General features: G+C 34.7%; 3 protein-coding genes and 1 long non-coding RNA gene across 6 annotated transcripts; 1 reads left to right on the forward strand and 3 right to left on the reverse strand.

Moving 5' to 3' along the window:
- The first annotated feature begins 2072 nt into the window (after positions 1-2072).
- Positions 2073-9039, forward strand: LOC142610286 (protein DETOXIFICATION 24-like). The gene is made up of 9 exons (XM_075782070.1): positions 2073-2358; positions 5412-5660; positions 6831-7372; positions 7576-7662; positions 7749-7805; positions 7891-8129; positions 8277-8395; positions 8598-8684; positions 8812-9039. The coding sequence occupies exons 2-9, from the start codon at positions 5427-5429 to the stop codon at positions 8893-8895; spliced, it is 1449 nt and encodes a 482-aa protein (XP_075638185.1). The 5' UTR covers positions 2073-2358; positions 5412-5426; the 3' UTR covers positions 8896-9039.
- A 198-nt stretch (positions 9040-9237) lies between these two features.
- LOC142610287 (uncharacterized) lies at positions 9238-20776 on the reverse strand. 2 transcript variants are annotated; one of them, XM_075782072.1, is made up of 10 exons: positions 20514-20776; positions 19629-19793; positions 19433-19535; positions 18490-18602; positions 16084-16152; positions 15326-15441; positions 15157-15211; positions 10197-10317; positions 9721-9863; positions 9238-9611 (listed from the first exon to the last, which is right to left on the reverse strand). In XM_075782072.1, the coding sequence occupies exons 2-10, from the start codon at positions 19770-19772 to the stop codon at positions 9510-9512; spliced, it is 966 nt and encodes a 321-aa protein (XP_075638187.1). In that variant the 5' UTR covers positions 19773-19793; positions 20514-20776; the 3' UTR covers positions 9238-9509. The 2 variants fall into 2 exon arrangements, with proteins under 2 accessions (XP_075638187.1, XP_075638186.1); XM_075782071.1 differs by having other exon boundaries at positions 19629-19813.
- A 1891-nt stretch (positions 20777-22667) lies between these two features.
- Positions 22668-55396, reverse strand: LOC142609454 (uncharacterized). Of its 2 annotated transcripts, none has more exons than XM_075781035.1 (9): positions 55191-55396; positions 52285-52366; positions 48545-48669; positions 36517-36764; positions 32604-32759; positions 32355-32511; positions 27099-27238; positions 26962-26997; positions 22668-24113 (listed from the first exon to the last, which is right to left on the reverse strand). In XM_075781035.1, exons 3-9 carry the CDS (start codon positions 48621-48623, stop codon positions 23298-23300), a joined length of 1632 nt encoding a protein of 543 aa, XP_075637150.1. In that variant the 5' UTR covers positions 48624-48669; positions 52285-52366; positions 55191-55396; the 3' UTR covers positions 22668-23297. The 2 variants fall into 2 exon arrangements, with proteins under 2 accessions (XP_075637150.1, XP_075637149.1); XM_075781034.1 differs by having other exon boundaries at positions 48545-48663; positions 55191-55364.
- On the reverse strand, positions 38712-48538 carry LOC142609455 (uncharacterized). Its single transcript, XR_012839611.1, has 2 exons — positions 40327-48538; positions 38712-40284 (listed from the first exon to the last, which is right to left on the reverse strand). It is a non-coding gene; the product is annotated as an uncharacterized LOC142609455 (long non-coding RNA).
- Positions 55397-59471: the final 4075 nt, after the last annotated feature.

Genomic DNA, 59471 nt, shown 5'->3' on the forward strand with positions numbered 1-59471 from the left:
AAGTCATACTCTGACCTGTCCTCATCCTGCACCTCATCCTCCATATTAGGAGGAGAGTTAGCTAACGGTTCCCTCTCCTCACTAGAGGTGACGGGGTCTGCTTGACCTAACGGAAACACCTCATCGTAGCCCACTCCATCGCGGACAAACGATTAACCACTTGACGCCTCACTAAACATCTGATACCTACAAATGACGGATAAAAAATCCTAAGACTCTAAATCTACACTGACAACGGACAAACGAACGCAGTAAAGAAAGAGAAAAACTTGAGATAAGGAAAAAATACTCACAGCTTGACGATATGTGAAGGGCGACAAAAGGCTGAAAAGAACGATAATACCTAATCAACGAGGTGACAGTTAGAGAAGAGTGGATGGTAGCGCACTAATCAGAAAGAAAAAAAATCCAAAAGGTAAGAATGAAAGGAACAAGCAACATATATATAGAGGGAACGACGTAGAAGATGAAAGGACGCTTCGGTTCAAACAAACAACCACTAAAAGCTTGACACGTGTCCCTACAGCATTAATAGCCCTAGGCTAGCCTGTCAATCAACACACGCTTCTCAAGGATAGAGACAAATCGTCACTCCATGGATCCATGCAAAATAGGCGACGGATCCATGGAGTGAAGGGGCAACTAAAGAGAGTATATTTAGGGTAGACAGTCAAAATTTGCAAAGACCTACAATAGGTAACATTATTAGGATGACGGATAAAAACATGAGGTGACGAAGTTCCTTAAGTATGGACGGATGATCTAAGGTGAGCGGATCACCTTCAATAGATAGACGGTTTAAGCTGAACGAATCGTCCATCAATGGACGAATGACCTGCAGTAAACAGATAGCGCTCCAAACGGGTACTGATGACGACGATGTCAAAATAGGCCACGTGGCAGTGACACTGCTTACTTAGCCTCCAAGGGAATTTCAAATAGCAACAACTTGAGCTCCACGATTAACCAAACCCTTATATGGAAAAGGTCCCTTAAATTATGCGCATTTATGAAAATCTTCTCTACAAGGAAATATTTGTCTTGCCCAAGGCACTAAGGTCAGCTCCCTACTACTATAAAAATGCCAAAACCTTCAGAAAACGAGGTACGCATAATTCATCCCAACTCTGGCACTCTGGAGTTGTAATAATCTCTGACTTAACCTTCAATGGGTATTAGGTCGGTACCACACCAGTACTCTCTTAAGGTTTTTTTCTTTTTAGTGTTGTACAGGTGTTGCTCTGGGCACATGAGAACTGTGTAGTCTACTGACAATTTTCAGCATCATCACTTTCCAACCTCCATTTTGATCAAACGATGTGTTCTTGGAAAGCTTATGGGGTCTACTAGATAAATATCCTTGCTTTTTGTCTCCAATTTTCAAATTGAGGAAGCTTGATGCTTTAGAAAATGGGATGAAAAATAAAGTTTAATTGGAAATTTTCTTTTTTTTTTTTAATAAATTCATTTTAATTAGAATGAATTTTTGCAAATTAAGCTCATCAAATTGAAACTCGTCAGAAGGCGTTTCCAACGAATTCTTATTTTGGGCCAATATGTGATCATTTAATTATAATTAAATTAAATTAAATTAAGTTACAATCAAACTTTAATGACATGTCATAAAATTTAATCGTCAAGCATTTTTTTTTTTTTTTTGCGATGTCTTACTTGTTTAAAATTTGATCAAGGATCATGACCTGTCAAATTAAAGGGAATTTAATTATCATGGGGGTCAAATTTATCCCGATCCGACGATTAGATTTTTTGATCAAATTGTTGTTTGATATGGGTTGACTACGGTCAAACTTTTGAAAAAAATTTGGGGATATTTATTTTGTCTTAAAAATAAGAAATTTATCATTTGGGTTAATTTTTTGCTTTATTTTACTATAGGTCAACTTGGTCAAGATTTGAACTAGGGAGAGTCAAATCAATAATTTTGTAATTTTTTATTTAACCATCAAAAAATTTACAATTAACCTAACTGAAACTCATATTTCTTGAAAAATACTTAAGCCGTTTAACTTCAACATTTTAAATCATACTTTATAAATTATAATGATGTATATCCTCGTCTGTCTCCATTAAAACTCGTAGCTCAATTTCTTAATTTGGGAGGTTCTTTTCTGTTTGGAATGTCTCCTAGTTATAATATTAAGGTATTTATAGGAGGCAAATCTAATGGAAAGCAACGCAAAGTGGAGAGAGCCTTCCAAACACACTCAAATCTCTCTCTCTCTCTCTCTCTCTCTCTCTCTCTCTTATTGGTGTCTGCTGCTAAAAGAGACGAGTCATAATCAAAGTAAGAGTAACCCCAAGGCGATCCATATAGCCTAAAAGCAACTGTAAGAACAAGTAAGTAAAGCTTATCCTCACTGTTACCTGTTTTAGCTTTGATGTTATCTATATGTGTGTTTACAAAACTTCCATGTTTTTGCACAATATGAATAATAATATCCTTAAGCCACAGAGATAGATAAAACATAGAACTAGAAGTAACTCTGTAATCTAACACTCTACTAGCTGTCATATTAGCAAATAGAACGCACAAATCTACAAATCTATAGTGTTACGCAGAAGATCACCTATATATCCATTCTAATAAGGTCAAATAGCATCACAGAGACTACACAGTTGAACATGATACTGCAGGGTCTTATCTTATATTCTGAACCTTTTTTTTTTTTTTTTTTTTTTGGCTTTCTGATCTCTGGTAAAAAAATATATACTTCTATGTTTTTACTGACCTGCATATTGTCTAACCCTTTGTTTTTTCCTTTCAATTTCTTCCATCTGAAAAAAAAAAAACACACACACACACACGAGTAATACTAATACTAAGCTAGCTAGAAACCCAACCTCTTGGTTATGGTTAAGTCTACTGCTGAAAAATAGACTAGATACCTACTCTTTTTTTTTTTTTTCCTTATTCTAGAATTCTATGAATAATGGTGAAGATATAATAAAAAATCATTGTTGTTCGTACACCTACCTGTCTAACTAAGAAAGGAAGATAAATAAACTACCAGTAGTAACGGATGGTTTTCATTACTTTATTTTAAGAGCAAAATATTTAGAATTTAAAAAGGGAAACCTTTTGAAATAGGCAATCACACAATAAAAAGATCTGACTCATGTACGAATGTGCATTTGCAAAATGTAAAAAGATTAGTTATAGTGATGAAACACAAAGTTAAAACAATTATCACGTGGACAAATCATGAACTCCTCACTCAAGGTGGGTGCTAACCATGGTTCCTCTTTGCAAATTGGGATTACCAGTCAAAAGAATAGATAAGAAGTAGATGAACTTTTTTTTTTTTTGTGGTAAGAAGTGGATAAGATAGATGCATAACCGTGCCATACATGTCGAATTCAAATAATATTGTTAAAATTAAACGACAAAATAGATAGTATAAATAAAGAAACGAAAATTACTTCTAAGTTCTGTTACGAAAATAAAATGAGCAAAATTGGGGGTTTTGTTGAAACCAAACATTATAATAAGTAACTAAAAATATTTAAAATTAGTAATAAAACTTGTTCTAGCTTCTTTAAAATTTTGGTATTTGAGTTTTAATTGTAGTACTATAATATTTTTAATGAAGTTCTATATAAATAAAATACTTGTGGGTTATGTGACGAATTCACATGGTGTAAATCTTGTGTTTGTCGATTCTCAAGAAAAAAAATAGTGTTTGTCGAAACCATAATTAGACCAAATTGTTTTTAATAATTCTAAGTAGTTTTGATGTCCCACATGAGAAAAGGAAAAAAAAATTAAACAAAAAAATATAATATATAATAAAAGTACTATCCTACATGATTGTGTCAATTAATCATCCTCTCCATATTTTTTTTTCCCTATCTATTTACACACAGATTTAGTCCATGTAACATGATATTCTTCATTATATTTGTTTTCAAGTTAATTAATTGGTGCACATTGCACGATGCAACCAATTTACTAGTAGAAGGATAAAAAAAACATATTTCAAACGTCTACCTTTTTTTTTTTTTTAGATAAGTCGTGAGTGTCTACTCAATTAACTTTAACTCTACTACCACAACAATTTTTACACCTTTTAACATAACTTTTATTTGTGATGAGTTACAAATGGTAAAAATAAAATAGTGAGTTTATGATTTGACTATTTACAAGTCACCACATGACAAAATTATGTAAAGTTGTAAAACTAGTTATGGTACTAGACTTCATCTAAAAAAAAATACAAATATATGCTATTTTGGGTGAGCCTTTACAGTCTCCGAAGTATTGGATTTTTTTTTTTTTTTTTTTTTTTGGGCTAAATTCCGAAGTATTGTAATTGACAGGAATGTATGGTGAATCATTATTAAGGTCAGCAGTTTTAGAGGATGTACGACAATATTCGAAAAAGTAGAATCCATGCAATATAAAAGAAACAAAAAGGTTGCTTTTAGGGAAAATCAGTTCCATATTTCAGAGATCGAATCGGATATGTGATAGAGTCCGAGTGTATGCTTTAAAAAACAATCATTTTACCAGGATTTGTTGGCATGTGGATATGTGGAGGACCAGAGACTCCTCAACTGTCAGTCTACTCACTGCCAGATGCATGCATGCTTTTGTCAATCAGGATCTTAATAGATAAAGTTGTGTATGGACTAGAAACTAGTTCGTTGGGAAGAATAGGAACCTCATACAACATAGATACGCTAAAGTTTCACAACAAAGTCTTGACCAGAAATTATTAATTTGGACAATCTCACTATTTTTTTTTTTTTTTTTACTTGCCACAAACAATTTGTTACTTAAAATCTGTTCTAAAAATGTTATCCATGTTGCTTTATTCATAATACATAAAAAAATAATAATAATAAAATAATAAAAAAGAAGGCTTTTGAATGACTAAAGTAAAAGGTTAAAGTAGACATCAATCCTCATGTTTTGTGTAAAGCAAAATTTATAAGGTTAGAGTCGTGTAATTTAACTGGTTGGCATCTTCTAATATTTTCAATGGAAATTTTTACTACAAGACTGGAGCTCTAAAATACTATATAAATACAAAATTTTACCACAAGGTTGGAGTGCTTGAAATAAAAATTTAATAATTAAAATGATTTTATCATATCTAGCTTGATTTCATGGGGGTCTAATATTTTAACATATAGCCATTACATATTCATGATGTATTAGAAAATTAGAATGTAGAACCGTAGACAGATTAGACTTGGTACAATATTGTTTCCACATATATTTAACATTTGGACATTAATTATAATGTCCAAATGGTGCAAACTTGCTTTAATTTGGATATTGGCCATATCGATCTATATGTATAAATGAGCAAAGTGGTGAATCCAACTTGAAAATCATAGTCTAACCAAATATTTATGTATTTTATATATATATATTCCTCTTACAGGTGATTAACAACAGAATGGATGAGAGATTACTTGGAGCAGAACCAGAAAATATTAGAAATCTGCCAAGGAGAATTTGGGTGGAATCGAAAAAAATATGGAGGATTGCATTTCCTGCTATGTTAGCCAGGGTTACTCAATTTGGAATGTTTGTGGTAACACAGGCATTTATAGGGCATCTTGGTGAAGTGGATCTTGCGGCTTATGCACTCATTCAAATTCTAACTGTACGATTTGTAAATGGGATACTGGTAAGTTTCTTTATCATACTTTTTTTTTCTTCTTCTTTTGTTTGATGTTTGGGATTTAAATCATATCTCCTAAAATGATACTATATGATTAATTATTCAATACTTTCATAATATAGTGACGGGGTGGTACTTTTTTCTTTTTCTTTTTTATCGTTGCATCATGAATGTTATACTTTCATAATATTGAGACAGTTTACCATAAGTGAAATTTTAATTCTGTTCTCAACATTATTCAAAAAATTAAGATGCTGCTCCAATTTAAATTATATTACTAAAATCTAAAGATTTAAAGGAATTTTCATGAATTATTTGTAATTATTCAATCATCTACCATAATTTTTTGTTCTAATAAAAACTTGGTCTTTCACGATATCCTTCCATCATATAACTTAAGTTTTTTTTTTTTTTTAATTTTCAATTTCAGGATATTATCAGTCAAATATTTTCTTCAATACAAATAAATTTTAATTAATCAATCCGTGCATGACTCCAGCATACTACTAGTAAAAGGAGAAAGAAGAGTAACCAGAAATATTCATTCTTGCCTCACATACAAATTAATACAATTAGACCAATAGAGACATGTTTCTAAAATATGGAATATGCATTTATGAAAAGAAAAAAATTTAATTTCTTTGTAATAGTCAATTGAAAATTTATAGAACCAATACTAAAATTTTGGAACTAAGACTTTATGATGCGGAAGATGCAAGAAAATTATTATTTAATATTATTTATATTTGTAAGTCAATTGTATTTTTATGTTTTAGGTCCTAGTAGTTTATTAGGCTATTAGTATTTTAATTTGGAAGCAGGGTTATTTTTGTAATAAAGTAATTAGGGTTTCCTAGCCAATTAGAACTAGGATTTAGCAATCTTTTATAAACAACCTATTATACTCCTTGAGGAGATAGTTGATATTTTGATAAATGAAAAAAAATGGTCATTTAGCCTTTTTTTGGTCTGGTGCTGACTCCAGGTTTACCCTAGGTGCTGACTCCAAGCAAGGCCTAGGTGCTGACTCCTAGGTCATATCCATTTATTTTATCATTGTTTTAATTTTGCTCTAGTTGTCCTGCGTCACTTTATTATTTGCCGATGGGTTTATGAAAGAATGATTCTATCAATCTGTAACACAATTTTGCCTCCATTTTAATTTTCATATTTTAGTTGGGCATGTCAAGTGCAACTGAGACTCTTTGTGGGCAAGCATTTGGAGCAAGGCAACACCACATGATGGGCATCTACTTGCAAAGGTCATGGCTTATCAATGTTGTTATTGCAACTATCTTGCTCCCTGTCTTTATCTACTCAGCTTCCATCTTCAAGCTACTAGGAGAGGAAGATGAAACATCAGATGTTGCTGGATATATCTCATTATGGTTCATTCCAATTCTCTACTATTTCGCTTTTGGCTTTAGCGTCCAGAAGTATTTACAAACGCAGCTCAAAAACAGAATTGTCGGATGGCTATCTGCTATTACATTTGTACTTCATGTTCTTTTGTCATGGATTTTTGTGAGCATACTGAACTGGGGGATTCCTGGTGCAATGAGTGCCATGATTATATCTTATTGGTTAGTGTTAATTGGAACATTCGTGTATGTCTTTGGAGGTTGGTGTCCCAACACATGGACAGGTTTCTCACTAGCTGCTTTTCAAGATTTACTACCAGTATTGAAGCTCTCACTATCCTCAGGTGTCATGCTTTGGTAACTCCATGTCCTTCACTAAATTACTTCATCTCAATTCTTTTTTCCCCACCTTTTTCTTTTAACATTCTTAAGCATTTTTATATTCACTCTATGCTAGTTCTTTTCTCGTTCCTTTTACATTTTCCTTTTTAACTCTTTTATCATACTGTTATAATCATCCCCTTTCTCTTTTCTTTACTTTTTCTTCACTTTCTTAATAGCTTAGAGTTTTGGTACAATGCTGTTCTAATCTTATTGGCGGGATACTTGCAAGACGCTACGGTTGCAATATCTGCATTTTCCATTTGGTAAGGCCACATTGATTCTCATTTTAAGTTTCTTACTAGATTTTGGTATACTAGAAATGTCCTAAATTGAACTGACATTGTTGCAGCCTCAATATCATTGCTTGGGAATTTATGGTTTTCCTTGGCTTCCTTACTGCTGCGAGGTATTACCCTTCTTTCTTGTTTGATGACTGACATTGTAATCCAGTTTCTCTTTAATTGATAGATTAACATATGTCCTTTTTATAGCGTCCGGGTTTCAAATGAACTAGGGAAAGGAGATGCTAAAGCTGCAGAGTTCTCCGTTAAAGTCATCTCCAGTACTTCAGTTATTCTTGGAGTGTTCTTTTGGATTCTATGTTTAATATTTGGTCATAAACTCGCTTACTTGTTCACAAGTGATGAGGAAGTTATAGCGTATGTGTCAAGCCTCTATGTCCTGCTAAGTTTGTCAATCTTACTCAACTGTGTCCAGGCAGTACTTTCAGGCATGTATTTCAATTTAATACTATGATGATAGTGAAAGGTCAAACTATCGTTCATGCACCTTATAGATTGGCCAGTTCTTTAAAAGTTGTAAACATGGGTGCTCCTTCCACCCCAATTTTTCTTAATCTACAACTTCTGTTTTGCAGGGGTGGCTGTGGGTGCCGGTCGGCAAGGTGTGGTTGCATATATTAACATAGGTTGCTATTATCTGATTGGGATCCCAGTAGGAGCTATTCTTGGATATGTGGCCAAACTAGAAGTAGAGGTAAGAAACCTACATCTAGTTTTCAAACTCCGAGTCATCAACCATCAGTTCCCATGAGATTCTTTTCCCTCATGAAAATTGAGCTTAATTTTTATATTATGGGATTTTAATAATGTCAGTTTACATAATCATTTTGAATTATTATTAGCTAATTGATGGAGGAATATATTCTTGACTTCTCTGTCCTTAATAAATTATGCAGGGCCTATGGATTGGAATGATCCTTGGTGTGGTAATGCAATCACTCGTGCTTGGTTACATAACCTTTAAGACTGATTGGAATGACCAGGTAATTCAAATGAATATATTGCAAAAGCCATGATCAGCATCAATGATTTTGATTTACATGAATATCATCAGAATGACAAACGCATTTCGTAACGCTTTTTTGCGTGTGTGTGTGTGTGTTCTTCTAGGTGAGGAAAGCATCAGAACGTTTGAATAAGTTGTTCTTGAAACCTGCCGAAGGAAGTTCTATTGAAGAACCACTGAATGGATGAACAGTTCAATTTCTCTAAATTGTATTCGGTTGATTGAGATTGAACCAATGAAAGTAGTTCATTTGAAAGAGCTATGTATCTGATAAAATCTTGATTTTTCATCCCAGCCAGCTGATAAAGCATTTAACTGCATTAGCAAGCCAATCACCTTTTTGCCCTATGTTTTCCCTTGACATACACCTCTGGAAAATAATTCTTAATTGTAACAAAGAGTGATTGAAGAAATTGTTCTTCAAAACCATATTCATATGACTTCTTGCTGCTATAAAAACAAAAACCAACACAAAAATAAAACAATACGATACAATACAGACTGGAAAGGAGCTATCAAAAAACAAAAAAGGCAAGCAAAAGGAAAGGACCAGAAAAAATATACACAAAATGCAGCCGCATATGAATCTGAGGCACTTAAAGCTTGCACTCTTTTTAACATTTGACATTTGCACTATGAAGATGGAAAAAATTTTATATGCCATGGCTCTTTGAAGAACAGAATCTTTGGTGTGGTTTTGGAAATATGATAGAACAACTTACGTATAAAAAGAAAAAACAAAAAGCAGAAAATAGAAGAAAAAAAATGGGAAGGGTCAGTGAACTAATGAAACTAAAGTACACTATCTTTTCAAGAGGTTGTATGCTGGTAAATCTCTCACGTTGATGACATCTTCAAGTGCAAGCTCACGCTCTAACTGAGTTCTTGTAGACTTCAAAACGTCCTGGAAATCCAAAATAAAATTTACAACCAACAGCAGATTTGATTAGGGAGAGAACACGATTCGTACATCAAATCAAATGGACAGGATATAACTTGCTAAAATGATTTACATTGAATTCCATATAAGAAGCACGCTTTGCAAGCCACTGAGCATCCATCATATAAAAGGCTACACAATAGAGATTATCAAATGCCATTTCATCTTCCCCAAGCAGTTCTAAAAAGCGAATTCCTGCTAGAGAAGTTGGCTTTCCTGCAAAAGAAAAAAACATAACCCCAAATTCTTCATATATGGAGCATTACAATCAAACGTTTTGAAGAATTCCTAATCCAAGATGTTAATTTTTCATAAATGGAGCTTTCAATCAAGTGTTTAGAAGAATTCCTAATCTAAGATGTTAAGTCTGTTTGGCATCAGACAATTAAAAATAAGTGTCATGCCCAACCACAAAAATGTGTTTGGCGTAGGCTTTGTAATAAATAACCTATTGCAGCTGAAACATTTTTTCAGCATCTGGTCAGTCATGAAAGGAGCATAGCTATTAGACAACATGTGAATATTCTTCATTTGAGATATGCATATTACCTGATTGAAGATCCAACATTTGTGCCAACATAAAAGAAATATTGATCCCAGCTACAGCAAAGGGATATTCCCACTCAGCTCTAGTTCCATCTTGTTTGTGTAACAGTCTCTGGAACGATTCCTGTAGAAGGAAATATCATGATATTTTTTAGCTTAATTCCATTGTTGGTCCCTAAAGTTTAACCCATGCGCAATTTTAGCCTCTGAAATTTAAAGTGATCACTTTTAGTCCCTTAGATCATCACTCCATATGGACTAAAAGCGATCAATTTAAGTTTTTAGGGACTACAAATGATCACCTTAAACTTCAAGGACTACAATTTCTCGTGAGCTTAAGTTTAGAAACCAGCTGTGAACTTTGGCCTAATTTTTTATGAATGAAATAATTTCATAGTCAACAAAAAGAGATTACAATCAGTTCAAACAACCTCCAGACGCAAGCAGCTGATGAGCTGCACACACAATACAGAAACAAAGGAGATAACTCCCACACATACAGAAACTCTCCATCTACTACATAAAATTCTTTATAATAGTATTAGGAATGTTCCGAAGACCTCCCAACACATGCTCTAACATCATCTCTAAAAGCCTTCACAAGCCCTCCCCTGTTTTCAGTTAAGCCTTTCCATATATTTTTGCATTAACCAAAATCACCATCTATACGTACAAATGAATTCATAAAGAAAGTCCACTACTCCCCAAAATATAAATGTACACAGGGAAATGTTCTCAGTTCTCACCCAGACACATAAGCAAGCAAAGCAATTATTATTGTTATAAGCACCAAAGCAAATATGTGAAAGGCATTGCTCTTGTTAGTCTCATCTTTGTAATTGTCCAAAAGTACGCTTGATACATAGATCCCAAAGCAATATTGAAACAGTGGTGGTATATGATGCTAAAATAGAAAATTGATAACCCTTTTACTCCCTTAATATTAGCACAATTCTTTTTTTTTTTTTTTTGATAGATAATCAGGAAATTTTATAAATGATAGGAAAAAAAAAAAAAAAAAAAGAGGAATACAAGAAGTTCACGATGATGAACAACAAGCATAAAAAGAAACAAACAACACAACAAACAGAAGAAATCAGGAAACCAACCTAAGGGAGGACAAAAGCTCAGAGAGAGAAGAACAATTAGTAAAACCCCAACACCGAGACCACTCAAAAAGACTACGATGGCATACAAGCTTTAACTCATCTAACATCTTCCCTTTATCCTCAAAGGATCAACGATTTCGTTCCAACCACACAATCCACATTCAGCACCCTGGAACCAAGTTCCAAATGTCCGAGTTGTGCTTCCCAAGCCACTGATGCCAGCAAGATAACAAACCCGCCACCAATCCTGGCATAACCCAAAGAATACCAAAGGCTTGAAGCATAGAAGACCAAAGGGAGTGAGCAACAGGACAATGAAGAAGGTGGTTAACCGACTCCCCATCACAGCAACACATACAACACCTATTAGCCAAAGGGCAGCCCTTTAGCATTAGATTATCCAAAGTAAGGATCTGACCATGAGCGGCAGTCCATAAAAAGAACACCACGCACTTAGAAGTCTTTGGTTTCCAAACACCCTTCCAAGGAAACAAAGAATTGGAGGCACCCTGAATCTCATGGTAGTAAGAACGAGTGTCAAACTTACCATCCCCTTTTAGCCGCCAGTGAAGAGTATCTCTCCTATTACCCCGAGGAATGTGAGTTTGGATAAGCTGAAGGAGAGAATACGAAGTAACCAACTCCCAATCTTCAAAAGCTCTATAAAACCTTAAATTCCACGCTTTAACAGTGCCCCCTTTTGGAATCCACAAAACCTCAGAGATACAAGCATCCTTGACCGCTGAACACGCATAGAGCTCAGGATAAAGATCTTTTGGAGTGTTGTCACCAATCCACCTATCGTGCCAGAAGCGGATACGAGTGCCTTCACCCACTACAAAAGACAGATGCTTAGAGAAGCTCTCGCACCCTTCATTAATGCTTCTCCAGAGGCCACACCCATAAGACCTCCTGCAAACATTAGTCCTCTTTCTACAACTCTTAACTGCTTATCAGGCTTCTTTTGCTGCAAGGATCAAAGTAAGATTCCTAGAATTCATACACGTTAGCACCCACTTTTCCCCAGTGAAATTCCAACTTCTAAACCATTTCATCTTTCTAACTCTTTTCTGGATCAATTACTAAATTATACCCACAAAATTTATTCCACAATAATCTCTCCTCTCAACCTCTCTAAATTGAAGTTTGGGTTTTACACTCCTTCAACTTCGAGTGTATGGAAGATCAACAAAAAAATTATGACTAAGAGAGTAGTTTTCTATGCTATCTTTTCAATCCAAGATGCAGGATTCTTTAGTTTTGGGATCATTGAGCATTTATAGCCACGTCCCAGTGTGCCAGCTCTCCTTTTCTTTTTTCTCTAAAGTTTTGCATAATTTTCATTTTTTTTTCTTTTGAAATGACTTCTCGTGTAGGTGCCTACTATTTATAGAGCATCTTACAGCATGTGCAGGAGACTAGTCTGATAAAAACAAAAACCAACATTAAGTAGACAAATACAAGTAAAGATGCCCTTTAATACCAAACTTCAAAGCAGGGGACGCACAGAACCAATAAGTAGAAGGATCAATCTATAGGCCATGTCCAGTAAAACTCTTATTCCACTAGGATTCCCTTTAAACAAGAATTTTGACTGCATATTTGTGCCATACACTGCACCCCCAAGAGAAACAACCCCTAATGCCAATGCATAAATCTCTCTTCTTCTTCTTTTGGCTGGATTTTTAATCTCGCAAAAAATACCAATAATGTTTCATTTCCTCTTCTTTGATTGGTCTCATGTGCCGGGATTTACTTCTACAGAATCCATTCTGCTGTTTTTAGATTCACTTTCTTCTTGTACATAAGTTTTTTTTTTTTCTTTGCTGCTGGTACATATTTGATTCATGTCGATGAGATCTAGCTCAACTAACACCTCCTCCCCCTTGTAAGTGCTAGGTCTGTGAGGTTATGAGTATGAAACCTACTAAGTGCATGTGCAACTTACCAATAATAAAAAATACCAATAAATGTTCACTAAGATATGAAGATGATGGATACACCATAGACCACCATGCTTCAAAAATCACAAGTTTTGGTATAAACTCAAGGTTAATTGCAAACAAAGTAATGCCAAGATCTGCCTTAACAGAACACCACACCCAATAGAGAAGGTAACTGGAACTGTGTCATGTGATGAAATGCAAAATAAAATATAAATACTACTGGTATCATGAAAAACAAAGTACAATACGAATGAAGAAGATCCAAATTTTCCTGTTTTGAGGTAGACTCTTTAGGAATTCAGCACTTAATGAGGGTTCTTGACAAGATTTTGAGGGATTCTTGAATGTGGTTTGATGTTTTTTTTTTTTTTTTTTTTCATTTTGATAAGTAATAAATATATATATATATATATATATATATATATATATATATCAAGAGTCACCCAAGTATACAGGAAATATACCAGGGTGAAACAATCAATTACAAAAATTGCATAAGTCTAATAAATCAACAATAGAAAAGAAAGAAAGGTTCCTCAAGGCAGTCATCCAGTCCTATAAAGTTCAGAAAAAGAATAACTTGAGATCAGGCATAAAATGCTCAGAATCTTCAAAACTTCTGCTATTCCTTTCCCTCCAAATGCACCACATCAGACAATGTGGGATAATCATCCAAATGTGACCATTTCGATGACAACCAAATTGACCTTGCCAGCAAACTAGAAGCTCAACTACAGATTTTGGCATCACCCCCAAAACTCTCCAAGCAAACCAAAAATCATGGACCACAAATCTGAAACAATGGGGCAATGTGGCAAAAGGTGGTCAGCATATTCACCATTACATTTGCACATATTACCCAAAGCTGCAGTCCATAAAGATAAAGCTACTCTCAAAGGGACCTTGGATCTCCAAATGATTTTCCAAGGGAAAAGAGATCAATAGTAGCAATATCAGTATTAGAGTCCAAAAGTAGGTAAAAATCACCTACCTTAGAGCTCTTTTTCTTATTCAGTTGCCAGTACATCTTATCCTTTCCTATCCCCCTAATTTTTTTTGATAGGTAAAAAAAAAACCCTAATTTCCAAATCATAAATGTCAGTCATGAAATTCATCAAGGACTCTAATTCCCAACCTTGTATTGCCCGCACAAAGTGGGATCCCAGTGAAGAACCGCATTGGTGAAATGCATTAAATCTGCCAAACTGGCATCCTTATTACAGCTAAGCCTAAATAACTTGGGGTAACAAACAGCAAGAGAAGTCAGGCCACACCATCAGTCTTGTGAAAATTTGTCCAGTGTTCCATCCCCAACCTCATAGTGAATGTGAGAAGACAGACGGCCAGCCCTGCCTAATAGTTCTCCATAGACTACACCATATGGACTAAGGACCGAGCAAGTACACCCCCCACCTCCCCCCCAAAATTCACTACCATATTTCACCTCTATCACTCTTCTCCAAAGAGCATCTCTCTCAAAACCATACCACCAGAACCATTTTCCTAACAAGCATCATTAAAAAGGTTTAGAAAGTTAAGTAACATCATGGGATCTTGAATAGTTTTGATGGTTGTTTGGTGTTAGACATTGAATAGAACAAGAAGCAATTACACTTAGGTAGGAGAAGGCAACAAAGAAAACATTCTCAGAGCTTAAAGCTAGAACTTTATCAAAATCATCTTCCTTACATATGGAGAATGCATTTCCAAGACAAGATATAATAAATAAATCATACAAACAAATGAACAATGAGGCTTAAGAAAAAGGGGGCGGTATAAACTTACTCAACTAAAAGAATGATATAAATAGTTAATGTACATTGAAGGCAACAATACAGCTGATTACAATGACAGTTGAGATTTACGCAAGTAGTACGTGTATATATATATATAGCAAAGTAAACATACCGGATATCTCTGAGCAAAAAAGATAAGATTCTCCAATGATATAAATCCCCCACCCCTGCAAATAGCGTTGAAAACTTCATGTTGAAGATATTTTTATGAAGGAGAAATCACAATGAAAACCAAATTTCATTGTCTAAAAATTAGTACTCATATAAGTTCTCCTATTTACCTAAAATCTGTTGAAGGGTCAGAACCCTGCCAACCCATTTCCTTCCAAAGCTCAGATTTAAGAGATGGAAGCTCCCTTTCAGGGTAAGCCAACCTCCATAATTGTTTTAGTGCATCCTGCAACCCAAATATTCAGTTTATATTTACTTCAGAAAATTATATTTCAAATAAAAAAGATCCTTTGTTTCTCTAGCCAGTCTTCTGCTTTTGTGGCTCTCAGTTCATAAACCCATCTCTATCTGAGTATCAAATTTGTACTGGATTACAATTAAGATACGTGCATAGATGTCTTTGAATTGAACAATATAAACTTGAGAATTATGTTTTGACTTGTTTTCAATAAATTGACATGTCTCTAAATCCAGGTAATCCAAATTACCTTCCCTTTAAAAAAAGCATGAAACTATATGTTGAGACATAACCATAGAGAACACAAAAAAATTGAAATGACTTTCTATTGGAATAATTTCCTAGACAAGTAGGTTGGTCAGCCCATAGTTTGAGATGATGAATGTTCAGCATCCATGTCTTGCATGCAACAGTGAGTGAATTGCCATTACAACAAAGTATAATAAGGCAACATGAACCAGACACAATAATTATATGATAAAGTCTGGCTCCTACAACTTGATTGAAGGCATCCAACAATAAAATCTCAAAGAAAATAAAATAAAATAAAATAAAGGACAGGCAACAAATGTTACTAAAACATAAAATAAATAGAAAGAAGCAAAACAAAACCAAAAAAAAGAAGCCTACTTGATGCTCAACACGAGAACCATCAAAGGGGACTTCAAGCCTTTGCCGTAGATTCTTGAGTCTTTCTTCCTAAAATGAAACAAATTTAAGCAGATAAGATAAGTAAAGTAACAATAACAAGTACCCTCATATATTAAAAAAACAACAAAAATACTGAAGTAAATTAATGAATAATTTATAAAATGAACAGTTTAAAAAAAACAAATAAAACTTTCCACATCAGATTATAGATCATAATGTAAAAACAATTCCTGTGATTAATCGTCCTAGGAAGACCAAAAATATATACTTACATAGATTTTTGTTAAACAATATTAGATTGACCATCTCAAAAGGAAATTCCATCAACTTACTTTCAATTTCAACCTAGAAGGAGAGAGAATGATAATAATGCATGCACCCAATACGTCTTGAACCCATGACCTCAACCCCCCACCCGCCTCTTCTTTTTTAATAAGTAAAAAAATTCTTATTGATTCAAAAAATAGTCACCTAAATATATAAGGAGTACACAACTGGGGATCAAACAATCAATTACGCAAATTACATAAATCTATCAAATCAATAATAGAACATAAAGACAAACAATGCAAAACTGACATCAAATCCAACAAAGTTCTAAAGAAAATGAATTTGAGGTTAGGCAATAGTTCTCTTTGTGTCCTTGAAGCTCTGAATGTTCCTCTCCCTCTATATACACCATGACCTCACTCTCCCCCTATAAATTAAAAGGTAAGGAGTTGCCAAATGAGCTAGAGTTCATTTGCTTCTTAAGGAAACAAGTTCACTTCATATTTCCAAAAATGAACAGCAATATACATTGGTTTATTGATAATCTTGTTTCAGATTTCTTTGATGATTTTTAGAATAATGATTAAGAGTTCATTTAAGAATAGCTTATTTAGCTGAAACTGAAAACTTTTGGTTGAAAGTACTGTAGATAAAGCTAAAAGTAGCTGAAATAGTACAGTGGAACCCATAAATAGTATCAAAAAGTATAATGGGACCTCCAAATAGTAGCAAAAATAAGCTAATTAGTAAAAAAAAATAAAAAATAAAAATCTGTCTTTTTCAACTTTACCCAAACACAACCTAAATTCACCATTTCCTAAAAATTTAAGTTTTGGGGAGAATCAAAAATTTATCTTGGTCTCAGAGCAAATAGCCTGAAGGTTAAACTCTATCTTCACTCTACCTATCACTTAACAAAGTTAAATATCCTACATGCTAGGTTCCACTTATTACAGTGGAGGCATGGGCCATGCATAAGGGTAGCGTTACAATAATGGTTAAATGATGGGTAAATTGCAAATTACACCCCTAAAGTTTGCAGGTGCTTGGATTTTACACCCTAGAATTTCTTTTTTTGATAAGTAAATTAAAAGAGCAAATTCTGAAATCCAAATTCTAAAACTCTAGGGTGTAAAATTACTAAAACACCCTTGACTTAAGAATAACCAAATAAAATATTAAAACTTAATTAACTACCATGGACACTTATTCTTGGGCTTTGCCTTATCCTTAGGCTTCCAAAGAGAATATCCTTTCTTTAACCATGTTACGATTCCACCATCAACAAGTTACTCTTTTATTAGGTTTTCAGTTTACTAGTGAAACTGGGAGCCCTAGTACTCCTAGCACAAGAAAGAGTATATATATATTCAAGGAGGAGATAGGGTTGATTAATTAAAATAATGAGTATTTTGGTGCATATTGGCCTTTGTGTGTTCTTTCACCCTTCCTGTTCTCTCTTTCCTTCTTCTCTTTTTTATGTTACTATTCACAGGTACTATACATACAAACTCTAAACACTATAAAAATTCTCTATTTTCTTCTTCCTTACATACCCCAGGTCAAACCCTTTCTTTTACATAACAAAAACTACTTAGTACCAAATAGACATCAAATAATTCATCAAACCAAATTTAATTCCTATCACAGCCCCATAACTCTTCTTCAACAATTCTAAACCTTAAGATTCGCAATTCCTAACCTTAAACCAACGACAACCACGCATAACAATTTGTCCTACAAAACCTTTCTCCCTAAGCCAAACTTTAAATTAGAATTTGATCCTTTAACAATGGTAGGAACAAGGGAGAGGACCTGCAAATCACCTTCCTGAAACATGTTCTCAATCCTAGACTCCAACTAGCAAGAATATCATTTTTCAGACCAATTTGAGAATCAGTTAAAATTGCCTCAAAGAATAAGAAAACATAACTACTCAACAGAATAGAAATGATACAGGGAGTATAAAAACTGCGGAAAATAAATCAATACTGTTCAATCCTTATCAAAATGTTTGAGATGACAACCATTATATTGAAAACCTTCCTTTACTCAGAGGCCATAGAAAGTTCAATAAACTGCTATAATTTAAATATATTATGTCACTAGACATACCTGCAAAGGACTAAGGGAAAGTGGAAGCAGCTTATTGCTTTTAACTCTTTGTGTGTAGGATGAAAAGGGTAAAAGGCGTCCAATTAGAGATCCGGATCCAAGGACAATATTTGCTAGAAAAACCAAGATGAAATTATCAGTCAATGAACCAATAATATTCCCAAAATCTAGAATGAAGTCAAATAGTCAATGCACACAAAGAACAAGACAACTTCAGGCTTATGATTTTTGAGGTAGTTAACCGTGAAAAGAAGTCAGCTAAATGTAGAAGGTAGATTAAAATATTGTTTTGTCCCTAAAGTTCATATGAAGTTCTATTTTTGTCCCCAAACTTTAAAAAGTTCTTCTTTCATCACTAAACTATTGAAACTTTACACTCTCTGTCCTTAAAATTCAAAAAATATTTTTTCATCCCTCAACTTTAAAAAGTTTATTCATTCTACATATATGACTAGAAGTTTCATGCCACTTGTTCACCTGATGTGTTTGTTTTCTATTTTCATTAGATTTAATAGTTCAGGTCAGACATGTCAAATTCTCTGATGCAAAAAATGGTGCCACCTAACTAGACATGTAGATTAAAAGTTAACAAGAGTAGACAGAAGAACACAGAGTGTAATGTTTTCAATAGCTTAGGGACGAAAAACAAACTTCAAGCAAACTTCAGCAGGTGTCAGTTGAGCTACAAGGCTCTTGGTGACCATGTTAATATATCTAACTTTCACAACTAGCAATAAGAAGGAAAAAGGGTGACTTATCAAGAATAAAAAGAAGGAAAAAGAGCAGAAAATTCATCAGTTGATAAAAATCTTGATGGATAATAGGCCAGACATACCAACAAAGCCATCCAATCAAATAAACAAGCCTAATTGACACTGATTGCGTCTGAAAAGCATGAAGCATATAACTACAAAGCAATTCCAAAACAAGAAAAACAGCATACCAAACCATTGAGCCCATTGGGCAATCAACTGTGAGAATAGAAGCGTCCAATGGAGGTGTTCCTTCCTCCGTTCGTCATCCCAAAGATCTTCATTAGTGTTTCCCTGCAATAAAGCCAAATATTGATCACATAACACAAGATAGCTAAAATGAACCACCAGAATGGAAGATAACTAAAATGACTGATGATGCCTCACCTCGGAATGACTATCATCATGCTCATAATTTCCTAGCAGAGGCTCATCCAAACCATCCAACCCCGATGAGGCCTCCAAATGCTCCTGCTTTTTTCCATCAACATCCCCATGATGAAGCCTTCTCCTCAAAGTTCTTGACGTCATCAACGTACGAATTGCGTGAGCCTGAATATCAAACACATTCACTTCCAAGGGCCCAAACAGTATCAAACAACATCAATACAGATCATCCAACAACATTGATACAAAACATCAGCAACATTTTAAAGTAAACCTGAACTCAACACACCCATGTAAAGTTTCAATAGATACATCAGCTAAATAAGCTAGCCTTGGTATAATAGCAAGTGCCTTCCACCAAAAAACAACAAGTCACGGATTCTGATCCAAGAATCAACCTCTCCAAAAAAGTGGGAGTTTTGTGAACTGGGTACGAGTAAGACCTTTATAAATCAGCTAAATAAGGTCAAATCATGACATTTTGATGCCCATCAAAAACAGGGAAAAAAAAAAAAAAAAAGTGGGTATTATCTTTTCCCAGATATTTATCAACTTTTCTAAATTATTCAGCATATAGTTAGTTAGATAAGCAAAATTAGCTCATACAATACAAATCAGCTTGTGTTTAACGATCAATACATATGAAACAAAAAGAAGCATATGAACGTTAATTTACAATGGACTAATCAAACATTAACAATTCAAAACCAAAAAAAAAAAAAAAAACCCAGTTCGTAGTCGTAGTCGTAGTCGTAAGCAAAACAAATTGTGAAACTAAAGCCAAAATTGAAAACGTAAAAAGATGAAAGAATTAGGGTTGGGATCCAAGAAAAAGAGGGACTATTAGTAATTGATTCAAATAAAGTAAATGGAAATTTAGGTTACCTGAGAATGGGATTTTTGTGAGAAATGCCAAAACTAGAGCAAGCCCCAATTTCAGAGGATCAGTTTTCTTTTTTGTCTTTATATATTTATATTTATAAATCTTAATTTTTAAGCAAAATATGAGAATGGGAGTAGTACTAAATAAAGAAAGAGAAAGAAATCTCTCTCTCTCGCTCTCTCTCTCTCTCTCTCTCTCTCTCTCTCGCTTCCTTTTTAAGGACTTTTTGTTTCAGAAAACAGAATACTTCTACTCCCTCCCGCCCACCCTTCTCAGGTCTGGAGATTCTGACTTTGAGGTGAGCTTTTTTTTACCCGCAGTTGATAACAGTTCTTTATCTTTAAATTACACCAATTAATTTTTACTGTAAGTCAAGATTGAAAATATCTTATTTAACTACCAAGACTTTATCCACTAAACGTTTTTCTTTTTAACTCTGAGTGAGTCCCTAATTTTGAAATTATATATATTTATTTTTATATATATATCACCTTTGTTATTTATATTTTTATAAACTATCTAATATTTTTTATTTTTTACTAAATTATAATTACACATTTAAAATTAAAATTTAAAAGTGTTTTTTTTATAGGAAAAATTTAAGATAGTTTTGATTTTATATATGTTACAATTATATATGTTACACATTATTTAGAATTAGGTCTTCTATTAATATTAATGCGTTGCCACTTAAAATTAAGATGAAAAAATACTTCTTTTTTTGGTTGAAAATATATTGTTTTGAACTTTATTAAAGGAAAGTCAAATATTATTTTGACTAAATTATAATTTACCCCCTTAAAATTTTAAATAATTAAAAAATTAAGATGTTATTGAGGTGGCAATTAAGGTAGTATACATAACATTCATGTTACATCCTATTGAGTACATGACCCAAAATATTAACATATTAAATTCTATACAGGACTGTTGACTGCTCCAACCCGTAAGTACATAGAGCAAATGTGAATGGGAGGAAATAATATATAATGTTAATATTGATAAAGTATTGCGACTAACGTATATGTTTGAAAATAATAAATAGCTAAACTAAAAAAAGTAGGGTTTTTTAGATTAATTTAGCTAAATATTTGAAGGGAATGATGGAAAAATATACCCAAAATTCAAAATCCTCACAAAAGAATGTGTGAATAAAAATAAATCAAGTAAAAAGGGTCATTTGAAAAATAGTTAATAATTTACCATTGATTTGTTTGTGGAGAGAGTTAAGGCTAAGAGTGAGAAATTACCATTGGGAGAGCTTTTTTATGGTGTGAACTTTTGTTTTTGTTTTTACCAGATTCTGTTGTGAAGTTTTTTTGTGGTGATTTATGGAATATATCATGTGACATTTATAAATAAATAAACGTTTTCTGCTTTTAAAATTTGAAATACATTTTCCATTTACATTGAGCTTGTTTTCCATTGAACATAGAGACATTGTCCATTGACTTATGTTTTCTACTGAAACAAATGGGTCATAAGATTCACTTGAACAAATAACCATTACTCATGGAGAGGATAGGGTCGCGCAAGCATCCTTTAGGGGTCATGATGACCTATCCAAATCACCAATGGTTTAGAACTGTGATAGGGAATAGAGTTATGTAGTCCTTGAGATAAACCAATATCATATCAGTCCCCAATAATGTTTAAATTTAAGACCTACTGGACCACGAGACTTGTCCCAGTAAAATTAAAGGTGTCCTACTTGGTCAACTTCATGCAAATTGTTTAATTTAATCCTATTCCAGCATTTTGAGAATCGGTACAGTAGAAGATGAAATCAAAACCCCTTTGAAAGATCACAAGGCCATGTTTCTTTGGTCTTCCACTTTTCTTTTCTTATTTGCATGTGGGGGGGGAAAAGTACCTCACCTTCTATTTTTTGAACGTGCTGATTGTGCTGAAAGGAATTAGTTTTTTTTTTTTTTTTTTTGGCAACAGAGTGGTCGAAAACAGTGCTAGACAAAGATTAACTTGCGCCTCTTTTAAGGAACGAATTACCAGATATACAACTTAACTGAGAGATTCATAAGAATCTTCTGATAACTGAAGTGCAGACAGTAGAATCATATTACTTTCTCTACTAGGAGACATTAGTTGAGATCAAATGCACTAAAAAGTATAGTTTTTCTTCCCCTTTTAAGAGAAAATTTAGCATTATAATTACAGTAGCTACCATTTTACTCATATCAATTTCTCTTGATGCAGCCAAACTGAGCATGCTCATATGAAAGATGAAGTTTACAGGAGGCTCCATCCAAGAAAGCTGATGACTGACAAGGGTCGATAGGAACGTTTAATTAGTCACAGCTTCCTGGACGCAGCTTAAATAGGTCCCATCCAATAAGAGTACAAAAGCCCATGCGATTTTGTTTAGCATGCACACATTAGTGAAACTCCAGTCAGGTTCTTTGTTGCTCATAGCCTCACTGCTTATGCAGACAGAGAAGGTACACTGCAGCAAGGTACTAAAAAACATCTACAATTGAAGTATCGCTGTCACATAACTTCTTTACCAGTATGGGAGGCATCAAAGGATCCCATGCACTAATGGGATTGGGGAGATGAGCTCAGCAGGCATTCAAATAAAATCTAGAAAAATCACTAAATTTCTAATACTTTACATAATAACACAGTGCCTCTGCAAAGACACTATAGCCTATGTGATTTCAGGAGGAACTTACAGCCAAGGTTTTGGCACTGATGCCTGTGCCCATAATAGACGTTCCCAGAGGCCCCACAGAATACCATACCTCTAGTCCAATGATTTTAATGGAAACTCACTGTCGATGAACTGGAGGTGTTGTTGACTGATGACCTTGCCCATAGAACCCTATACCCGGTGGCCGATAATATCCTCCAGTAGCTGACTGTTGCTGTTGCTGTCCTGATGGCTGGGGACCAGGCCTTGCCATACTCATTGAAACATGTGGAGGAAAAGGAGGTGGAGGTGGTAGACCATTTGCTCCATACCCATAAGGCATCACAACCATACCAGCAGATTGGACATACTGACTCGTAGGTGGAGTTGCAGGAGATAAAGGGGGTGGTGGAGGTGGCGGTGGTGGTAGAGCAGCAAAGGGACCTTGCATCTGGTTGGATTGGGAAATGGGTTGCATGCTATTAGATGGTGCTGGTGGCACATTAGTCAGAGATTGTTGTTGTAGAGGGGTAAAATAGGTTGTGCTGCTGACATCAGAACTGCTAACATCAGAAACAGGCAGTGGTTTCTCAAGTTTGGGCCGTTTTTCTGGAGAGAACATGGGTAGCCCTGAACTAAATCCAGTTGAAATTATGCTTCCATTCATGGAGGCAGCTTCTTCTGCAACAAGGGAAGAAAGAACGGATGTAAGCATCTGTGCAGAGGATGCAGAGGCAGCAAGCTTAGCAGCAACAGCGGCAGCAGCTGCTTTCTTGTTCTCATCTTCAGAATTTCTGAGTGGCACAAAAGGAACCACAGGCTGAGGCAGATTGTGCTCTACAACCCTTGTTGCCTCTGTTGCAGCGTTCATGGTGGTGGTCAGATTACTAGGAATAGGGGGTGACGCTAGCCTCTTCCTCACATTACTTGCCTGCTCAATCTGGCCCCGGGCAACCTGCAGAGCAAGAAACAGTCAATTTCATAGCAGCAAAGTAGTTGCTAAATATAAATTTATGATGTATCAAGTATCTACTACATATAGCAGAAAGAAGAAGAATTAGAGGGAAGGAGAAATAAACAACAAAGGCCAACATGCATATTGCTCAAAACACTCAATTTTATTAATCAACCCATTCTATTTTCTTTGAATACATTGAGCACAATATATATATATAAAGGCTCTACTTGTACTAGTATTAATAGGATTCCTACTAATAAATACTCACTTGGACCCAAAGTAAATAAACCTAAGAAACTTAGAAAACCTTAGAAGATTCTAGACTCAACTAAATTACCAAAATACCCTTAATTCATAGGAATTGCAAAAATTATAGATTTGCCTTTCTATAAAACTAAACATAACTAATAAAATAAAAGCCCAAATTAAAAACTGTTTTAACCTAAAAAGGACTCATACTTTGACCATTAAAAGGGCACGACTTTCACTTCATTTGGACTTCACACAAGGACCCAATAAGATAATTCTTGAATAGGAGAATTTGCAAAGCAATAGCAAATTAATCTTCCATGACTCCATCAGATTCCCACCAAGAACTCACTTTTTACACCAACCCCTCTGCCTTCAGCCACATGTTCTCAAATTCAAATGGCCTACTACCCCTTTGAAAATTACTCCCTTCTAACATAGCCAGGAAATGATCCAACAGTAGCCTTGCCATTTGGCATTGTCATACATTCAGAAATCTCTCCCCCCAATCATGTGACAAGAGAAATCTATCAAGCCTAGATCTCAAAGCATTCTCACATGAATTAGACCAAGTGAAAGCACCCCCTTCCACAGGTAAATCAATTAAGCAAAGATTTGCAATGAAGTCTGAAAACTCATGCATAGCAGGGGTAAAATACTCAGCACCAAGGACCATGGCACATTCCACCAACTTCTAATTCCAGCCAATGCATCCCACAGAAGTCTTTGCCTCTATAATTAAGCCTGTATACCCTAGTAAAAGCCCACTCAAAATTGTCAACCACATTCTTGAACTTACAGGACATAGAAAAACGACCTCTGCTTCCTCCATTTTGTCTGCTACCCTTCTACCCCACGTCACTAAGACACCACCAAAAGAACCCAATAGACCCTAGAAATAACCAGTCCAAATGCTGGCAGCCCCATAAACTCCAAATCACACTTCTATTTATTATGTCCATTTTAGTTTCCAATAAGAAAACTATGTATGCCCTCCAAGACTTGATCATATTCCTTACCCAAAGCCATTTGTCATTATCATTCAACCCCCTAACATTCCAAGAAATTATACTAAATCTGTAAAAGAGCCCACTTCCAAGGGTAAATCCATCAAAAAATGAGCTGAAATGAAGTAAGAAAACTCATTCATAGTTTGAGAAAATTTCTTAGCTCCTAGAGGCTCATTAGATTATTAACTTTTTTTTCCCTTTGTAGAAAAACTTTTTAACTTTTGTAATGGGACAAACAAAAATGGAGAAAACAGACTCATTATGGAACAGAGGGTGAACAGTTCATCAAACACAAGAAAAGGGTTAGAGAGCGAATTATTGTTCACAAAAAACAAAAAGGGCAACAAGAATTTTTTGGCTTGTAGTTTCCAAAAGGAGAATGGTTGGAGTGAGCCTTTCTAGGATTCTACTAGTGTCACACCCAATTAAAAAATCCTACCCTTAGAAATACAAAAGTATTTGACTTTCTACAGATTACTTAAAGTTATCAGTCATTAATTAATAAATAATATATACACACACGTAAATATTACCAGACATCCAATGTGAATTCTATTTGATGCTACATCACTTCGTAACTTTCATTGAAAAAGTACTTTGACAAATCAACCTTGAATTACATTATCTCCCCATACCCTCCATCAATACTTGCAAAGTATCAAGATGATCGGAAATCAGTAACTATCTCATCATAGAATGTTTAAATTTTAATTTTTTAATACAAAACATCATGAGTTTGGGGATCAAAGAGTAAATACCATCCAATTAACACAAAATTTGATGTGCATATTAAGAGTACCAAAAATATATAATCCAACAGTCATATTGTCAATAGATTTTTAGAATACCATGCCTTAAAAACATTGTGGTTTGGTGTAACATCACAAAGAATTACACCAAATATAAAATTCTCTAATTTAGATACGTTTTTTTAAAGATTTTTATAGTTGTTATTTATTTTGAAAACTTAAACTAAACATAAAGTACACCTAAAGTTTATACATATAATTAATTGTCATATCCCACTGTATCATGTCTTACTTTATCAAAATTGTTGTCCCATGTCATGTCTTGTCCTTGTCCAAGCTTCCTAGTGTTTGAGCTAGATCTCATTGTTGTAAACCATTGGCAACGTATGTTATAGATTAATAAATAACATATTAAATCTTCACTCAGTATAATTATAAATTTCCAGCACTTTAAATATTATAAGTATTACATAAATTAAAAATATATACTTTATTTAAGAATATACAAATGAGAAATTAAAATATTATAGAAAAAACTTATCAAAAGAGTATGAATTTTCCAAAGATAATTTTTCGAATAATGGGGACCCATAAGCAAATTGTTTGCGTAGAGAGAGAGATTCTTAATAATCCTCCAGCACCACATGGCTGACCTTATAGAAGTTAAGAACCAAATTCCACAGACTAGTTCAACGCACCCATCATCTTTGACAAGACGATTATAAGTGCCATAGCAAATAAAATAGCAATTCAGCATCAAAAATTTGTTTGCCAAGAAGCATTTTGTAGCAGCAAATAATTCTGAGAAGCAGAAAGAGAGATGATGCTTATTCTTACTTGCAACTGACTGCGAATATATTCCAGCATTGATTCCTGAAAAAAAAAAATATAGATAAGTAAGCACTTATAAATGATGCAGACTTTAAATGTACTTGCAAAATTAAGATTATAAGTATAAAATAACAGGGCCATACTTGGTCCTGAAGTGCTTCTTTGAGTTGGGAAATCAAGGCAGTCCTAGTTGCCTCTGCACTCTCAAGTTGTCCGACACATTGCTGAAGTATATTTTCCTGTTCTTGCAGCTCATCCACCACAGAAGCTCCCTGCTGATTTCCTGATTTCATTAACCAGAAAAGGACCAAAAAAAAAAGATCAACAAACTATTATAAATGAATTCATCACTGTTGTGAATGTGGAACTCAAAGCAGCCTGTCACAAACCACATAGAGTAGCAGGTGTTGTAACAAAACACCTTTTATAGCATTTAATAAATCTAGAAGATATTGATGGATTGGCCCTTCTTTCACCAATTTAATGGAATCTGCCACACATCAAACTTTTAAATATCCTCCATAAAACTCAAGCACCCAACTATTTCAAGTGACCCATGTTCCTCAAGAAGCAAGAACCATTAAAAATACCCATAATTGTTTTTTTGATAGGTAAGAAAAGTTGTATTAAAAAAAACTACTCCATCAAAGAAATGAAGTAGACAAAGAAGATACGTACAAGAAACAAAGAAAAAAAAACTATGTACAAGAAGAAAGGGAATCTAAAAACAGTGGAATGGATTCCGTAGAAGTAAATCCCCACACACATGACCAATCAAACAAAGTTGTCACAAATAAATCCATGAGCTTATCCCCGAAAAAGGACCGAATCTTCAAAAATGAAATTATTTCTCTCCCTCCAAATAATCCACATCACACAATGTCGAACCAAATTCCAAATATTTGAAGAACACTTCCCCCCAACCAATTCCTCCAACTGGCCAAAATATCAATAACCCTCTTAGATAAAACCCAACAAATACCAAACAATCTAAAAGCAAAGCTTCATAACCGAGATGCCTCACCATAATGTAACAACAAAAGATCAACGCTCTCCCCACTACATCTACAAAGACAACACCAATCCATACTATGAAGCCTCTTCTCCACAAATGGTCAATTGTGAGAATTTTCCCCCATGTAGTTGTCCAAACAAAAAAATACATGACATGGAGCCTTCACCCTAAATACTCTTCCTAGGAAAAGTAATAGAACTAGATCCCCTCAATGCACCATAGAAGGATTTTATGTCAAACTCCCCCTTCAACCCCAAACACCACCTCATCTTATCCCCATCCCCAATAGGAGGACATAGTGACTCCAAAGTATGAAAAAAGGTCCCCACCAACTCCAATTCCCAATCACTAAAACCATGTTGGAACCGTATATTCCAATCCCACCCTTCCTCCAAAGTGTGGCTCACTACCATATCCTCCACAGATGCCCCCTATAAGTAGCCAACTCAAATAAATCCAGGAAAGTTCCTTTCAACGGCTGATCTCCACAACAATGATCATGCCAGAGCCAGACTCTACTCCCCATTCCAATCTCAAAGTAAATAAACTAGCTAAAAATCTTTCAACCTTTCCATATGCCCCGCATAAACCACACCCGTGTGAACCCCTACGCAACTTCGAAGACCCCCCCCCCAAATTATTCCCCAAACTTCAAAGCTATCACACACCTCCATAATCTTGTCTCCTCAACCCCATAACGCCACAACTACTTACCTGATAGAGCTTTATTAAAGGTAGTAATTTTCCTAATCCCCAGCCCACCATCAACAAAAGGAAAACACACCTTATCCCACCCTACCAAATGAAGTTTATGCCTCATCTGCCAAACCACCCCAAGGAAAATCCCACTATAGCTTCTCAATCCTATTAGCCACCCTAGTAGGAATAGTGAACAAAGATAAGAAATAAGTGGGAATGCTTGAAAGCATACTCTTAAGCAAAGTCAGACAACCCCCCTTAGAAAGATACATTTTCTTTCACCTTGTTAATAACTTACTAATAAATAAATAAATAAAACCTACTAATAACTTCAAAAACATAAATATAGAACATAGAATAAGAAAAGTAAAAATAACAACAACAAAAAAAAAAGCCAAATGATATAGAACATTAAAAACAGAAATATAGAATATAGAATAAGAAAAGTAAAAATAAGAACAAAAAAAAAAGCCAAATGATATAGAACATTAAGGTGGTAGAAATATAAGCAAGATCTCACCATACCACGCTAATGACATGTGTTGATCTTGATGTTAACTTATGACCCTTCTAAAGTATTTAGAAGCATGAAACTCCCGGTACAAATAAGCAGTTCAGATGGCAAATTGTTGGAGAAGAATTCAATCAAAACAGTCTCTAATCTTCTGAACTCAAGATTCTGTTCACAAGATTTATTTGTATTTTTTTTATATAGCCAATTCAGAGCTCAAACTTGGCAGCCTTCAAAAATGTGCAAAGATTACATGCACATTCAGGAAATAGCACAAACACATAAAAGCAACGAGAAAAACTTATCTTATGCATACCAAGAGTTCGTTTGGATATAGCTGAAAACTGAAAACACTATAGCAAAATAATTTTTAAATGTATGAATAGTATCATGGAACCCATTTTTAATGAAAAAGTTGCTGAAAATTGATGTTTGTGGGTCCCATGAACAGTGCACGGGTGCACTGTTCACGAGAAAAGTCAACATTCACGGCTTAAAAAAAAAAAAATTTGAGAGAGAGAAAAACGCAGACGTTGCAAACGCGTGAAACGTGTTATCCAAACGCTGCTCAAATAATTATTCTCCATTACCATCATCTGGAGAGATAAAAACAAAGTCATGCTTCACACGCAAGAGATGTCCCTAAGAACCTTCAATTTCACATATTGTTGAGAGAAGCCACAAACCAGACATCAAAGCTAAGGAAATTAACAGCTGTAACGATCTAAGACAACAATTTAGCATAGTGTAGGCTGACTGTAACGATCCAAGATAACAATTTAGCCTAGTGTTGACTGTTAAACATCCATTAACACTAAAAGCAAGTCAACAATAATATCCTCGCAACACCATGCATATTTTTAGCCATTAACAGTAATGGCCTCAACAATATCTTTAAACCATACTTTTAGAGTCCAACAAAGTTCATGTTCCCATCATGACAACTTGTAAACATAACACAAAACCACAAGTCTACTCCACAGTCCACACCATTTCTTGCCCTCATCTCATAAATATAACTTCTCAATATCCAATACTTCAAACATTCCACATCATAGATTTGAAAGGAGTGTCAACAACAAATTATGATCTTAGGCTATGGAAGTAGAAAAGGGAATTCAGTAGATATAACTGACCACAAATTGTGTGCTGCTAAGTGGACTATCAGAAAGAAAAACATAGTACACATATTGAAACCACATATCTTAATTGATACAAGGCACGTGTGCATATTGGCTGATTCACTATGACAGATCCAGACATAAATCTGCAACTAACTATACAAAAAAGTGTGATCCAACCATTTAATCAGACTTAGAAAACACTTACATTTGCACAAGTCAAGGGAGTTGGATATTCATGATTAGTACTATTGAGTCCCAAAATTAAATAATATATATATACACACACACTCATTCACACTAACCACAGTGTTTTTCATGTTGACCAAACAAATAAAGTCAGAGCACAACTCAATTATCAAGTCAGTAAATGTAAAAGTTCATTTCTTTTTTGATTAGTATGTCAGCACATGCAGAAGTATTTGGTGAATCCAAATAGGGTAGAATAAAAAATTTAACATAAATTATGCTCTCTTCTTTTCTCAACTACATAGTCATGTCAGTAAATGTAGAGTTACTATTACTGTTATTATTATTATTATTATTATTATTAGACACCCAGTAGGTCTTGAAACCACGACTTCACCCTCCACCTTGGTCTAACATGAGGAGGTGTCACTTGAACTAGAGCGCATTTGAGATTTTTTTGCACCTAAAGTTGCATGCTTTCTTTGAGCAATTTCAATAAGCACAAAACTCACTTCTTTAAGCTTTTTTATTTTAAAAAATCAATTATTAAATTGAAGTGTTAGAAATTAATGATACTGACATGGACCCTTAAATTTATTATATAAAGACCAATTTAGATGACAAAGAGGATTGGGTTAAAATTTTATGATGACAATAATGGTGCTCCTCAGCTTAATGAGGATGATAACGATATGCTTGAGGATTGCATTTTACTGCTTAAATTGGGCATGGAAGTCACTACTCACCATTCTAGCTCTTTATTTGTCCATGTACTTCATTTTGATCATGGCTATCAAATACCATGTTTGTGTATATTTTGTAAAGCACAAGACATCTATATAAGATGCTATATCTAAATCTTATATGATAGTTGATCACTTCATTGCCGTATTGTCCATTAATAATGGTTTAAAATTTAAAACCTTATTGTAATCTGGGCCCTTGATTTTTGCCACTATAGTACATTTCCAATGTACTGGGGTCTGGGGTTGGCTTTCTTTTTAATAAAAGTTGTTACATTATTTATCCAAAAAAAAAAAACTTACAACCTTATTTTTTTTAATGTGTACTTTAGTCAAATCAATAGTAGTCCTCACTTATTACTGCTAGTGGTCCTGAATTCAAACCCTATCTCCACTCTACTTCTCATTTAAAAAATTAAATTTAAAAATTACATGTGGACCCCACTTGTAGAGGGAGAATTTGGACCCATACATGACGAGTATTAGAATAAAGGTTGAGTTTTAAAAGAGGAACCAAGAGGCTACAAGTCTTATTTTTCTAAACAGGCTGATTTATCGGATTTTGAGATTATTAATCAATTAAAGCATATATGCAGAAATCTCTCATATTACAGCGGATCATCAAAATATATATATATATATATATATATATATATATATATATATATATGCATTGAATAAAATATATACTTTGGCTTTTTTAAGACATTCAAGGAGTGACGAAAGATAACATTTAAGAAATGCTGGTAACAGTACAGCTTGCTTTATTTCTTTTCTGTTTCTTTTTCCAACTTTATAATTAAAATATGTTAGTCACGAGAAAGAAAAACTAAAATAAAATAAATCTTTTTAAAACTTAAATAAACCTGAATTATACTTATATATTATAAAATATATCGAAAAAATTAATTAATTAATTGTCGTAACCCCACCATGTCATGTCAGATTTTCAAGAAATGTTGTGCCACCATACTATGAATCATGTCGTACTCCGTATCATGTTGGTATCCGTGCAACATAGGTTGATGTCAATCATCATTATGTAAGATAAGGAAGTAAGAGCTTCATTCTAGACGGGAGTTGCATGTAGAAAACATCAAACACCAGAGTAGAACTCTTACCTTGTATTAAGTTATTTTCAACATCTTCCTCAATTTTACCCACATGACGTACAGAAGCACTACACTTGCTTAAGGCAGCTTCTTCAGTTGAATGTTCATCAAGTACAGATTGAAACGCAGTCAGTATTTTCTCTGGAAGACCTCCAACAGCCAATTTCTGAAGTTAAAATACCAAAAAGGCATACCCAATATCAAAATACAAATACAAAAGAAAAGTCAACAAATTGAGATCATCTGCTAAGTGCTTACAATTCTAACAGAGTTTGCATCCCTCTTCACTATCTTGATAAGATTTGAACTCTTTCCATTGCTCACAGACAGAGGAGGAGGGTTCTTAGCCAGCATTTCATCTTTAAGACTCCGCCCTCGAGAACCAAAAACCTTCCTTTCTTCCCATATGTCAACCTGAACAAAGAAACCAAACCCCAACAGAAAAAGAAAATTGGCCAATGAACAAAGTAATGGGACTACAAGCATAATGAAAGTAACATACACAAATATGAAGCAGCATAAATATAGACGAATGGATGCTTAACAGAGATATTCCGTTGTACAACATCAATACTTGCCAAACATTTTGGCATAACTACAAGACAGTTGTTAGGGTGCAATTATAGCAGTATTTATGAAAGAAAATGTGCAGCCAACAGAGCTTCTCTCCTAAAATATATGTCGATGCCATTTATTGGCAACAAGTTACCATCATTTTGTAAGACTATTAAACTGAAAAATAAGTCTTGCAATTGTGGGTGGCTCGGGTGGTTCAAGGATCTGGTGTCTAATTAAAAATTTAAAAAAAAATATGAAAAAAAATTTTAAGGGATTCAGATCTAAATCACATCAGCATGATACCCTGTTGTGATGGTGTCTAACTCAAAATTTAGGATAAATAAGAAATAAAAAAATTTAAGGGATTCAAATTTAAATCACATCAGCATGATACCCTATCATGATGGATACCACAGATTGTGGCATCCAGTATAATAACATCAACTAAGGTGGGGTTTGGATTCAGCTGCGTTTGCGTTTCCTGCATTTTCTTCTTCTTCTTCTTTTTCAGCTGAGCACGCTTGGGACTGTTCATTGTCCATGAACAGTGATTTTAGGCTATGAACAGTGCCAGGCGCATGAACAGTAAATTTTTTATTATTTTTTTATTGTTTTCAGTTTTTAGTTTTCAGTTTTCAGCAAAATAAACAGTATCCAAACGGACCCTATGAGAGTGAAATTAATCAACTGAAAATGTTAGCAAAAGCTGGGAGGGGTGTGTGCATGGGTTTGTGTCTATATTTGTACGCGTGTGTGTGTGTAAATATTACTCCATCCATCCTAAATGGAGCGATGCCCTTTCCATTTCTGTGCATCCCAAAAACAGTGTACTTCTGTAAAAGTCAAAGAACCCAAATTTTCACTTTATAATATACTTACATCAAATAGATTAAAAGCATTTAAAAAAAAAAAAAAAGAGGAAAATTCAGACTTAGCTGGCACCAACTGCAATGTGATGTAGCAGACAACAGCTACGGGCCCCATTACATCTAAGGTCTTTTTAACAGAACTTTGGCTACGTCACAGTTTCTCAACCCATTTATAAAAATATATAAAAGTAAGATAAGTTTTACTGCAAAAAGACTACTCACTGTACAATGGACAGAGAGCAGTCTAAAGAATACAAAATTTTAAATACAGAGAGACAATTGACTCCATAAATTCAGGAAGGGAACTGGTACGAGTGAATCCTTATGCTCGAGATCAATCAAATATATAACCACTAAAAAAAAAATAACAATCGGGTTCATGTTGTCTCTGTATCGTCAAATGTATGAAAATTTCAGTCCCGCCAAATTGTCCACATCAAGCATAATGGGACAAACCCCATATGTCTTGAATGTATAAAAATATACATATCATAAACACATTATATATGTGTGCCCACACGATAACAATAGAAACAACCAAGCCCCAGTCCTAAATTTTTTTGGCCCGGATATGGATCCTCAATAGATGAGTAAGGGTCGGTGATGCAGGAGATGCAAGAAGATTTTTATTTAGTATTATTTATATTTGCAAGTCAATTGTATTTTTATGTTTTAGGTCCTAGTAGTTTATTAGGCTATTAATATTTTAATTTGAAAGCAAGGTTATTTTCGTAATAAGGCAATTAGGGTTTCCTAGCCAGTTAGAACTAGAGTTTAGTAATCCTTTATAAGCAACCTATTGTAGTCCTGGAGAAGACAATTGATATTTTGATGAATGAAAAAAATGGCCGTTTGGTCTTTTATTTGGTCTGGTGTTGACTCCAGGTCTATCCTAGGTGCTGACTCCTAGTGGTTTCCCCGCTTGGTGCTGACTCCAAACCAGGCCTACGTGCTAACTCCTAAGTTATATCCATTTATTTTGTTATTGTTTCAATTTTGTTCTGGTTGTCCTGCGTCAGTCGGCCACATGTATTATTTTCCACCATTCTATTCTTATCTGAAGTCATTCTATTATTTCCTTAATTCAGTTAATTGACATGTACTTTTTTACTTACTAATGTTATTTTTGGTCTTCCTTTATTCCCTCAACAAATTAACTCACTCTTTCTCACAGGAACATTAATCACCCTCCTCTAAACATGATCAAATCATCTCACGCGACTCTCCCACACCTTTTCATCAATAGGGGTCACCCCTATCTTTAAGCAAATTTCCCCATTTCAAATCTAATCTTTCAGTGTATTTCAACTTAACCATCTTAATATTCTCACTTCAGCTACTCATTTTATGAATACACTCATAATTATAATTATATTATATTATATATATATATATATATATATATATATATATATATCCCTTTATTTTCTACTATGGACAGCGTTCTAGCTACCATGTCACAAGCACTCTAGGGCAAAGTGTGAATCAATGTCAAAGACATCAGTTGCATACCATTTTTTGGCACCATTTTGATAAAATCAATTCATATTAAAAATTGACAACCACAGACCAAATTTCAGGATATCAGTTGACCTTTAGAAAGACTGATCTGAGACCTAACAAGTTCTACCAGGAAATATCTAGTTCTACATCAGTGCAAGTGAAAGAAGATCTCATATATAAAAACTAGTTAATAAAAATCATACTCTTAAAAGAAGAAGAAATAATATAAAGAGGACTGAGGCCCGTTTGATAAGAGAGTTGGTATTGGTTTTCAAAATGATGTGAAAACTCCTCTTGAGGTTTTCTCAAAATAGTGTTTAAACACTCTAAATTGAGAATTATGACTCTTTGTCAAACTCTCCAACCAAGCTTTTTTTTTTTTTTGGGCCCACAGTTCTCAATGTTTAAATACTGAAAATTGTTCTTTAAGCTCTCTAACCAAACAAGCCCCTAGGCATTCAGTGGAGAACAGAAATAGTTCACATACAAACCACAAGTGGTTGAATGCCACCATAAGAAAAGCACCACCCATAACATAACAAGTAAAATTAACCACCCAAGCCCCAAGTTCATTACATAGACATGCATGCACGTACATAAATAATACACACACACGCACTGCTAAGACCCTAATGCTATGAGTTAGCTATATTGTTCTTAAGCTCATAAGGAACGTTAAGCTGCATTGTTAAGGGCTGCTACACTGCTATAGTGGCAATATGAGTTACTGCAAGGCTTGGACCCTGTGTATCAGTATGTATCTAGCTGAACTAGCTGAATGTGTAATAAGCAAGATAATGGTGCTGTAGGCATTGTGCAGTAGCTGACTGTACTATCCACAGTATGTACACTAGAGTTAGTCATTGTGCCAACTGGATTAACCATGTAACTAATTGGAATTCATCACATGGATTAGTAACAAGTTGGTTAGATTGAATTGCTTAGGTTGTTAACCAACTGAATAATCTGTATTTAGAGGGTTCAGTAACGGGATTAAAAAGGGCTAAGTCTAATTTGTTCAAGTTCTATCTTCTTCCCTCCCGTTTCTTAGAGGTTCAGGTCCCCTCGATGTGACCTACTCACATACACAATATGCAACCATCCCCTAATTCAGTAAGATCAATTGAGATCTTAACACACGCATATAAATAGTAACTTCTGACTTCTCAATTATTACCTAATGCGATATGTAAGACAAGAAATTATGAGATGACAATTCATATAATGAATAAAGGATTTACCAGTCTGGTTACCACTTTCTTTCCATGCTCATCACCATTTTCGTAAACAAGCTTGAGAGCTGCAGGAAGAACTTTCCAAAATTCATTCACAAACTCACTGCCTTTTCGCCTACTATTTTGCAAAATGTCATTAGCCAAATACAGAAAAGAAACACGCTGCTCTCTCTGAGAAGAGTTGAAAAGCTTATCCCATGTTTCAACAATTTGTTTTGCCTTCTTCCGGTGAGTGACACACCAACGGGACAAAGCTGATCAAATGTTTAAAGGAAAGACATACCACGATGTCCAAGTTACGGTATCAAAGAGGAAAACAAAACTCTATTTTTAGCAAAAATATAACTAATCATTTCAATGCATATCAATTTATAAACCATTTATCTTAAAATATTGAACATTTGAAATGAAAGTATTCAAATGCTGAATAGAGAAATCTGCAGTGTACACGACATTAAGTACCTACAACCTAGTGTTTGATAAGACATAAACCAAAATTGTTCTACAGTGGCTCTTGAAAAGATAATAGGTTTCTTGTCATTTCAAAGAAACACATATCTAGTGTTAAACACAAAGTGTGCAAATGCACATTCAAACTCAAAAGGGCCTTATACAATACATTGGAGCTATCATGAAAGCTTGTAGCTTTGTGTGGAAAATGATAAACAATTAACTCACGGGGACTCAAAACCCATTTCCTGGATATTACTAAATGATAAGGCTGCTTTTCTCAACATGCTCTCTGCAGGCTCTCTATCTAAGAAAAGAGATCATAGATTTGTATTTGAGTAGCAGACAAACAATGTCCGTGTGAGTGAATGAACAAGAGCCGCCCCTACTATCAAGATAGAGGTCATGGGCAGGCAAAGCCCCATTCAATTTAGTAGCAAATATTCTGATATCCATTAACTAGTAGATAAATCACAAACTCGTGGGTATGAATACGCAGCTGACATAATCCAAAATGAATGAATCTTTTTCCAAACTACTCAGGATCTACCACATGTATTCTACTCATGGTTACAATACACTTTCAAATGATGTCTTAAAATAAACATAAATTTGACCAAAATATCTAATAAATAAATCACAAGATAATTTGTCATCAATATACCACATGTATTCTACTCATGGTTACAATACACATTTCAAATGATGTCTTAAAATAAACATAAATTTGACCAAAATATCTAATAAATAAATCACAAGATAATTCGTCATCAATATGTTAATCAGCATAGTAAAGATATTCCAGATATATCTCATTACATATTTTATATCAATATTTAAAATCCGAGCCTCTGCGTGAACCGAAAAGGATTCTGTTCACCAGTTCAGCCTGTTTTGATGAGAATACATTTTACCATAGTTACTTATCAAAAAATACACCATAATTAACTAAAACAATATATATATATATATGTGTGTGTGTGTGTGTGTATGTGTATATGCATGTATATTATAAAGATTTTCGTATAATGTAATTTATATTATTTAACTCTTTTTTAAAAGTAATGGTATTTATTAAGAGAATAGATTACTTCATGCACACAATAATGAACATAAAGTAACCCAAAAGAATTACAAAAAAACAAAAAAGCACAAAAGTAAAGTGATTATTTGAAGTCTAAAAGAGAATTACTATTTGTAAGACCCCACACACGAGACCAATTAAATAGAATTTGAATCAACAATAATTCCAACTGAGCTGCTAATTATCCAAAAAACAAAAATTACTCCAACTGAGCTATTGATTTCTCTGCATCTTCATAAATGCGGCTATTTGATTCCTTCCACAACATCAACATCAAACATATTTATTAACTTGATGTGTGCATATTAAAGAATAAAAATTTGGATTAACAAAGTACAAGATTTATGGTTGGGATTTCTGTTATACCCAAGGCAGGCCAATTATTTGGCTCATAACTTTGCAACTTACATCCGCATCAAACATATTTATTAACTTGATGTGCATATTAAATAATAGTTATTTTGGATTAACAAAGTACAAGATTTATGGGTGGGATTTCTGTTATACCCAGGGCAGGCCAATTATTTGGCTCATAACTTTGCAACTTGGGGAGCCACTTGTACGTCATAGGGAGCCACCCCCATCTCCATCCCTGATTAGGCTAGCTAGGCCGTCTTGGATAAAGGAGTGAGATGGGTTTTTTGTTCTCTATCTTCTGTTAATGATATTCATGTTATTCAGCCCAAAAAACAAAAGAGCAACAACCTTGGCACCAACCAGCACATCCATCACAGTGGTGGTTCACGTCCCAGGATTGAATCACCTAAAAAGGCTTTAATCTAGCAAAAAACAAAAAAATTAAATTACCAATTTGATAAAAAATTTACCATATTGCTAGTTCTTTGATCAGTTTAAATCCAGTTCAGCCACTGAACCAACCTGTTCAGACCAGTTCAACAGAAGAACAGTTTAAGAGGCTGAACCATTTTCCAGTAATGAGGCCAGTTCACAAATCAATTTAACTACCCAGTCCAATCCGATTCTAAAACACTGGTTGATAACACAATAAAATACAACTTCCAGCTCCAAAACATTAATGATTTTATTTCTTTTTTGATAAAAAATATTTTATTGAAAGAAAACTACTTCATGTACATGTATGATGACACAGAAGGAGTCCAAAGAATTCTGAAGAAGAGTATTATGTACAGAGGGGTAACAACCCTATACCCTATAAATTCAATGATGGAATTCCTATTAGTAAAACCCCAATCACGAGACTAGTCAAACAAAGATCTAGAAAACAATGCTATAAATTAAGTCACCAAACCTCCCAGTATTGGTAAAAGCGTCAAGCGCACTTAAGCGCATAGGCCTCTTGGAGCCTGGGCGCAAAGCGCACACCTAATTGAAGTAAAGCACATAGTTTTCAAATATAATATCTAATAATTTCTAATAGAAATATTCATAACATATAATATTAAAAATAATAATAACTCAAAATTTCTATATTTTACCTATTAGGGAAGTAAAGTGCAAAGCATGCGTCTGATTGAAGTAAAGCGCATAGTTTTCAAATATAATATCTCATAACTTCTAATAGAAATATTAATAACACATAATAATAAAAAATAATAATAACTCAAAACTTCTATATTTTACCTATTAGGGAAGTCAATTGTATAATGTTTGTAAGTTCAAATTTTACCTAAGTTATTTCAATTCTTAAAAATTTTATAATAGTAAATTGAAAACAATTATCAATGGTCAATATCATAATAATCTAGTCATAGAAAGTTTAAACATAAAAGCATAAGAAATGTAAATTAACCTTGTCCGTATCTTATGACACATAAATAAATAAAAAATTGTATGTGTAATACAACACCCTAAAAATATTGATTGTATAGTAAATCATTGGTCCATGTCCATTTCTTTCAAGGTCAAGCAATTAGTTTTGATGATTCATATATAGTTTTAGCAATAAAATTAAAAAGCGCGCCTAGGAGTGCTTTGTCCTTCTTCAAAAAGCTTCAAAAAAGTGGGCCTAAAGCGTGCTTCATTAAATGAGCTTTTTTTGGCCTAGCGAAGCATTGAGAGCTTAGGGCTTCGAGCTTCAAGCTTTGAGCTTAAGCGTGCTTTTAACAACACTGAAACCTCCTATATCCTCAAACGTACAACGATTTTGTTTCCCACACTATCCACATTAAACATAATGGGTATATTGTTCAAATCATGTTCCAAATTTTTGAGGAATGTTTACCAATCCAATTCTTCTAGCCAAGCAACAGACAAATGACCTTTCTCAATAGCACCCATTCATACCAAAAGATCCAAATGACCTTTCTCAATAGCACCCATTCATCCCAAAAGATCCAAAGGTGAAATTCCACAAATCAAATGCAACAACGCAATTTAACAATAGATGATGCACTGTCTCTTCGCTACACCGCCACATACAACACCAACTTATTAGTGTGTAGACTGTAGTCTCTTAATGAGATTGTCACGTGAGGATATTCCTCCATCTTACTGTCCATACAAAGGAGACCCTCCCTCGAGCCTTAACACACCAAATCCTCTTCCATGGGAAAGATGCAACACTAGACCCCTTAAGGCATATTAAAAGAACGTTCATCAAAGTTTTCACTCCCTTTAAACCTCTCACTCATTCAAGATAGGGAAATACCTCCTTCAAAGATCCCCACACCACATGTCATGCCAAAACGGAATACAACAATAGCCTCTTACATCATAATGTTTTGTCCCACCCCATCATAATGTTTTTCCATAAGCCCCAACCATGAGTCCCTTGAACAGGTTTTGATATCAATCCCCCCATTCCTCATCATAATTTGCAACTACTACACTCCTCTATAATATGTACCTTCCATCCCAAAGTGCCAATCATTTTCCCAATAGAGCTTGGTTAAAGGTTCCTATATTCATAACCTAGGAAGCACGGACGCTTCATTTAGGGTGTCATACCTGTGTTGTATCCGTGTCGTACCAGCCATTTCATGTTATAATTTTTCAGAAATTTCTCATGTCATAGTATCGTACCCGTACTCGTGTCCATGTCAGTGCTTCCTAGTTCGTAACACCCAAGTCACACTTACCAATATTTAAACTCATCACCCATAACACCCAATAAAATCCTTTGTAATCTCTCAATTTTGTTTGCCACAAATGCCCCCAATGGCATACCAAGATAGGTCATAGGAAAACACCCAATCTTACAACAAAGGATTGCGAGCTCTGTCATGTTACCAATAGCAACCACTCCAACTAGAACCATTTCACTCTTACTCATATTTACTTTTAGTGTTGTCACGGCTTCAAAACAAGTCAGCATCATTCTAATATAAAGAACTTATTCAACATTGCGTTGCTAAATAAAATTGTATCATCGGCAAATAAGATATGAGAGATACACAACTCATTTCTTGCACTAGAGCCCACCGTAAAACCCCTAGTGAAGCCTCTCTCCTCAGCAACCTACTCAATACCTCCATTACCAGTTTATACGGCAACGAGGACAACAAATCACCTTGTCTCAATCCTCTTGAACTACTAAATAAACCAGAAGGGGAACCATTCACTAAGATTGAGAAGTAAGCCATAGAGATACACATACAAATCCAACCTTTCCTTTGGATAAAGTAGAGTCTCCCAGTTCATATGGTCATAAGCTTTCTCAAAGTCCAAACTTCAAATTACACATGTGATATGACTTTTCACTCTACTACCCAAACACTCATTAATCATAACAAACAATTCCAAAATTTTCCTACTCCCACAAATGCAAGTTGTTACTCGAATATTAGCTAAACAAAAATCACTTTCAATCTATCCCAAGGTGGTCAAAGGCAAGAGTGCTACCTTAAGGCGCCAAAGCCTTGTCTCGACCAAGGCGTGAGGCGATAAAAAGGTGCTAGCCCGGTTAAAGCCCAATTAAAGTGAGGAGGCAAATTTTAAATATAATTTTTCTTTTGATAGGTAATAAAACTTTTTATTCAAAAATGCTAAGCATCAAGTTCACGATGGTGAACATTCTGATCAAGAAAAAAATACAGCAAGTTCAAAAACTTAATCTAATAGTGTAAGAATTCAAAAATGGAAATACAATTCATAAACCCCAAACATGCGCCCACTGAAACAAAGTACCAAAGAGGAGCTTTTAAAAGATCTAAGGTTCTCTTATTGTCTTCAAAGATGCGCGTATTACGTTCCGTCCAAACCAACCACATTAAACATGCCGGGACCGTATTCCATATGGTTGACAGATGCTTTCCAAACCAGTTTCTCCAAGCAAAGGGGAGAGAGCTAACTATCTTTGGCAATACCCAATGGATCCTGAATACCTCGAAAATTACACCCCATAATGCATGAAAAAACTTACAGTGGAGAAAAAGATGATCCATAGTTTCCCCATCACAACAACATAAACAACACCTATTAACCAAGGATTGACCTCTCTTAACTAGATTATCAATAGTGAGTATCACATCCCTAGCTGTTGTCCATAAAAAGAAAGACACATGTTTGCACACCAAATACACTCCCAATGAAAAACCTCATTAAGAGGACCAAACAACAACTTATAGTAAGAGCGCACATCAAACACCCCCTTCTTACTCAACTTCCAAGTCAAACTATCATCCCCCTCAACCCTCGTCATATAGGAATACAAAAACTCACTGAAAGAACAAACATTTTCCTACTCCCAATCCTCTGGAGCTCAACGGAATTGAAAATTCCAGCTCCTACTTCCCCTCTCTGAGGCAGATACGATGAGGTCAAAAATCCAAGCCTCTTTAGACAAAGAACAAGTAAACAGATAAGGAAAAATGTCCTTAAAGGAGTAATCCCACACCAAGGATCATGCCCGAAACTAATACGGTGACGCTCCCCCACATTATACACTACCTATCCAAAGAACTTCTCTGCTCCTTCTCTAATGCTCTTCCACATCCCACACCCATGAGTACCTCTTACAATTCTAGTGCACCAGCCTCCTCTAGCCTCACCATACTTGGTTGTAATAACTTGACGCCATAACCTGTTACTTTCCTTCCCAAAACGCCATAACCACTTACCAAGCAAAGCTTGTTAAACAACCCAACCCTTTGGATCCCTAAACCACCATCCTCCACAGGCAAACAAACCTTCTCCCAAGCAACCAACGGATATTTAAAAACATCCTCAGAGGCTCCCCAAAGGAAATTCCTCTGAATCCTTTCTAGTCTAGCTACCACCACTTGGGGAATAGTAAACAAGGATAAAAAATAGGTGGGAAGACTAGAGAATTGTACACATCACCATTCATCCCAAACTAGTTATTATGCACATCACACCTTATTATCCGTCCTAAGCACTACTCATTTAGTTTCTAAAAATAATAAGGTATTCGATGTCACCGATTCTTTACCTTTAATTTCTAGTCAGCAATTTTTTCTACCCTTTATTAAAAAGAAATAAAAAATCAAACATAACTTCCCAAGAATTTAGACGTCTATGATAAAAACTAATGTTATTATCACCTAAAAAATCATTTTATTAAATTTTTCCAACACTTTGTGACACCTTTCACTTGGCATTTAAATATCACTTCAGATTTCCTTCTTTTTTTTTGGAATATGTTAATATTTCATTAATTAGATAAAGAAAAGGCATAACTTATTTCTCAGTGGTGGTCTGTCACACAACAAGTCATGACAAAACTTAATCAATGAGCACCAACTACCTTGAAGCTTGTAAACCAGTGAAAACCTTCCCAACCCTTCCTGATGATCTTCAAAGTACCCCATACAAACCATGAGATATGTTTGAGCACCATCCTCCTCACAAGCTTCCATATTTAAGCTCCCCCACCCTCCTTCGAAGAGCCTCTCTCAAATGCAAACCTCCAAAGCTACTTCCCCAACAGAGCCAGATTGAACAAGACTACGTTTTCGATCCCCAAACCGTCAATTCGAAGAGGCTCACACACATCTCCAACTAACCATTATTAAGTATGCCCCACAAGAAATCCCTTTGTAGCTTCTCTAGACAATTAGCAACCCCCATGGGAATGGGAAACAAGGATTAATAGTAGGTTGAGGGGTTGGATAAGTTGCTCTTTATAAGCGTCACTTGGTCTCCCTTTGAGAGGTACATGCTCTTCCAACCAGCCAGTTGTCATTCCATTTTCTCTATCACTGAACTCCACAGTTTTCTTTCTCTATCACTGAATTCCACAAAGTTTTCTCTTTGAAAGCTGGCCCTAAAGGAAGACCAAAATAAATCATCAGAAGCTTAGATACCTTACAGCCCAAAATACCTGCCAATGCTTCAACATTTAACACACCACCTACCAAAACTATCTTGGATTTTCCCAAGTTAATCTTAAGACTAGAAATACCTGAAACCACAAAAAATAAAAATAAATAAAAAACCTATCAACGGGGACAACAAATACCCGTCTCAATCCCCAGAGATTTGAAAGAAACCACTTGGACTACCGTTCACCAAAACTCAAAACCAAACAGTGGAGATGCATGCATAAATCCACTTCCTCCCCCAAGGATTAAACCCACATTATCTTAACATACAAAAAAATATCGAACCCAATGCACAAAATTCCTACTTTTGCAGAGTCTAGAGAGGTCATGGTAGGCAACCATACACCTTTCTTTTTTTGGGGGGAGGTTGATTCCCGAAATCGAACCTGCGACCTATTGCTTTTGGTGGAAGGCAATCGTCTTAACATGTAAATAAGAAAACTCCAATGCATGTGATCGTAATCTTTCTCCAAACTCAGCTTACACAACCCCCCCAACAAACTAGATTTCAATCTACTATCAAACATTCAATGCATGTGATCGTAATCTGTCTCCAAACTCAACTTACCCAACCCCCCAACAAACTAGATTTCAATCTAATATCTAAACATTCATAAACAATAAGTACTAAATCCAAGATCTGTCCTCCTTTAACAACTCCTTTAACAAAAGCGTTTTGAGAGTTACACACCACTTCCTCCAACACCATCTTAAACCTATTTGCTAAAATTTCGGCTAAGACCTTGTAGACCCCAAGATTAGACAAATATCTCGAGAATCCTTAACCTCTAAGGCCCCAGGTTTTCTTGGAATGAGAGTAATAAATGTGGCATTGATGCTTTCTCCAATGTACAATATTCATGGAAATAGCAATATACCTTCGTAAAGTCCTTTAGAATGCTCCATCGAGCCTGTAAGAAAGCCATTGAGAAATCATCTAGTCTCAAGGCTTCATCATCACTCATGTTTTTTACCTCATCAAAAACCTAATCCTCAATGAAGCAAATGTCCAACCAACCGACCTTCTCTCCCTAAATATCAAAGAAAGGCAATTCATCCAACAAGGGATGCCAAACTCCATCTTCAGTGAATAATTGCTAATAGAAAGCTATTATGCTTTTGTCTGTCTGATTTATGATCTCCTCCCCATTCACATATAACCGACCTATAGTATTGCTTCGATGATGTGAGTTTGTCAAACTGTGAAAGAACTTTGCATTATTGTCCCCTCCTTTAAGCCAGAGCATGCAAGAGCAAGACTTTTGCCTCAAGCTTATTTCCTCCAACAACATGGCCATTTCAAGTTCTGAAGTAACCTGCTCTCGTTGCACCCTCTCCTCCTCTGCAAGAGCTCTAGTCTCCCCAATCTCATCAAACAAGTGAATAGTAGCCATCAATGTGTTCTTCCTGCTAGCCACATTGCCAAACTCCTCTTCATTCCTCTATTTCAAATCCCCCTTGATGCAAGAGGAAATGGGAAGATAGATTTATTAGATTTTATGTATCAAGAGCAATTTTGTAATTTCATGATATTCTGGAATGGGTTGTGCTAACAGTCCATTAGATCTTCATTTGGGTTTTATTTAAGTTTGGTTATTTAGTTGGGCTTAGTAGTAAAAGCCTAAGGAGTCCAAGTCCATGTCTTATTAGGGTTTAAAGAAATCCTAGTTCAAATAGGAATAGGTATTAGACTTCAATTTAAAGAGTTGTAATGCTTTCTATTGAGATGGTGAATGTTTTCAAAATTTAATAGCTATGAAGCATTCTTTATGGTATGCCTGATGCAACCTTCCCCAAGGTGTAATGCCAAGGAACCCTAGATGTGATGCTTAGGAAGTCTAGGTGCAATGCGTAGAATTTATTTTTTTCTTTAATTTTACTATTCACAGTTACTATTCACATCACTGTTCATAGCCACCCAAATCTTGATTTTCACCTTTGTTTTCATTCCCAAACCCTACAAATCCTTGTCCCCTTTGAAAACCCTATAATCCCTATTATTTTCTAGCCTATTCCCCACCAAAACCTAACCCTAATTCTTCAAAACCCAAGCTATATCAGATCTGCCCCTAGTGTTCTAAATCAGATTTTGTTGTTCCCCCTTGTCCTACGTCACCCCGTGAATGCTTTTAGCTTTTGGTGAACATAAAAAGCTAAGTGAACTGAGGAACTAATAAGGATCCCACCACGACCTCACCCTTTCAATGAACCCATTAGCTTTTAACCACATTTTCAAACCCAAATGGGCTAAGTCCCCTTCGCATAAACCCACACTCCAAAGAATGGAATAGTGATTGATAACAATCTCAGGAGGCATCTTTGCACTATCTAGGAGTAATGCTCCTCCATAGACGGAGTGAACAAAAATCTATCTTGGATCATGATAGATTGTTAGACCATGTGAAAATACCTCCCTCCATGTGATCATCCAACAAACCATTAGCATAAATGAAGCCCGAAAACTCAAGCTTAGTGCGGTCATGTTCTCCGCTCCCAACCTTTCTTCAGGACATCGTACCACATTAAAATCGCCTCCCACCAGTCGGCAGTCGATCATCCCCAATAACTCCTCCCAGAGTAATGTCCTAATGCTATCATTATTCAGCCCATACACCCTTGTGAACACTCGTTCTAAACCATAAGACACGTCTTTGAATTTGAAAGAAACAAAGAAGTTCCCACTGCTTCCTCCACTTTCGCTATAGTTCTTTTATCCAACAACAAAGGCCAAGAAATGGCAAAAAAGAGTAGTATTAAAAATCAGCATATTTTAAAAGATCTTATAGAAACAAAAGAAATTGTGTCAATTTATATATATTTTAAAAGGCTCAATAAAAACATAAAACTTATTTCCTTGTATCTTACAACAAAGTATAGGTCACACGTGGCTTGCACTTCCTCGGATCGTAACAAATGGTATCAGTCCCAACCTAGTAATTCCTAGTAGCATCAGGCTCTACAACACAACATAGGACCTGACAAAGCCATCATGAATTTAAGCGGGGAAAATTGAGATACCCCAGATTATGTGGATTGAATTGGATAAGTGTATTGTGCAGGCATATGTTGAGTTCCACATTGGGTGTTTACTGGGTCAAACTAGGCTCTATAAGCGATTCAAAGCCCAATTGTAACTTGACTTGTCCTTTTGGGATATAACATAGATGTGTCTAGTGCTTCCTCAGGTTGTAACATCTTCATTTCCAATCAGACAAACAAAGCCTAGTGGGTTGTAAATATTTTATTCATGAGTACTACAGGGTGCAGCAATTTATCAAAAATTTAAGCCAAATAGTATTAAATATACTATAAGCTTATGTAAGTTATGACAATGATGAAGGAACTGAGAGTTAGAAACTCCATTAGATGATCAGCACTAGCAGGAATAATATAACTAATTGATCATAACTTTTTTTTTCTAATGTTAAGTAAAAAAACCGCTCATAATGTTAGCTAAAGGATTCAAGAAATATCTCTATAAGCTATAAACATAGAGTAGTCTTGGAGCATTTTCAAGCATTTTGTTAGACAAATTCATGCTTCCCATAAAAATAAAATAAGTGGCTTGAAATGAGGAATTACTGCATGTTAAAATAATATTACAATACTCTCAACAAAAACAATGCCCATGAAATGTGGGTATTAGCTGGTTATACCCACTCTTAGCCTCACACAAAAGACATGGGATCCACCTACTTTAGGGACTGGGGATTTAAGAGAGACGAAAGGGTTAGTTCTCATAGTGAAGCCCATAGACCCTATGGTCCCTATGGGCCTCCAATAGACCAAAAACAAACCATGCTCAAGATATTATATAGGAAATCACAACAAATGTAAATGCAGCATGCTTTAGCAGAAAAAGAAAACAGAGATTAGCTGAAACATAGATCCAGTTCAGAGGTAACAACCAAAACACAATATTCATCTAAACCCGAAACCCCAACAAAGAAGGGAAATGTATCAGGTGCATCTAATAGCAAAGAGACAAGCAATTCCAGTGAGTAAAACAAGATATTTCATAATCATGCATGCAAACAGTTTCAAAAGTGTGGTATTGCTAACTCTACCACACAAAAAAAGGTCACACTTCCTCAAATAAAATTTGGAATTACATTAGAATTCTATATATATGGTGAATCTATAACCAAACAGCATACAACAAACAAAAAGCCATCAACCATTAGAGTTGTTATGAGCATGAATGAGATACAAACATCAGAATTTCATTGCAGGATACATTCAATGCTCTGTTGCGAATTGTTGAGTTTCGATAATTTCTCAGCTAAGATCTGTCCATTAAATTCGTCGTTGCTCATCCTGCTATTTAACGAGATTTTACATGCCACGCGGGAAGCCCTATATCTTACAAAAAGAAAATATTAGTATTCTGAAATGACAGTAATCCTGGCTTTAGCAAAAAATAAAGGCATAAAAAAAAACAGGTTAAATTATAACTTATGAAAATGCCACAGGGATTTAAAAACTTGTACAAGGAGACAGAGGAGTGGAGACCTTTGGTGGAAGGCTTGGAGTTTGATCAAATAGAGGGGTTGGAGAGGGACTGGCTTGAACGGAGGTTTGAAAAGGAGGAGGTTCTTCGAGTGGTCAAGGAATTGGAAGGAGATAAAGCTCCAGGTCCTGATGGTTTCTCTTTGGCTTTCTACCACCATTGTTGGAAAGTTGTGGAAAGAGATGTCTTAGCTGTGTTTGAAGAGTTTTATCAACATAGTAAGTTTGAAAAATCTCTTAATGCAACTTTCATAGCTTTAATCCCCAAAAAGAATGGTGCCTCCAATATTCGAGATTTTAGACCTATTAGTTTGGTGGGGAGTGTTTACAAGATTATGGCTAAGGTGTTGGCAAACATCCTAAAAGAGGTTTTGGATCGGCTGATATCTGAGTCTCAGAACAGTTTTGTGGGTGGCAGACTTGATTCAGTTCTTATTGCTAATGAGTGTGTTGATAGTAGGGTGAAAAGTAAGATTCCAGGGGTTATTTGTAAATTAGATATTGAGAAAACCTATGATCATGTGAATTGGGAGGCGCTCCTTGATTTGTTGAAGAGAATGGGATTTGGGGTGAGGTGGTGTAGGTGGATCCGTACCTGCATCTCTATGGTCCAATTCTCTGTCTTGTTTAACGGGTCTCCAGCTGATTTTTTTGGGAGTTCGAGAGGTTTGAGACAAGGGGACCCGCTATCTCCCATGTTGTTTCTGGTTATGATGGAGGTCTTCAGTAAGATGATGAAAAGAGCCGAAGGGGCTGGTTTGATTCGAGGGTTTAGGGCTGCTGGTAGTCGGGGTGGAGGGGAATGTGTCTCGCATCTTTTGTTTGCGGATGATACGATTCTGTTTTGCGATGCAGATGAGGAGCAGATTCTTCATGTTCAGATGCTTCTTCTTTGTTTCTAGGCAGTGACAGGTTTAAAGGTTAATGCACTGAAGAGTGAGATGGTTCCCATTGGGGAGGTCCCTAATGTCTATGTCCTGGCAGAGATTTTGGGATGCCGGATTTGGTCTTTGCCTATGACCTATCTTGGTATGCCATTGGGGGCGTCCCATAAGTCCCCCACTGTTTGGAATCCGATCTTGGAGAAAATTGAGCGTAAGTTGGCCGGTTGGTAGAAGATGTATTTGTCTAAAGGTGGAAGACTAACGTTGCTTAAAAGCACGTTATCTAGTCTTCCTACTTATTATTTATCTCTTTTTACCATCCCTACACATGGCCAATAAAATTGAAAGGTTGCAAAGGGATTGCTTGTGGGGGGACTCAAAGACTCATTTGGTGGGATGGGACAAGGTGTGTGCCCCTTTGAAAAATGGTGGGTTAGGAGTAAGGAAAGTAACTACTTTTAATAAAGCCTTACTAGGGAAGTGGCTATGGCGGTTTGGGATTGAGGAAACGAGGTTTTGGAGAAGGGTTGTAGCTCTAAAATCTGGGGAAGAATTGGGGGGGGGGGGGGGGGGAGGGAGGATGAACCTCCAAGCTAGGTAGAGGGGTGCATGGATGTGGTTTGTGGAGAAGCATTTGCGTGGGTTGAGAGGAGTTTAGCAAAAATATTCGCTTTGAGGTAGGGGTGGGAGATAGAGTTAAGCTTTGGACAGATCAATGGTGTGGGGATTCTCCTCTTCAATTGACTTTTCCGAGGATGTATGGGATTGCTTCCTATAAAGAGGCATCGGTGGCCTCTTCTCTTGAGCAGTTGGAGATAGAGGAACGGAGAAGCTGGAATGTTCTTTTTATTCGGAGACCTAATGATTGGGAAATGGGTGGGGTGGATGGTTTTCTTCGTACCTTAGGTTCAAATCTACCTCCCACTGAGAATGGAGATCGTATGAGGTGGAAGTTGACAAAGAATGGGGATTTTGATATCCGATCGTTTTACTATAAGTTGAGAAGTCCCTTGCCCATTATTTTCCCTTGGAAATGTGTTTGGAAAGTTAAGGTTCCTCGGCGTGTTTCCTTCTTTGTGTGGACTTCTGTATGGGATAGGATCCTTACAGATGACAATTTGAGAGGTAGAGGGTTGGATTTTGTTGACTGGTGCATCATATGCCGATGCAATGGGGAGACGGTGGATCATTTGTTTCTTCATTGTGACAAGGCTTATCGGTTGTGGAGTTTGGTATTCAGATCTCTTGGGATCTCTTGGGTCTTGCCAAGATCGGTTGCGGATACTCTTTTTGGGTGGTGGAATTGGCATGGAAAGCATTTGTCTAGTGTCTGGAATTTAGCTCCATTGTGCTTAATGTGGTGCCTTTGGAGGGAGCGAACGAAATAAGAGGACTTTTGAGGACATGGATAGCTCGGATAACTAGCTATTAGCTTCTTTTAGTGGCTCTATGTTTGACTGGTCTAGGGCTTGGGGACTCACCTCTAGTGATTCTCTCCCTATGTTCCTTAGCTCGCTACTGTATAATTAGTATCTTTTTTTTTTTTCTTCCTTCTTCTCTCTCTTTTCCCTTTGTATTTTTCTCTCTGCCCTATGCTTTTTTATGCATAAGGTAGTGTTCTTGAATATATACCATTATTACTTATCAAAAAAAAAAATAGAGGTACAAATCTTTACAAGACTAGAAAACTAATTATTTAAACCAGAATGATTTACATATGTTTCAGATCCTACCATGTCAAATTGAAAGCACACATACTTCCTTTTTTATATGAATAAAAAAAAAAATCAGTTTATTGTACATGCATAGGGTACTATCTTACCAACTAAAATTGAAGAGTGAAAATCATCATTGACAGAAAATACAAATTTGTTTTGTAGAATCCAGATCTTGCCATATAGTGTACACCAAGTTTATTTTATAATCCAGATCAAGTTCAGGATAACCGTCTCCATCATACAACAAAAGAATTTGATGCAGGGAGCACCAAATCCATTTAAGATTTTGTTTCTAAATTTGAAATTATTTTTGAATTTGAGTTTTGAATTTAGTTTTTAATGTTGAGGGTTTTATGGGATTTGATTAGGCTTTTTCCATATTAGTATAATCCCTAAAACCTATTTAATTGGTACTTTTGTAATGGTGAAAGACAAATGATTTTGAATAAGAATTTTATGATGAGTTAAGAATATGTCTCCTCCTTTGTTCTCTTTGTTTGGTGGTGATGCCAAACGCCCTTAGGTGGTGACTGATGCCTATGATTTGCAGGTAGATTCTAGGTGGTGAAGCCTAGGGTTTGTACTGTTGTTCATGTTGTCACTCTTTATTTCCTAACTTCCTACCAGTGTTTTGCATCAGAATTCTATGTTCTTAAATTAAGTGTGTAATTGGATAAGCTTTTATTGAAAGCTTATTTGTTCATTTGCTGAAATTTGGTAAAAGTACAGTGGTTCCTAGAAAAAAGTAAGGTTTCAAAAAGCTTTACATAAGTTAATAAACAAAAGGACTAATCCAAACTCACACTAAGAAGGGAAAAAAAGCAAAGCATTAGAAAAGTGTTTTCAATATGATAGTCCAAACATACTTCTAAAAAACATTCCTTAACCCGTCTTAGCTTTTTCTTCCCTCTGAATAGCCTGAGCTGCCTGACAGAGATGTCCCACACCCTGACAAAAGCATAAAAACAAATTAAGAGAAATCCCAGAGGTAGACGTTTAATTCCAAATTGCAAGTACAAATTGTCCATTAATATAACAGAAATTTCTTGTGTATGCTTATCCATGTGTGTGTGTGTGTGTATTGGTAAGTAAAGAGATTTATCACTAAATAACTACCTAATGTATAAAAGAGCACAAGGTAGCCTAAAAAATAAATCAAGAATTACATGCAAACGAAAGAACTCTGGAACAGTGCTACTAAAACTAAGACCCATTACACTCTAATGAATCTCCGATACTTTCACATCTTAAAAAATGCAACAATTTCACTCCCTCCACAAAGTCCACATTAGACACAAGGGTTTCAAATTCCACACAGCCAAAGACCATTTACCAAACCAGTTTCACCAACCAACCAGTAGGTCCATCACTGTTTTTGGCATCACCCAAAGAACCCAAACACATAGCCCCACATTGCATGAGCAAAATTGTAATGTAGTAGCAAGTGACCCATTGTCTCTCCCCTTTGCCTACACAAACAGCACCAATCTAACAAAATGATTCCTCTTTTTCTTAGATTATCATTAGTCAAGATCTTCCACCATAAAGTTGTCTATGCAAAGAAAGCAACCCTTTTCAGGGCCTTGACGCACCAAATGCCTCTCCACACAAAACTGGCCACCCTAGGGGCACACAACGTCCTATAATAATACCTAACATCAAACAAGAAACAACCCATTTCCAAGCAAACATCACACCATCTCAATCTACCAAGGCCTGTAAAATTCTTGGCATATAAGAATAGAGAGGTCCTAGCAAGGACTCAATAGACTCTAATTCCCAATCATTGAAAGATTAATTGAACTGGACAGTCTAATGTCACTCACCCAAACCTCAACCACATATATCAAATGAGAAAAAACAAAAGCATCTAAATCAGCTGCTATTGAATACAAGGCGTGGTACTGCTCTTTCAAAAACTTCTCCCAAAACCAACTATAATGCCAAAAGCGAACCCTATCTCCAGCCCCCACCTTGAAGTATACATTATTGGCAAAACAGTCCCACCCTACCCAAATACCTTCCACACACTAAAACCATGAGTGCTACACACCAGCTTCATTACCTAGCCACCCCCCTCCACCCCATATTTTAGCATAATTAATTTGAGCAACAAGACACCATAATTTTTTTTTTTTTTGGATAAGTAAGACTCTATAACCATAATTAACTCTAGATTGCGTCTAACTCTAAAAATTAAGAGGAGGGGGTAAGGAATGTCTCAACTCTCGAGGAATGCAGACACCAGAAGTAGGGGTTTGAAACAGTTGCAAATGTCAAACAAGAGAACTCAAAGTAATATGAACATATAAAGACTTGGTTTCAAACTAATTGAGGAGAAACAGAGAACGAAGTAGTTATCTTGATGCAAGACAGGAGAAAAAGGTCAGTGCTTTCAATATTTGTGATTGTCAATTGTTCTAATCCAAATCATTACATGTTATGAAGTACTAGCTTCAGGAGAGAATGAAGACAGAGGCATTGAGACAGAAAAACAACGCTCTCACATGTCTATCATCTCAAACGTGTAAACATTATCGACACGCAAACTACAACAAACCGAGCGCAATGCACATTCTTTTTTTCATATTGAAAAAGTCAGAATGCCAGTAACGTTGTATTTCAACTCAAATCAAAAAACTTCACTACAATTCCCATAGAAAACCAACATTTGAAACTTAAATATAAATTACAAGCCTGTTTGTATGTACTCAGAAAGAGAGTCTCTATTTTCTAATCATTGCAACCGTCATCATACTCGTAGTTATAGATAGTTAGATTTTAAAAGATAACCACTTCTCCATTATCTCTATTTTTTTTCTCTCTCAATTTCCTACTTTTAACCTGTAATTTTATTTTATTTTTGACAAGTCAATTTTAACCTGTAATTTATTTTATTTTTGACAAATCAAGTAATAAGACCACCAAATCCAACACTCATAATAATAATAATAATAATAATAATAATAATAATAATAATAATAATAATAATATACATTATTATTATTATTATTATTATTATTATTATTATTATTATTATTTGGTTATAATAATAGTATCAATTCTCATAGAAACCTGACATTGAAAGTTAAATATAAATTACAAGCCGTTTTACATGTACTCAGAAAGAGGGTTTCTATTTTGCCTAATTATTGCAACTGTAATGTAATTATACTTATAGTTAAATTTTAAAAGATACCCATTTCCCCATGATCACTATTCTTTTAACCTGTACTTTATATTCTCTTCTTCTGGTTTTAGCTATTTAGTGAGAACTGTTTTTGACAAATCAAATAATGAGACCACCAAATCCAACACTTTAATATAATAATAACAATAATATAGATATGATATAAAAATAATTATTTAAAAAAAACGAATAAAACATAGTAATTATTATAATTAATAATTAATAATGAAATACAGTTTTTTTCAATGAACCACAGCAGCATAAAACATATTTTTCGATAAAATTTCAAAAAAAAAAATAGGAAAATAAATTTTTAAAAAAATTGAGCTATAATCGTAAATTCTTAATTATCTAAACTAAAAGGAAATAATTTTTTTTTTAAAATGAAAAATAACGCAACCAACTCTGCCTGAAACAAATAGTTCAAACTCATATCTTTTTCGTAAATTTGAATTTCCCACTAAAAATAAAAACAGAGGCTTTAAGCTTAGGGCTTTGAAACCAAAAAATAAAAAATTGTGGTTTTTTAGTGAGAAAACGAAAAGCGAATAAATAATAAAAGAAATTTAGAGAGAGTTATACCAATGAAAGAGGTGCGAGAGAGATGAATTGAAAAGCTCAGCTCCACCAACTTTGAGATTGAATTTGAATACACAGATTTGTTCGAACCAAAAACCCTAGAGAAGAGAAGAAAAGAGAAGAAAACCCAATTACTTTTGTTTTGGTTTTTGAAAGTGGAAAAAATATATATTGAATCGAGTGTGTTCAGGAAAATGAGAATTTTTGAGAAATAAGAGGTGCAAACGTGGCACGTGATGTAAGCAGAGACACAAGTAGGGCTTAGGCATTGTTTGGATTCCTTTTATCATTAATTGTTTTTAAAAATTTAAATACTTTTTTTTATTTTGAAATACTTCATCCGTTACAATTAAATAAAATAAAATAAATGATTGGCTAAAATTCAAAATTGACCCTTTAAGTTACAATTTTCATCAATTTAGTTCTCCGTTACTCCTTTAGCTAAGTCTTGCCACTAACTACACCAAAACGATGCCGTTTTGGTTTTTGTTTTTCTTAATTACTGAAATACGTTAATTTTAAAAATAAAAAAACCTAAGGGGAACAACATTGTTCCCCTGCCTCTAAAAATCAAAGATTGCCACAAAAGATTCTCACACTTTGGAAGAGTTCTTGCAGGTTGTGTTTGGGTATGTGGTGTGGGTTTGAATTGGAAAGATCATGTTGTGATTGACAATAGGTATTTGAGGCCTACTAAGGTTGATAACCTTAAGGGAGATGCAAGCAGAGCTAAGAAAGTTATTGGTTGGAAGCCATGATCAGTTTGGGTCTTTCCAATTTTTGCTTCAGATCCGTAACAATGGGGTTTGGAAATGATTCTATTTAAGGGGTTCTTAGAGCTGATATAGTTTTCAATTCAGTAATTTATATCGATGGTGTTTTCAGATGTTATTGTTATCATATTATGCATTATTTGAATATCTGTAATTTGATTCTAGCAAGTCTCATACTTGTTCTTCTTCTTATTTTGCTTCTTGGAGTCACAATGTGGATGGGATAGATAAGATCATATTTTGTATTGGAAAGTTTGAGATCTTGCAATTTTGAACACTAGAGCCTTTTTGAAGATGTTGGATTTGATCACTTTCAATTCACAAGAATGTAGTTTTTGATTTTTAGGGGCAGGGGAATAGTGTTTCCCTTTTTTATTTTTATTTTTTTGTAATTAACTCATTTCAGTAAAATTAAGAAATTAAAATTAAAAAAAAAAAATCAAAACGGTGTAGTTTTGGTTTAGTTAACAGTAGGAGTTAACTGAAGAGTAACAGAAAACTGAATTGACAAAATTTGAAACTTAAAGGACTGAAATGACAAAACTAAAACTTGAAGGACTGAGATGACAAAAGGTAAAACTTAAAGGGTCAGTTTTAGATTTTAACCTAAATAATTCAATTTTTTTAGTTTCAAATGATGTCTAGTAGTAATGGTATTGGTGCTCAATATTTGTAGATTTTTTTTTTTTTTTTTTGAGAAGAAAGGCAATGCATCATCATTAACTATGGTGTTCAATATTTGTAGTGATTAAGTATCCATTTGGAATCTGCTTATTTTGCTGAAACTGAAAACTTTTTGCTGAAAATACTGTGGATAAAAGTAAAAATTAACTGAAATAGTACAGTTTGACCCATGAATAGTACCAAAAAGTGCAGTAAGGCCCATAAATAGTAGCAAAAATAAGCTGAATAATAAAATAAGTTGGCAAAATTAATCCATGCCAACACACACGCTCAAACCCATCCTCACTACCTACTAAGTAAAATTTATGTACAATGTTATTTGTGTTTTATTGGTTGAATTGAATTGGTGAAATCACGTATAGCACCTAAGGTATTATACATATTCCCTAAAAAAAAAGGCACTATACCTAAGTTTTATCTCTATTTTAAAAATTATGGAAAATTTTATTTTTCCACCCCAAACCATACCATATTTTACAATTGCCTCTTAAACTACAAGAATGCATAATTGACCCCCTAAACTAAAAAAACATGTAACACTTTACTCACCCTTGTCACTTTCTCAATTAAGTCTAACAAAATGTAACATTAAATTTTATATTGGTTTCGGAGGAAGAGGTAAATTGGTTTTTTAATGTTAAATTTCATTAGACTTAACCCCAAAAAAGACGACAGTGGGTAAAGTGTATGTTACAAATTTATAACTTTTGGGGTTCAATTGTGCATTTCGATAGTTGGGTTCAAATCTTCTGTCCCACTTTTCTGGCTCCACTTTATACTCCACAAATAAAAACGTGCTACACGTCCATCTAATTTATTAAATGCTAAATTTATGTCTTCTATTATTTCAATTTCTTAAAATAAATAACCTATCATATTTAGGTAATTGAAATAATAGAAGGCATAAATTTAGTATTTAATAAATTAGATGGACATGTGGCATGTTTTTATTTGTGGAGTATATAGTGGAGTAAGAAGAGTAGGACAGAAGATTTGGACTCTCGATAGTTTACAGTGCAAAGTGTAAAATGGAGTATAATTTAGGGGTATAAATGTGTAATTTCCCCTTAAAAAAATAATAATAACACTTTAATTTCTTGTAATATGAAACATTTAAGGCTATTTATCTCTTTATGTGGTTGTTTAATGGTGACTACTAGTGGTTACATCTTTGAAACTGCACTAAGCATCCCATAACCAATCTCAATTTCCTCTCTCAACTTCAATACTCAGGTATCTCTACCAATAATTTTCATCAAAGTCATCTCTTCAAAATCTACACACAAAAAAAAAAAAAAGAGTTCAACTCTTTGTAGATCTCTAATTAAAAAGAGAGAAAAAAAAAAACCTTCCATGCCTATTTGACAAGTAAAGAATTTTGTTATTTTTTTTCTTTTATATTCCTTTTTTTTCTACTCCTCTATGTGATTTTGTTTTTTGTTTTTTCTTTCAAATCTATTTTTCTTTGTGATTAATTCCTTGCTTTATTCTATCATCCTTCAAATTTGTTTTTCTTCATTCTTTCCCTTTATATCTATTTTACTTTTTTTAAGTGTGATGAGGCTGAGTTTGTTCGAGTCATAATTGGTCATTGTCCATGGTTCCTATGTGGTCACTTTATTGAAAACATCCAATTACCATTAACAATTCATATGAGTTTGCTTTTGTATAGAATTGGAATAGAGTGGCTAGATTTAGAAGTGGCAATTCGTGTTAGTATGTCATGTTCATGTGTATATCGCGTTGAGATAAGGGTATTTGAATACATAGCTCAACACAAACCTAACTCATTTAATAACTGTTTCAAATCCCTTAAACCCTAAGCAATTTGACATGACATGATCCATATCAACTCATTCAATAGACAATCTAAGAAAAATAAAGTAAAAATAGAGTTTATTTTTTTCCCTTGTTTTGGGTAAAAATGTTAAGGACTTAAACTTTTTATGAATAATTAATCAATATAACTAATAAAATTCTTTTAATTTCTCCATTGTATTTATAATACAAATTTATTTTAGCGAAAAATGACATTTATTTATATCATTATGTGTGACCAAGTCATATGTGCCACTTACATTACTTTAAAGATTTCAATATTTAGACCCATTGGTGTTATACTTCCATCTAAACACCCATTTACAACCCATTGTTTTTAACCTAAGGGTATTTTTAGATAATATCAAGTCAATTTCATCATCCACAACATTTAAAAAAAAAAAATCATATATTAAAGCCATAACTTCACCAAACATTTTAGGATCACTCTCCGCATTTACCACTATAAGTATTTTATTCACAATTACATCTATATTATCTTCCACAATAAAAACCAAGAGCTTGATATGAATCAAATCCAAACCAAAGTCATTTTATTTTCTTAGTCTTTAACTCCACCTTTGCTCACTTGTTGAACTTCTTTCAATTCCTATAAAAATACTTATAGTCGAATCTAGTCCCACATCGCTTAGGTCTGTGTTAGGAGAGGGATTTATAACTCGCTTTGCGACTCTAACTATCGTATGCAGTTTTGGAGTTGCCGTGTGAGTTTAAGTCCTTATTCCATTCCGCTAAGTATTGAGTCGTTTCCCCTTTCTTATTCCAAAAAAAAAAAAAAGGAAGTAAAATCACTCTAAGTGGTTTTAGAATTGAACTGTATCATTAGTTCTCAAATGCATAAAATGATTGAACACACACTATTTTTATATAGAGTTTTAACATATAGCGTCCACTTCTAATGATTATGTTATTTATCATTAAACCAAGATATCAATCGGTTTTTTGTATAGGCAGGGATTGAATCTTAGATTTCTTATTCAATCATCAA

The sequence above is a fragment of the Castanea sativa genome, chromosome 9 (assembly GCF_040712315.1).
Source record: "Castanea sativa cultivar Marrone di Chiusa Pesio chromosome 9, ASM4071231v1".
NCBI lineage: Eukaryota > Viridiplantae > Streptophyta > Magnoliopsida > Fagales > Fagaceae > Castanea > Castanea sativa.

Coding starts and splice junctions, on each gene's coding strand:
- LOC142609454 (XM_075781035.1), bottom strand. CDS start 48,623: ATGAGCAACGACGAATTTAATGGACAGATCTTAGCTGAGAAATTATCG. Junction 32,512..32,603: donor ATGCAAACTCTGTTAGAATT/GTAAGCACTTAG, acceptor TTTTAACTTCAG/AAATTGGCTGTTGGAGGTCT. Junction 24,114..26,961: donor ATATTCGCAGTCAGTTGCAA/GTAAGAATAAGC, acceptor CTTGCTCTGCAG/GTTGCCCGGGGCCAGATTGA.
- LOC142610286 (XM_075782070.1), top strand. CDS start 5,427: ATGGATGAGAGATTACTTGGAGCAGAACCAGAAAATATTAGAAATCTG. Junction 5,661..6,830: donor GATTTGTAAATGGGATACTG/GTAAGTTTCTTT, acceptor TTCATATTTTAG/TTGGGCATGTCAAGTGCAAC. Junction 7,806..7,890: donor GGCTTCCTTACTGCTGCGAG/GTATTACCCTTC, acceptor TCCTTTTTATAG/CGTCCGGGTTTCAAATGAAC.
- LOC142610287 (XM_075782072.1), bottom strand. CDS start 19,772: ATGACGTCAAGAACTTTGAGGAGAAGGCTTCATCATGGGGATGTTGAT. Junction 19,536..19,628: donor ATGATGATAGTCATTCCGAG/GTGAGGCATCAT, acceptor GCTTTATTGCAG/GGAAACACTAATGAAGATCT. Junction 9,864..10,196: donor AATGTTGGATCTTCAATCAG/GTAATATGCATA, acceptor TTTCTTTTGCAG/GAAAGCCAACTTCTCTAGCA.